We start from the raw sequence: 71,353 nt of genomic DNA on the forward strand, positions 1-71,353 counted from the left end.
ACTTCCAGCTCTGACCCTGTGTGACGGCAGTGAGCAGCCAACAATGAGGCAGTAGATAGTAATGATATAAAATCACAAACTGTAACACTGGACTGCATGCTGCTTCGCTTCCTGGAAGTCCCTCGTGTTTAAAAGCAATTTGAATCCAGGACCTACCGCTAACAATGAAAACTACCATATAAAGAGGTAATTACACTGTATAAATACAATGAATGGCTAACAAAATAAAAATAAATGCAGACCAGGAGTTGTGTCAAAAATGGTGTGCGATTTTTTTTGTATAGAATGAAAACACTCTAACTTTAATATTTCATGAACTTATTGGCACAATGATTAAGATAAATACATAGTTTTGCTCTGAGAAAAATCAAAGTCTTTAAAGGGTTGGGACTCAGACAAAAGGGGAAAGAAAGAAAAAAAGGTTGGATTTCAATTAAACTTGAGACAGAATAAAGCAACAGCCTGCAGTGTGAGGAATAATAAACAGAAATTTCTACCTTTTTGTGGACGACTTGGAAAAGATGTTGGAAACTTTTCTGAGGCCTGGCAAGGACATAAAAGATGAAACCTATCCAAAAGATCTAGGGAAATATCGTGAAAACGTGTTCACAACTTGTATTTTCCTCTATAATAAGCAGAGTGGCGTAACGTGATATGGGAGTCTGAGCGGACGGCTACAGGAACAAACACGAACCCGAGGAAGTTTACACTGGAATCTGATAAATGGTTATCATGGACGGTGTGTTTTTGATGGAAGTGTAGATTTTTTTTCTAGGAGACGGTGAGTGTGGCGGCAAACAGGTTTCATGAGACACTGATTGCCAAAGTCTATTTCACAGTCAGATAACCGGAAAACAGAAGCGTCTTTGTGGAGATTTTGGCCATACCTGTTGGTGCAACCTAAACCTCTATTTCTGGGGCGAGTTGTTTTTAACACTGTGGCCATGCCATGCTCATTGAACACTGACAATGACTGATCTCAGCGCTGCATTCCTGCTGTGAAGTCTGGCGCAAGACTGAGCGACAGGTAGGGAGCCGCCGAGCCGAGCCGAGCCGACCGCTCCGGTTTCCTCTCTGTCTGAGTGACAATCAGGCTTCTCTCTCTGGGACACGTGCCTTTTTTTTGTTTTTGTTTAAATGTTAAAAAATATAACTGGACTCTAGACTTTGAGAATTCACCAGTGCAACAGACGGGGACTGAGAGGCAACGTTTTATTTCCTGTAAATTGAACCACATTATATAAAAAAGTCCACATATCCTCCAAAATAAAACAACCTTTGTGTGTCAGGTCCCCCTCTTTCTCTTGCGATTGTCAAATAAAAACAAAAAACATAATTCCCTGGTTTCCAACATGTTTTTTTCCATATCTCTTATAATGTAACAACACACAGCAGAGTCCCAGTGACAGTGTTGGAGCCATCCGCCTGTACAGTGTTTGTTTTTTGTGTTTCTTTTTTTTAAGGAAGGTCTGTGATACATTGACAAGATTTCAGTCCATATTGTACATTTCCACCTTGAGAAAGAGTATGTATGTATAAAAAAATAAACTGTAGACCACAGAGTTGTGTTTACAATACGATATAAAAGTGCATAAGCTCCAGAGCTGCTGCTGCTGCTGCTGCTGTCTCTAACAGGTCTGTTGAACTTTGATGTGCCCTGTGTTGCAGAGCAGGAAACGCCTCGGGCCACGATGATGTTCAACCACAGCAGCTTTTGTTGTACTTGGTCTCTCTCCCTCTCTCTCTCTGTGTGTCCGTTCAGCCGGCTCAGCCTCTCCACCCAAAACACCACCAGCTGTGTTGCAGTGTGTGTGTTTGTCCCCCCCCCCCCCACCGGGGTCAAACCACCACCGTCTAGAAATCTGGTAATCCCTCTACTTCCCTCTGCGCCGGGAGCTGCTGCTCTGTCAGCTCTGTCCGAAGTCGGCGAAGCCCTTTGCGGCCACGAAGGCGTCGGGCTGCAGGGGGAAGAAGTACTGGTGCTGGGGCAGCAGGAAGCCGGCGCTCTGAGCGGGGTGCGAGGGGATGGAGGGCTGATGGAGCTGCAGCTGGGCGTGAGCGTGGGCGTGAGCGTGGGCGTGGGCGTGGGTGTGGGTGTGGGTGGGGGGCAATGGGTGCTGCATGCCCCCCGACATGGGTGGGGATGTGTAGGGGGGAGGCGGGAGGGGAGGCACAGTCTGAGGGGTCTGGGTGGGGGTGGAGGCTGAGGAGGAGATGGTGGCAGAAACCAGACAGCTGTGTTGCTGCTGCTGCTGTTGCTGCTGCTGCTGCTGCTGTTGCCCCTGTTGTTGCCCCTGTTGACCCCCGAGAGAAAACCTCCGCATGGAGCTGCCGCCGCCGGCCGAGCTGGAGCTGGTGGTGGCCGTGCTGGACTGACGCGACGGCGCGCGGAGGCTCGGCGGGGCGGTGGTGAGGATCATGGGGATGGTTTCCCCCTGGCAGCTGCGCAGGGAGAAGCGGATGGGCTGCTGCGTCGGCTGCTTGGGCCGCAGGCAGGTGCAGCAGTAGACGGCCACCAGGGAGCCGACCACCACGAAGGCGATGAAGATGCTTCCCACCATCAGGAAAGGCACGTAGATGGGCTCTGAGGGCGGAGGACACACAGAGACACAGAGAGACAGACGGGTGAGGATCAACAGTGAGGAAACATCTTCATGTCATGGAGAGACGACTGAACGTCATCAAAGGCTGTAAACGTTCAGACAAACACAGAAAGTCAAAGCAGTTGACTTCTAACTGTAACACACCAAAGTCTCACACAGCATTTATATAACAACACTATAATTATTAATACACTGCAATGTAGATAGATGCAGATTTAAGGACATTAATTATTTACCAATCAATATTCTTCTACAACTTTGCCTAAAAGGACAAATCAATATAAATAAGACTGTGTTTTACTATATTTTATCTGTTTATATATTAAACTATCAACCTCAGGACTTATATTCTGAAACACTTACATTTCCTAATAATAAGTTCATTATAATAACTTATATATGCAATTAGCTGTTTATAAAGTGCTTATTAGGAGTTAAAGTAAAGTGTTGAGTTTATCCATGCTGCTGTTTATTGTGGCTAAAACTGTGATACTAAACTTTATAATCATGTATTTGAAAACAAAAAATAAAAAAGATACCTTCACAGTTTGATTTTAGAAACCAAACAGCAACACATTCCTGCTCAAAATGCAAACATCTCAAGTTACACTTCATGACGCCCCTTTGCACTCTGGGAGGGTATCAATGAATGTTTATTTATTTTGATAGGATGAAAAAAAAAATTGTGCACACCCTCCCTTCAGTCACACACCTATAAACTTATCCGTTCAGGAAATTTAAAGAAAACCGATAAAACCTCGGGGGTTAAAGTGACCTATTGTTGGAGGATTTCACAGCCAACAGAGGCTGAATGCAGCTCTCTGAGCCTGTTAAATGTGTAAAGAAGCCACAGAGAACGACCTGCTGTCTCCTGACATTCAGACGACTTCAGCTGGCTCTTTTCCTGCAGCTTGTCGGAGTGAATGTGCTTCATGTTTGGCAGCATAACAGCAGCAGCTCGTGTGAGGAAGTGTTTCCCCCCGCGTTGTGATGCAGTTCACAGACGAGGTCCTGTTCTATTCGTTTTCAATTAGTTTTTCTTCGTTCAGTGACTGACAGGCTTCGCCTTCATTAACAACTCCTCTAGTTTTTTCCACTGAAAAACACTGCACCACATGAGCAGGTGCTGGAAACTGGAGATTGTGGATGATTAATACAGGATGGACAAAATATTTAAACACATATTTAAGAAGGACAGTTGAAGAATGATATAATATTCACAATACAGTGAAATCCATACTTTTTTACCCTAATACAAAACATGTTGTTATTGTCCTACAAAAGAGAGATGTTGTCAGTAAAGCACTAAAACCATAGGCTACTTGCTTTTTCAGGTGACCTCTGACCTCTCTGCAGGAGACAACTTTCCTGAAGTTCAGTCAGTCATAAATTAGACTTCACGTGTATGAATTTCTGTGCATTTTCAGAGTTAAATGATGAGGTTTGCTTTGTTTTTATCGAACCTAATCAAACTAAATTTAGCATTTTTTGGCAAGTTTTCCTGAAATGATGAAACATGAGGATGAGCTTAGCTGAGAGCTGAGCCAAAACATCTGAAAAAAGGGGCTTTGAGGGTTAAAACAATGATAACTGAACTCACGCGCTGCAAACTCCGTGTTGTCCACCTCTCGGTCGTTGGTGCAGCTGCCTTGGTCCAGTCGCGCGTCCACGGCGGCGCAGCAGTAGCGCAGCGAGCAGGAGCCGCAGCACACGGTGGCGTCCATGGTGTCAAAGTCCTCCGGACACTGGAAGCCGTCATGGTAATTCCCATTAGCGTCCAGCCAGCCGTGGCAGTACTCCCCCTGCGCGTCCGATATCCGCAGATTCCAGGTCAGATATCCCAGCAGCAGGCAGCTCAGCAGGCGCACCATCCCGGCAGAGGACCCGGACGACCACCGACTCAGAGTCAGTCCGGGCTAGAGGGTCCTCTTCATGGAGGAGGGGACTTGACCGAAAGTGAATCCAGAGATGCTAAAAGTTAAGTCACCTTCATCCTCGCAGCATCCAGGGCGCGTTCACACTCAAGTTGCCAGTTTTGCAGTGTGAGGAAATCCTTAATTGATCCTCTTCGGGTTGACGACCTTAACTCACTTTTTTTTAATGCTACGACCACAAACTTTCCTCTGATCCGAAGAGCAGGTGATTAAAAAACAAACACACAAACACCAGAGCGAAGTTTAACAACGAGTTGGTCTCCGGTCGAGCTGCTCCTGTGACCGTCCGACCGCCTCGGTGCAGAAGTTGTGCGCCCACCTCACTGGAGATTTGCTGCTTTTGTGACTCCGCGCTGTGTACGCGCGCACGCAGACCCCCATTAACTGGACGTGCGCATTCATGTGGCAGGGGGGTCGGCGATGCCAGTTAGTTAGTTAGTTAGTTAGTTACTCTTTGAATCAATGGATGTACCCAGAAATAATCAATATCATCACGTAACAAATGATAGGCTAATTAAGAAAAGTGTTTAAAGTAAATACATTACAGATAAATTATTAGATTAGTTTTGTCGTTAAGGGTATTAAACCCTCTACAAACATCTACATCCGTTTAGATAGAAAACAGCTTTCATAAATAAGAGATATTGTTTGTTATGGTCTGGTATCTTACAGCAAGTTACCTAAAATGTACAGGTGTTACTGGCTTTGGTATAGCCTGCTTGTGTCACTGTTACACAATAGTAATTTAGCCTTCTAGGCTACCACATTTCAGTGTTTGTTGTCTTTTTTAACACCTGACCATTTCATTTCATATCTTTTATGATAAAACAGATCAATCTAAATAAAACTAACCCAAATAGGCTACATAACTTGCAATTCTCACTTTTTGTGAGCCAGTGTTGTGTTCATCAGAAGTTAGGCTACATGCAGACTCTATAAATAGCTTCACGCGGGCTATAAATAGGCTATATATGTTTAATTAGGTCAGGTGGCCGACAGAAGAAAAAAAAAATACAAAACCTCTGACTGACATCTCATCCAGATGCTTCGTTATTATCTGAAATAAATCGAACAGCTGTTCACACAGTTTGTCCCCATAGTCTCTATAACTTTTAATGTTTGCCTACAGCCTGTATTAACTGAGCACTTGTTTGTGTTTTAATGTTACACAGGAGCAACAAAAAAAAGAGAAAGAAGAAACACCCATCGACCTGTCTGACCTGTTGAAAAAAAAAACCCCATCATCAGGTCTTTCTCTTCACCCCTCCGTCTAATAAAGCCTTTGTAACCTATAATGTGGCGCCCCCACGTGGCGCTGCAAACTTTTAGGGCCGTGGGCATCTGGACAGATGTTACCTGCCTTCAACAGAGGATCTCAGATAAGTAATTATAAACAATTAGAGTCGACTTTTTTTCTATCTAATTCCATTAAGATTTAATATATAATTGAACCTTCTGATTTCATTTAGAAAAGCTTAATATTCAGGATCTGAGATTCAGATTCATAGAGAATAATAGTTCTAGTCTCTTTATTGATTCATGAAATCAATCCAAAATAAATAAAACCCTCACAATCTGCGTCTGAGCTTCTGATGTCTGGATGTGCACTGAAGCCCTTTTTCTCCATATGTGCTCATGTCGCTCTATTGATGGTTTGGGCTCTGAAGCAAAATGGCCTCTGCCTTTTCATTTGTTTTTTTTCCTCTCTTTTCTTTTTTTGTTTTTTTCATTCAGTCAGATTGTTGAACTGCTATAGCGCCCCGTTGTTCTCTCTCTGTGTGTGTGTGGATGTGGGCTACAAAGGAGGCAGGCAGCGGCGCACAAGTCCCGCCTGTATTTCCCAGTGGAGGAGTCTCGGTATCGGCGCTCCCGACTGGGGATTGGAGCGGCGGCTTGTCAGTAAATTAGCCCACCACCCTTCACACAGTGTGTAGGGAAACCGAGCCAGAGACACTGACGGATCTCATCTCCCTCTCTCCTCAGCTGCTGCCTGCCTGTCACACACCACACCACCACCACCACCACCACCACACCAGCAGCAGCAGCAGCACGCCGCGATAGCTGGTCCGTGTGTGTGTGACACCTGGCCCCGGGATGGAGGGAGAGATGCAGCCCGCAGATGAAGGGCCGTGCGCCCCGAAGATGATGATGTGCCGCCAACAACGGGGTCCGTACAGCAGCCTGAAAACCTTCCAGAGCAAGCGCTCGGCGGGCAAGTCGCGCTTTGACAGGTCCACTGTGGTCGAGGTGCCTCTGTTTGGCGGCGGCGGCGGCGACGGACACCATCACTTCACTTTCCATCCCGAGCAGCCTCATCCCTTCCAGCCGCACCATCATCACCTCCACCACCAACAGCACCACAACCACAACAACCAGCAGCAGCAGCAGCAGCGCCTGCAGCCAATCCACCAAACCAGCGTCGCTATCAGCAGCAGCAGCAGCAGCAGCAGCCAACAGCAGCAGCATCACCCGTCGCCTCAGCAGCAGCAGCAGCAGCAGCATCGTTTCCCATGTGAGAGCAGCAGGCCCAGCAGCAGAGTCCCCACTTCCACCTCGGCGGCGGTGGCGGTGGCGGCGGCGGCGGCTGCAGCATCTCTCGGTGCCCGCAACGGCGGAGCGGAGCCCCGGTTCTCCCCGGACTGCACCTTCAGTATCAGCTCAGGTGGGTTTCAAAACTTGTTCAGAGTGAGTGATGATGATGAGAGTGACAGAGCAGGCCCGAGCATTTAGAGTAACACTTTTTTCTGTCTTCACATTGTCTGGTGTCTGTGTGTAGTTTGGCTTTTTTTTTTTTTTTTTTTTTTTGCTGCTCAGATAGGAGCTTTCAGACCTCTCTCTCCACAGAGCCAATAAACTTAACAGGAAGACGCAGCAGCATCTAATTAAAACCCAGCATCTCTCTTTTGTTTGCTCCACATCACCTGAGATTCATGTTTCTGTTCCCATTTCTTCCCCTTCTCCTTCCTGTCAGCAGTGATTGATTTTCTGCTGTAATGAGAGCAGTCATGATTGAATCTCCTGTGTGCATGTGCTAAAAATTACACTGGGTAATTGTCTGTCCAGGAGCGTGTGTGTGTGTGTTTACTTGTGTGTATACCTGTGTGTGTGTGTGTGTGTGTGTGTGTGTGTGTGTGTGTGTGTGTGTGTGCAGGAAGGGCCCTCACACTGTTGAAACACATTGTTCCCTGCTCATTTTTCTCCTCAGCTGCTGTTCATTAGAGGGCTGTACATGCTCAGGAAGAAATGTGTTCCCCGTGTGGAGGGCGGGTCCATGGGAAGCAACATTAAGATGAAAGCAATGAACCCAATCCTGGCAGTTATGAAATTAAACATTAGACATCTCACACTCTAATCAGATATTAATCTCTCTATCACTGCTGGCAGCGGAGGCTCAATTTGCTGCTGGTTATTGTTGCTTTACGGGCAATCAAGTCTTCAGCGTGGGCTCAGGTTGCACTCTGGCCCTTTATTAATGCACCTACGTGTGAATTGATATTAGTGTGTTACTGTAACACCACATATTCAACCCACATTGGATGCAACTTGGTTCCTTCTTAAGTGTGACGGCCCCAGATTGAGGGATGATGTCTGCAGGCACGTGGTCCTGATTTCACTTTATGAAATAATAAACACAAACCTTATTTTCACTGCTCTAATGAATGTGCTCACATTACGCCAGATGCACCACGTGCCGTGTATTCTTACTGATAATGACACATCAAAGTGCTTTTATCTGCACGATGGGAGCAACTTAATGTCATGTGTGAAAGAGGGGAGGAGAAAAAAAAAGAGAAAGGAACTTGATGTCCTTCTCGTGGAGAGGAAGAAGCAGCAGAGACCCAGGGACCCTGCAATCAGTTCAGCACACAATAACACAAATTGCATTGAAAAGCCTTTCCCAAAGAGTTGTGATTAAAATAAATGGGGCTCATAAATTTGCCTCTGCAGAGCGTGTTGTTTTTAATGAAATTTTATGAGGCTCTCAGCTCACAGTGCCACAGAACTGGTGAGAGAGGAGAGGAGGACGAGGGTGGGGGTTTGGGGAGGGGAGGGGGAGAGGGTGGGGGGCTACAGGGTGAAGGCGAATGATATCAGATACATCTCGACGGGTAAACAGAGACAGCACGCATATTAATAAATGCGACACATCTGCGCCAGGCTGATAGACACGTCTGAGCGCGTGGCAACGCAGCAGTGGCCGTCTAGAACTCATTTTGTCTGTGTGTGTGTGTGTGTGTGTGTGTGTGAGGCCACTGGACTCATAATCATTACATGGAGGTATGTGTGAGATCATCTCATTGAGACGTGCCTAGACTACCAGGGGAACTATACACTGACTGAGGCGTGTTTTTTCTCTGGACAATGGCTCCGTGCTGATTTTCCTTTGCTGCGTTGGGGTTGGTCACAGCAGATACTGTGACTCTGGAGTTTATTGACATCTGAATAAATCAGCATAATGAAGCTGACATTTGTATCAACAGAGGGCCCTACTGTATGCTACTGTAATGGAAAGCTTTGCCTCGACAAGACAACGGTTTTTACAAAAAAGGAAGGAAGACAGGAACTGGGAAAGACACAAAACCATTGAACCGTAAAACACAAAATCACTCATATTGTTTCCATCACTGAGCATCAATGGGCCGCCTTCCTTCAGGAGACTTCATTATGTCTCAGCGGTGATGGAGAGTAACTAAGTAAATGTAGCTACTCAAGCACACTAAGAGTATTTTTATTTTGTGCTGCTTCACTTTTCAGAGAGAGAAATATAAAAGTTTGAACCTTCAACATTTATTTATCAGCAGATTAACGACACAAGAGATCAAATCATATAGAAATTCAAAATAAATGATAATTTCTTCCTCCCTACTCCATTGTCTCTTGAGCTCTCAGATTTACCTTTTGACCCCAACTGAATATGAAGTCAACTAAAGTCAAATAAATGTATATAGTGCCAATCATTATGATATAAAGATACCTGCCATGTGTAGCTACTTGTATGTATTTGTGTTTGAAATTACAAATAATACAGATGTTTTGAAGTGTACGTGTATTTAAATGAAGGATCTGAGTGTGTGCTGTGCCTCTGGGTTTCTGGGCAGTTGATAATAAATAAACAATGAAAATGAAAAGCTGACAATTTAAGGTCCATTTAGTAGCTGCTCTGGAGCTTTCAGTCACATCACAGTCCGCTTCAGCAGATAGAGTTTGCTTAATTGCCATGAAACTGTAGATGTTTGATAGTGGGAAACAATATGAGTGATTCAGTGTTTTCTGCTTCGCTGGTTTTTGTGTCTTTTTTTATTTCCATCTCATGGCAATTGACCAAGTTCAATCTGCTGATGAGGACTTAGTGATAGAGTTAAAAGTTGCACTAAATGGACCATGAGGAGAGTTTTCTGTCAGCTGCTGTTTCCAAGGTTGAATTTGAACCTGAAATGTATTTTGATTGTTGAAACATGTGATTATATGAGGATGACTGACCGGTAGATGCCGACCAACATCTCTGACATCTCGTTTCCTCCTCTTTGTTTGCAGAAAACCGTCTCATCCTGGATGCCTTCGCTCAGCAGTGCAGCCGAGTCCTCAGCCTCCTCAACAACGGCCGTCTCCTGGAGCCGCCGTCCTCCTCCACCTCCTTCACCTCCAACATCAAGCTGGAGGACGCTCAGGGGCTTCGCTGCTCCTCACTGGGGAAGTCCAAACCTGAAGAGAGCTCCTCCACCACAGATCCAGAAGAGGAGGCTCAACAAAGCCATTTGAACCAACAACAGACCTCTGCTGTTCTCCGCATCTTCACGGACTCCCTACAGAGCTATCTCCTCTCAGGGCCTCAGCAGCAGCAGCAGCAACATCTGGCCGCAGGTCTGGAGGACGAGCAGTGTCCGTCAGCAGAGCCCGGCTCAGGGGTGTCTCCGCCGAGTCACAACCTGGGAGGCTGGGGCTCGCCGACTCCGTCTGAGTCGTACGGGCACCCGTCGTCCACGCTGCCCGAGGAGGACGAGGAGGAGGAGAGCTGCTGTCCACGCTGCCTGGAGCTGGAGCAGGAGGTTCTGTCTCTGCAGCAGGAGAACGAGGAGCTCCGCAACAAGCTGGAGAACGTCCCAGGTGGAGTAATGAAAGAGGGGCGATTTGATTTTGAGCAACACTGGAGGCTGAGCTGCAAATTAATTGAGGCATTTCACAGAGGGGTGACAAATCAAGTTAAAGTTACCATGACATCTTCAGAGCGCTGGCCCATCATCTTAAAGGGATAGTTCAACATTTTGGGAAATTCTCCTATTGCCATAATCCATATTGTCATAGCAGTAGGTTCATTACCTTTAATTATCGGTGCATGTTGTTTTGAGATCGGCGGGGCAGAGACGCGAGCTGCTCAGTGAACACAATGGAGGTGAATGGTACAGGTCCCCCTGTCCCCCATCAAACTCATCAAATACACAATCAAACAACTCCACAACGCTCTGGTGGACAAGTTGTGACCTGCACATTCACCATCATGAGATAATCATGTATAATTATGTAACATTACGACATGTGAAGCAAATATTCGGAACTACTTGCGCTTTTGAAATCACTCCGCCCAGCAGCCGTGTCTGCAATGTAGTTCCGGCTGCATTTACCTCGAAAAACAACGCTGTGTCGTAATGTTACATTAATATTTGATAGCACGGTGAATGTGCAGGTCACAACTTGTCCACGAGAGCATTTTGGAGTTGTTGAATTGTGTATTTGATGAGTTTTGAGGGACAGGGGACCTGTACCATTTACCTCCATTGCATTAGCAGAGCAGCTCACGTCTCTGCCTCACGGATCTCAAATCAACATGCACCAATAATTAAAGGTAACGAACCTAATCCTATGACTACAGAGATTATGGCAATAGGAGAATTTGCCAAAATGTTGAACTATCCCTTTAAAGTCTTTCCAACATGTTGCTCCAAAATATCCCACAGCTTTTCATATTAGTTGAGATCTGGTGACTACAAAGGCCCCAGCACATGATTCAAATCATTTTCATACCAATTAAAGCGTTCAGTGAGTGTATGGAGACATCAAAATTCATTGTTTCTGCACTCTAGGCCTGCAACTAATGAGTATTTTTTATTATTGATTAATCTGCCCATTAGTTCCCCGCTTAATTGATGAATTGTTTTGTCTGTAAAATGTCAGAAAATAGTGAAAAAGGCCTGTTGCAATTACTCGTAGCCTCAGGCGGCGGTTAAGAAGCTGAAACAAACAAATATGTGGAATAGGAAAATGGCTCAAACTGTTACTAGATTATCAACTCATGGATGAATTGAGTAATTGTTTCAGCTCTTCCCCTCCCATTTACTCAGGTTTTTCCTGTGATCTGTCCGCTCAGGTTAGGGGATAATGTTTGTGGTTTTCTTGTTGTCAATAAATCCTATGATGACGTGATGACAATAATTTATCTGTCAGCACATCTTGGTTTCCTGAGCCTGTCTGCAGTTCTCAGGCTCCAAGTCCAGAGGTTAAACATCCTATTTAAATGCATCACACTGTTTGGAGCAACAGTCTTAAGAACACCTATTTTACTTAACTTCGCTGCTTCACAGTGTCACACTTTCCTAATTTTCTACTAGTTTACAGTGCAAATTGATCAAACCCATCTCAAAATAACATCAGAGTCAACATTATCTTTAAAAAGGGGAGATAATGAGTCATCAGAGTGTGATTCAATTAGTGGTCACACTGACTCATGTGTGTTTTTTTGTTGTACAGTTCCCTGTCAAAATGTCCTCGACTACTTCAAGACTGTTCTTGAGTTTCACAACCAGCTGGTCCAGCCGCTGCCAGAGGAGCAGCTCACAGAGGTGAGGAAACAGCTTCTCTCACATCATCTTCACGGCTCTTTGCAGCGTGTGTTATCAAAAGCATATATCAAAGTGTGAAGATATCAGATCAGATCATGCAATACATTTCTGCATGGTGCTAATTGTACAAGTAAGTGGTGTGAAAATATGAACTTAAAGAACTGTCTCTACAGGAGGAGGAACGGCAAACGGTCTTTGAGGTTGGTGTTTTCATTATTGATGTTTTATGTGATATAATATTTGTTATGAATGATGATAAAACTTTAGACAATGCAGTCAATCAAATTAAAGTAAATAACTACATGAAGCTGCTTTAGCATTTCAAATAAGTAGGTACACTAAGACCATCACTCCATGCACATCTCCGTCCTCCCTGCAGGGCAGTAAACAGCTGCTGGAGAATTATCCTCTTTTCATCACTAACAAGCAGTGGGACGAAGCCGTCAACTCCTCCAAGAAAGACGGCAGGCGGCTGCTGCGCTACCTGATACGCTACGTCTTCACCACAGACGAGCTGAAGTTCTCCTGTGGTTTGGGCAAAAGGAAGCGTTCAGTCCACTCAGGGGAGCCGGGCCTGGAGAGACGACCGCTCAACCCCGTCAAAGTCAGCTGCCTCAGAGGTACACAGTCTGTTCATGTAGACGACTACTCACATTGTGCTTCAGTCTGCAGGTAAATTATATATCACTCAGTGTGTTGAATGAGTACTTGAACTTCCTTGAGCTTCAGATCTGACAGGCAGCACTAGCTGTCAAATCAGTGCTCATTATTTACGAGCTCATAACAAGGTGAAACTGAGACTCAAAGCACTTTTGGCGCAGATCAGATAAACTTCAGTTATAACTGATCAGATTTGAAAGAAAAGACAATGCCGACTCCAACGCTTCAACAAGTATTATTTTACATTCATCCAGCAGTCGAGGAGCAACACCATCCCCCACTTTAAGTTAAGTTTCTGAAAACCACATGGTGTGTGACTATACGCTTTGCTGCCGAGGAGTCAGTGTATAGTGCAGTGTCTTTTTATTGAGAAACGGCACCTGCTGTGGCTGATAATGACGCTATGAGAGTGAAGAGACTGAACCAAGGCTTTTGTGCCAGACATATAATCCTATGAAGCTCTGTAAAAAAAAAAAAAAACAGGTCATCTTTCAGTTCAGGTGACAATAGATTCATGATTTTGAGTGCCCCCCCCTCTTCACATTGTTTTCACATTGTCACTGTTATTATAAAGTATCTGTTATAGATGCTTTAAGTACAGACGTCTGTTCACACTGATTTCGTTTAAATTTCCAAATACAGAGTCTAGACAGAAATATCAGTTCAATGTAAAACATGAGATCGAGCAATACCAATAATGTAATGTAATCTCCCTTGTTTACATTATAAAGTGTGCCCACACTTCTTTGATTTCCAATATTTGGTAACACCTTATTTTAAGGGGTCCTTGTTCCTGTGTATCTACCTAATTAATTACAGTGTAATTACCTATGTAACCGTATGTAATAACATGTACTTACATTGTAAATACATAGTGTATTTTGGTGTACTTACAGGTCCTTGTTACACTTGTAATAAGAAATGCTTGTGCAGAGAGGCCACTTTGGCATTTCTTATTACAAGTGTAACAAGGACCTGTAAGTACACCAAAATACACTATGTATTTACAATGTAAGTACATGTTATTACATACGGTTACATACTGTAGGTAATTACACTGTAATTAATTAGGTAGATACACAGGAACAAGGACCCCTTAAAATAAAGTGTTACCCAATATTTTTGGATACTATTGTTAATCTATTTTAATTCAATATCTCACTGTCAGAGTTCATCCGGATGCACTGTGCCTCAAACCCAGACTGGTGGATGCCGTCAGAGGAGCAGATCAACAAAGTGTTCAGCGATGCCGTCGGCCACGCTCGTCAGGGCCGGGCGGTCGGTACGTTCCTCGGCAGCAGCGGCAGCGGCAGCAGCACCAGCAGCCTCTATATGGACAGCTATGATGGACATCTGTCGCAGGACGAACTGTATCTGAAAGGCTGCCAGAACGGCCAGTCCGACTGAAGCAACTGGACCAATTAAAGACAAATGCCTGAAATGTAGCTGTACAACAACATATCCCAAAACACTGACCTTATCCTGTCACTTCACACAGTGAAGAAAACATTCCAGAAGAAGTTTATCACACAGAGTATAACTACAGTCCTCTTCTCAAGTAGTTTTGTAGCTTTTTGCCATTTTTATATATAAAATTTTGTTCAGCAAAATCTGACTTTAAGGTACGTTTTAGATTTATCTAAATTTTAGTCTTCCATTTGCTGCTTTTTCTATGGTTTGATGTCTTGACCAATTCTGTCACTATCAATGGAATATTTCTGTTTTCTTTACAGGGATACTGTTTATGTTTTTTACAAACAGATTGTTTCATTTACTCACAATTTACATCCATATTTAAAGGTCATCAGGAAACTTTGTGTTAATGCTGCCCAAGTTAGAGACTTGTTCCATCCATCATCACTGACATTGCACCTCCATCACCTACATCATGGTAAGTAGCATTTAATGTTTTTATGTGTCATTGGTGAAGCACCTTTACTTGCAACCCTTCTACAGGAGTGCCTCTGAGAAAGTCATGTTTTCTTTACCTGTAGTTTTGCACTTAACATCCCCATTTTTGTCTTCATTTGAGCCTGTTCTCCTTGTTTATTCCGTAAACAGATAAATGCATTGAAAAAGAAAGTCTTTTCAATGTGCTCAACTTCCTACAGCAGAATGTACTAAAACAAAATAAGATGAAACAAAATGTAGCAGAGCACAAAGCAAATAAGACACAGACATATTTAGTGTTATAAAACTTAATTTGCTTCTTAGTACAATTTCAACCAAAGGTTCAACAATAGCTGTCCAAACCTCCAAAGGCAACAGTGTGTCTCCTAAATTTGTTTTATTTGAATAATAAAACACAATTTTGAAGAAAAAACTTGAATGCTAAAATATGACATTTATTGCATATAAAAACGTTTTACTCTTCCAAACTAAAGGCTTGTAGGAATAAAACAGAAATGTCTGCCTTTCCATTACAAAAGCAGAATTTGGTGTATTTTACAAACACCCCACTCTGACATAGCTGCAGCACACTAACAAGACTTCCTGTGTCATGATGGACGGATGTTAAGTCTTTAGTTTTAAGGCAGCTGCCATATAATAATGCCTTAAACCTGTTTTTAAAAAATTGCACAGTATAATGTGTTACAGCTGTGTGCTTCAGAAATCATACGACATGGGTTGTTTCTTGACCTTGAATTTTGAAGCTAAAGTTGTCAGAAAATATCCACTCTTAAAAAGTTGTGTTGATCCATGTAAAAAACATTGAGCACTTATTTTCTTCTAAAGCTCTTATTTGCACTTTTAAGTGGCTCATTGTGGCTCGACAGTAAGAAGTCCTTGAGCATAATTCAAGCATTTTTTTATTCATTGTGTTTCTATTTTTCGTTTTTGGCACTCAGTAACTTCACTCCAAGGCATTGTTTTCTACGTTTGAATGTACCAGATTTACTAGGTCAGTTTGCCACGTCGACAGTGCTGTGTAAATGTGTATTATAAAGTACAGTTATTGTGTGAGGTGTTCTCGAAATACCACGTCTCTCTCTTTAAAAAGCCAAGTAGAAAAGTGCCACAGAAACCTTAAAACAGTTGGATTCTGTCGTTGTGTTGCTGTTCTGAATGTGAGCATTTATTTGTATTTACTCATTTACCCTCAAAGTGGCTGTTATCAACACTGTGAAACATCAGTCGGATTTTTACAGATCAAATAGTTTCTGTTGTTTTTTTAATTTAATAATAATAAAAACGAGCACTGAAGCTTGAAACTTAAATAGATTGTCTACTTGTCTGTCTGTCTGTCTATCTATCTATATATCTGTCTGTCTATCTATCTATCTATCTATCTATCTATCTATCTATCTATCTATCTATCTATCTATCTATCTATCTATCTATCTATCTATCTATCTGCATTTAATTATGTGTGACATAAATAGCATCAAATCTATGATACTACATAGGCCTAATGATGCATTTGCTGCTTAAATTATGTATTGACTTGCCCAAAGTACCAAATTGCTAATTAATGATTATATATTAAATGGAATCAATATTGAAACAGTTTATTAATAAGTGTTTTAAATTACATGCAGATGGAAAGTAGTTAGTCATGTTTGGATGACTGGAGGCATGGGGTTAGTGATCGGATCCATCAGTTTTTCCTCATATAGTTATTTACAAGAAGTGGTGAAAGCCCTGCTATCTTTTAAAGATATAAATCATTTATAAGTAAATAGGAACATACAACTATTTTATTGCAAACAGCAAAAACATCTTAAACAGCCAACGTGCACCAGGAGATACACCCACTTTAACATCCTGTAGGGGGTGTGCTGGGAGGTTTTCACTAATGAAGTTAGCATTTATCAAAAGTCTTGTCTGTTATTAGCATCTAGATGATATGATTTGGTTCAGGCTATCTTTCATCGTTTTGTCAGCCTGATCTGAAAACATCATGGCTGCCAGTGGTGGAGAACCTGCTTCCTTCCGGGGAACTAATCTTGTATTAGTCATACTTATTTTCAATAAAACAACAATATAAATTCCTAAAATTAATTAGAACAGTTGTCTTAACATTCTCATGAAGAAAAAATGTTCCAACTGTGTTTGTGGTGTTACTTAGCAGCTTTTGAAATGTATGTATCCCATGAGATACGTTGCCAGATTAGGGGTAGACATTTGGTCAATGTTCATTATTTAAAATTTTGTTTCAAACTGGAAGGCATGCTAATAATTACTGCAGTACCAGATATTATCATGCACAGCTTTGCCCATTACAACAGTATAACTGTATTTTACTTAAATAAATATTTTTTATTTTCAAGCAGGGCATTTCGGCTAGGTCATTTTATGGGAAAATGAAGGATGTGGTCAACTGCTGTCACAGAACCAGTCACACACAACACAACAACAAACACAGACTATAATAGCTAAACATAAATAATAACTGGTGGTATGTACTGTATGTAGTAAGGGGTGTAACAAAATAGTCAATTCACGATACGATACGAAATACGTCATAGGGCTCACGATACAAAATAGTCACGATACGATGTAATTAAAAGCGGGGGAAAGAAAATACCCAATGAAGATCTGTGTAACAATTTTTTGTTGATGAAAAACAATTTGACTGCAAAAGTTGGAGAGAGTGTTTTCATTCTTTCTTTGTGAAGCAAAACACTCCTGCACAAATTTATCAATCTCAGAAGTTCGTTTTTATTATTTCCTATACATAGAAGTTTTGAAATCTTTTGACTTAGGGCCTTTATACTTTTGGCTCAAAATGCACAACCCAAAATCATATCTCTTAGCTTATAACAATTATAATTTCTGTTTTTAACAAGTAGATACCTACCTTGCTGAGGCTGAAACTACAGCGAAAAAGACATTATCTAAGAAACAACATAAAACACCTGAGTCAGGCAGCCCACAAAACCAGTCTTTTTGTTTTTCAGTCTTTTCCTAACTATGTGCACAAAACAAGCAAGTGTTTTGCCATCTTCTGCCATTCCCATGTGCAAAATGTTAGAATAAAATGTTATTATGAGTTAATTTAAGATTAGTGCGAAATACAAACATAAAATTCTGTCTCTCTAGAGGTAAATGCAAAAATATTATTTTTTAATTTCTCCCTTATGCAGACTTAAAAACATACAAAAGTTTGTTGCCTGTCTTCACTACAAACAGTGTTTCCACTAGAATTTTTTTTAAGGAGTAGCAGCAGTGCCGTGTCACTTCTTTATGAGATCGCTTTATGAGATTACAAAGTTGGATTGGAAAAAATTAATAAAATCAACTTTAAAAGGGCTATGTGTAATGTAAATGACCAAGGAATACAACAATGTATAACATTTCTTCATCAAAATGAACAATAGGTTTATCAATTGAGCTTTTTTTATACCTTAATAGGGCAACGTATCCTGGGAGATACAACTCATAAAATCCAAAATATTGAATATATATATATTTTGAATGTGGAAATATTTTTCTTAGGGCCTAAAGAGATGAGTGATAACATTAAATTATTTTTTGCAACTTATTTTCTACTCCTGCCTGTTTAAGGGTTAAATTACATGCAGATGGAAAGTAGTTAGTCATGTTTGGATGACTGGAGGCATGGGGTTAGTGATCTGATCCATCAGTTTTTCCTCATATAGTTATTTACAAGAAGTGGTGAAAGCCCTGCTATCTTTTAAAGATAGAAATAATTTATAAGTAAATAGGAACAACTATTTTATTGCAAACAGCAAAAACATCAGAGATTAGTGGACAAACAACATGACTGATTAAAAAATATGTCAAATTGTTTTTTTTTGTATAATTAGATTATATATTATTTTATAATAAATTCCACTGTTAACTTTATGTAAATGAGATTTTCAACAATTATATAAAAGCATGTGACTGTTTCTGAGCAGTTAGTCAATCGGCCTCTGTCTGAGCCTAGTGTTGTTAGTGCACGTGAATCTGTCGCTCTCACATACTGTATATGGAGCCAAGATGGTGGAGTACAGTGCGGAAACCACATTAGTTTCCTCAGGTGAGCTGACCATGGGGATGGGGACTGCCTCAGTTCCCGGTCAAGCAGTGACATGAACTATCCATCCACAGTCTGTACCTGCTCTGCTTTGTCAGGGTCACTGCTGTGTCTCAGGTCACAGTGGACAAGTCCAAGGCTGGATGTCTTTCCCAAACAGGGTAAGTAGCGTGGCTCTAGTAGCCACATGAGCGTTTTCGTCAAATGTTGCTATGGCTACCTGACGGATTGCTAGCATTGCTACGGTAACTTATATGGAGCTAGCTGTGGATGCTAGCGCGGGTAATTGCTGTAGCTAGGTTGTTTTCATGGGCTTATTGACAGAGTAACTTTATGTAGTTGTGTGTTGTTAGTTGTGTATGTTGTGTTTCTTTTACCTGGCTTCCTTGCCCACCGAGAAGAGAGAAAGAGGGACATTTGTGTAGATCTGTGCGACATCGAGTGGCAGGTGAAGCTGGTGGAGGTGGACGCCATTTTGGTTCAACGGTTGTTGTTTTGTTTTTTCTACAGTCTGTTCTGTACATCTGCATCATTATTGAGCACATTGATCATATATTTAAAGCAGAAGTAAGCGATCCGGTCGTTTTGGCTAATGCTGCGTTCCAGGCAGGCTTTTGAAACCGTAAATTACAGCTTCAAGTCACAATTTACGACTTTGTAGCGTTCCAGGCAACCCACTCGTGTTTTTCCGACCTGTTTTACCTGTGAAAGTGCACTATAACGGCCACTCGTAACTTCCGCCCCGTGAACTCGTACCAGATCGAACTGGTACGACTTCACAGGTCGGAAAAACACGAGTTACGGGTTGCCTTGAACGCACCATAACTTCTTGTCAGCCAACGGAGTTAGCAGCCCGCGCCCTCGTCATGGATCTATTGGTCCTCGTCCCTACGTCACCGCATTCAGGCGCATCCCTTGGCTGCACACACAGCCCTTCTTGCCGTTCTCTCTCCTCATTGGATAAAAATTGTAGGATACGAGAAAAGTTTTCTCCTCGGCTCAGAGCAGAGCAGAGTGACTGAGAGACCCGTGTTTCGGTCCAAACACTCTATGTAAGTGATTGCTGTCGGAAGATATAACTATTTAAGACTTATATTAACACAAATATATCGCTTAGGCTACTTCTGCTTTAACCTGTAAAATCATAATGTGCGAGGTATCTTGTAAAACGTAAATTACATCCCTTTGGAGTGTAGTGGAGTAGAACAAACGATATAAAATGTAAACATTGTAGAAGCAAAGTCTTGAAGCTCTGAGTTTTTACTCAATCTTTGCTTTGTTTTAGTTGTGTTTCTGTATGTTTTTGTCGTATTTAGTCAACTACTGATGGATCATTTCTGGGGGGGGGGGGGGGGGTTGTTAAGGAGAGGAGCTTCTTTCACTGAAAACAGAGCAAGTCTGGAGGACCTGTTCCTGCTGAGATGAAGAGGTGTTTTCCTGGTTGCAGTGCTGCTGCTGGTGCAAAGATGAAGGCTTTGAGGTGGTGTTGTTGGTCCTTTCTGCTGTCAGTCATCATGGGGAAATGTCAACTCTCTGCCCAACAAGAGTGATGAGCTGGAGATATTGAGCTGGACACATCTCATCCATGGCAACTGAAGTTCCATGTGAAGTTCCCCATGAATGATATCAGGAGACAGTCGTGTTTCCCAGATGGATTCACTGGGGGAAGTGGCGGAGAAATGCACACAGTAGAGGCCATTCTGAACAACTTGGATCATCCATTTCATAACACCTTGATGGATGAAAATAATGCAGCTCCTCTCTTATGATGTAGGACCGAGAGGTAGCCAGATCCTTTGTAGGACCTGCAGCCATCAGGCTTTTTAATTCTTCCGCAAATGGTAGATGAGCTGCCAGACCAGACAAATGAATTTCCCTTTGGGGATTAATTTGTAGCTTATCGTAATACTTAATGTAAAGCCACAAATCATGCAAATTGTTTCAGACTCAGGCAGGTCTCTGGGGAACAGGTGTTGGCTGATTTGTTAGTGACTGGATGTGACTACAGCACCTCCTCTTGGATGGCAGTAGTAGTGAACTGTCACTGATCTCCACCAGATGTCATTGTAGTCAAAAGAAGAACAGTGACAGTGAACTGTTGTAGTCTGTCAGTGAATGCTGTTCTCCAGCCAGTGTCAATAAAAGATGCTGTTCTTTCCTCCACTGTAAGGGTCTGTCTACAAAAAGGAGAAGATGTGCAGCCTACATTTTAGGGCCTATACCTGCGCTTGTAAAAAAAAAAAAAAAAACTCTGAATTGCAAATGGCTGATAGTCATTCACATCAAAAACGACATTGATCAATTACATTATTGAGACTCTACTACACTCCTTTATCAGCCTGTTTTCGTGTTTTTTTTATTTTTTTTTAGGTTTTACCTGCGCCTTATACCGTACGTTGCAGATAATTGAAGAAGGCTAGAAGACTGGGACATCTGGAAATACTAAGGTTATCAAATCAAAACAGAATAATATTTGATTTTCACGGACTGTCCCTCCCTGAAACTTGAGAGACCACATGGTTTCTGGTGTTTAACAAGCCGCTGATCCAGCATCCTCCCGGCTCACTCACACACACACACAAACACACGCTGGTGTCCATACAGCACCTACAGCAGCCTGTGTGTCGGTGCATCTGCTGAAGGTCTGGATGGGTGTTTCTCTTTAATTCTGCTGCGGCACCTCTCTCACTGTATGCGGGCCTGCTGTTGTGGAGGAGGGCGGGCCGTGATCACAACAGAGCAGATTTCGGACAGTAAAACTATAGTGGTGCGACATGAACGCAGCGCGGACACGGGATGGTTTCTGCACGCAGCTCGCCTAACTTGGTTTGCATTGATTGAATTTGGGAATGGCACGCAGAGCTTCAAGCTGAACATAAGCTCCCCGTCTGCTGTCTAAAAAAACTGGCCTCGGGTAAACCCTCAGAGAGACTCGGGCGGACTTTGGAGATATTCTGCAGAGGTTTTTTTTGTTTTTTTTTATGCGCAGAACGGACACTGTGGCGCAACGTGAAGACGGCATGATCTCCCAATCAAGTGAAAGGACATGCGACTGAGTGAAGCAGCGATTGTTATTTAGGAACACGGCCACTGGGCCCCTGTGTAGCGGTGCAAAAATGATGTCACTGATAGACCTGGACGATGATCAGCGATGGGTGCCCACTCATGTGAATGTCACCGTGCTCCGCGCCAGAGGACTGCGAACCAAGGGCAAGCACGGCAGCCGCTACCTCTACACCATCATCCAGGTGGGGAAGGAGAAGTACACGACCGGGCTGGTGGAGAAGGCGGAGGTGCCACAGTGGAACGAGGAGTGCTGCTTCGAGCTGCTGCCGGGGATCCTGGAGGACGGCGGCCGGAGCGCCTACCCCCCGGGGAGCGGCGACCTGGTCCTCACGGTGATGCACCGAGTGCTGATCGGGCTGGACGTGTTCCTCGGTCAAACCATCATCCCCCTTGATAAGATATTTCAGGAGGGAATGTGTCCAAGAGATGAGTAGGTTGTGTTTTGGTAGTTTTAATGCAGCTTTTTGCATGACAAGCCACGAAATAGAAATGATGTGTCATGCTTTTATGTCAGACCAGGATACCTGCAGCTTTTTATTTTAAATGCACATCTCCATTCAAAAGCTGCAGAGAGCTGTCACTAAATTATTGAGTGAATTCATCAGCTATTTTAGAATAGTCCCCCCCCCCCACTCATGCAGCTGATCCTGCTTTGACAATCTCCTCATAGTGTGCTATAATTATCAACCATGTGCTTCATGTCCAACCCAAAATACAGCAGCTGAGTTGACTCATTAGTCACAGTGATGACTTCCCACAAGAAAGCATGCACATTGCACAGATGTGTTGGAGTTTTTTTGGATTAGCAACTTGTGAACCATAAATGCTTCAAAGGCTCATTAAGCTTCATCCCTCTAAACTGAGATCCTTAAAATTCATACCGATGCCCTTTAGGCAACTCTAGCAGCAGCTCCCATAATGCACTGCAAATCAACAAGACGAGATGCCTTTTCCACAGTGGAAACTGCAAACACAGCCTCCATCTTTATGCACAGTCTTCCACAATTAAACTCCTTTGTGGTAGCTGATATGTCTGAGCATTATTAAATATCTCTTGATAGGACATTTAACAGCTTATAGGACAACTCTATCCTTTATCACTTATTTCTCTTGGACTCAAATTATCCAAAAAACATCTAAACTAGTGATTACCATTTTCAAACTGAGACAGAACCCCATACTTGGTATAATAGCTCAGATATAAATAGCGAAGGGATGTGGTCTGTCTGCAGGGAGGTAGAAAATGGTAGAAATGTTGGTCATGCAAGGTCAGAATTCCTCAAAATCCTCGCAGTAAATGAATTTATCTTAGGCCGGATGAAGAGCCAGTGCACTATGACTGAAAGTCGGTAGTTAAAGTCTTAATAGTGAGGCATCGTTCCCTATTATAGTAGTGTGAACGTGACTTCCATACACACACGACCAGTTTATGCAGTCAGACATGCGGAGCTGCAGAGCTGCACCGAGGACAAAACAAAAATCCACCAGCTCAATTGAAGCACAGCTGGCAGAGCTAAAGAGGCACAGTCTGTCTGGGGAAGTAATGATAGACTGAAGCCAAAGGAAAGGAGATAAGAGAGGAAATAGAAAGCTCCTTTAGTTATCTATAAGGAGAGGAGGCAGATACTTATTCAGCCAAAACCAATTTTAATCTGCTTTAAGTTATATTTAACAATAATAATTTCATCCTGTATGTTATTTAGATTATTTCTTATTCATGATTAAGTTATCACAGCTATAACCTCTCAATCAGATAAGTTAGTGTCTTCTTCGGCGTGTTGGATGTTATAAATGTTTTTTTTTACAACTCACAGTGAAGTTATTGTCTCTATATGTGGCTGAGCTACAGACTGAAACAGTGAGTCCTCTTGTTTACTGTTGTGGTGAATCTTTCAAAATGTGGCCCTGTGTCTTATCTAATTTGCCTTATTTTGAGTCTTTCAAGACCTCGGTTGTGCCACAGGTGACGTAACAGAAGTCACGAGTAAAATGCAAAATATTTCCACCAAAAAAAAACAAAAAACACAGAAGAGCAGAGAGTGAAGGAATACATCACATCTGGCTTTAATTGTGGCTTCTCCGCCCTCTCTCCTCTCTCTCTCTGTACGCTCAGTGAAACTCACTGGATTCCTGCTGTTAGTTTTGGCTCTAACACTTTTCTCTGGTCCACTCAAAGGACGTAGGAGGCAGAATTTCATTGTCGACGCCTCGTGTTGTTGATGGGCTATACGGTGCACACGCATCAGGTGTAGGTAGTGGGTGGACTCTCAGGAATTTGGTTTGTGATTTCCTGTTTGGAGGCTTGTGAAACGGTTTGTTTTCAAAGATTTTTCAAAGTAAAATCCCCAAACAGTACCTCCAGATTATGTAATACGTGCAAAGCATTGCCAAAAGGAAATCAATGTTTTTTTTGTTGTTGTTGCTCATTTTGTCCCAGTGAATGGCCAGATGACACACGCACCCTTTGATTTAAGCTTTAGACAGACACCAGTGCACATCATATACTGTCAGTAAAGGCAGAGGTATAAGGTTGTGTTTTTTATTTTTATTTCTCCAGATGGTTCAAGCTCAACTCCAAGGTAGGAAGGAAGGAGAAGGAACGTGGCGAACTTCAGGTGACAGTCCAGTTTACCCGTAACAACATGACAGCCAGCATGTTCGACCTCACCATTAAGGACAAACCCCGCTCTGCTTTCGGCAAGCTCAAGGATCGCGTCACGGGGAGGAAGAGGGGGGATGTGGAGTCTTCCTCAGCCATTGTGCCTGGCCGCTACGCCGCCCTGTCCGGATCCATGGGGCAGCCGTTCGGAGAGGAGGGGAGCGGGCCGGTGGTGGAGCCACAAGAAGTGGAGGTGCAGGAGGAGAAGAGGAGCAAGATGAAAGATTTCTTCAAAGGAAAACTGCGCAAGTCATCCGACACCAGGTCCTGCTCGTCCCTGGCTTCAGAGAGCAGTGTGTCTTCCATGGCCAGTGATAACCCCGGCCCCCCACCCAGTCTGAATCTGCTGTCTGATCCTCCCAGCTCCCCCATCTACACGTCCAAAGTGCGAGTCGACACCCACTATGGAGAAGCAGATTTAGCTAAAAAAGGTAAGCTTTGAAATCACTTACACATGTATGAAATAAGAGCCCAATAATGAGTCAGGGTTTCCCACAGTGTTAAGAGCAGGGCTGCGTTGCCTTGCTGTGGCTGAAGACCACCTTCAAATGTATGAAATAAAACCCTGAAATTGAATAAATATGTTTTTATAGCTGTGCTAATATGAAATAATGTTGGAACATTTCTTTTTTTTTTTCATTCTTTGCTTCTTTCCAACAGTGCTCACCAGCCAGCACACCACAAAGGTTCTCACACACAAGCGAGCCTTCAGCGATGAAGCGAGCAAGATCACAGCCTTCCCTCGACCAAACCTCGCCATGGAGTCGCTCAAGGGTCAGACCATGACTCAGTCCAAGTCCTCCTTGTGTATAAACGGAAGCCATGTTTACGACTCTGAGCCATCGACCCCAAAGAGCTCCGGAGCCCTCCCGTCCAAGCTGGTCCTGCTGGAGAAATGCTCCCCGCTCTCCCGGTCCTTGCAGAACCTCACCAAGAGAAGCGAGGACAAGAGTTCCTTCGCCGAGGGCCGCCGCTGGTCCTTCGACAAGCTGAAGAAAGAGGACAAAGAGGAAGACAGGGAAAGCCAGGCGTCGTCGCCTCCGAATCAGCAAGCTCAGTCGGGAGGTCGCCCCATGCAGGAAGCCGCTCCAGTCGTCACCTCGGCCTCTGGTTCGCCAGAAAAAGGGAGGAAGCTACGAAAGACGTTATTCTCCGGTGGGAGGAGTGACTCTCTCCCGGCTAAGTCAGACCTGAACCAGGCCGCTTCAGCATCTGAGGGGAGGCTCAGAGGCTGGTTCGGCTCTGGCGAATCCCAGAATAAGCCAAGGTGAGTCGGGGTCATTTACAGGCTTTGCCTCTGGGCTCCACCGTTGTTTGATGAATGTATCTTGTATCCAGGCACAACAGCCGGCATACGGGAAGGCCAGTATTCAGTTGGGTGTCCTGAGTTCACAGTTTTTTCTCTCTCCTCCCTGCTCATTTGAAAATGGAATTGATTTAGTTCATAGATTTCTCCATTTCATGACCACGCTGTATCATCACCTCATACTATATTTTCCACAAAGAGCACCCCCAGCACTTCCATCGTCACCAGCGTGTGTCTACATTTCTCAGTGACAGATGCAACATCACTGAGGTTTAGAAAAATGCTCTCGCAGAAGGACGTGAAGAAAAATCATTCCATGTTGATATGAGCTCACCCAACAGAATAACTGCCAGCACAGATGGTCTTGAATGGCTACAATGCACTATTTATTTTTTGATTTGCTTGATTATTTTCCAGATGTGCTTTGCTTCTTTTGATTTACTTTCTGTTACTGTTTCCATAACTCTTTCATTTGGCCAGTTTTCTATCTACTGTTATTTTGACATTGCAGTTAGCTGAGCGAAACACTTTGTTGTGGAATACCAGCTAGTATTTTAGTTGTCTGTTGTGTTTGTGTAAGAAAGATGTTCGCCATTTGGTAACCTGGCACATCATTAACTAAGAGGACTATTGTGCCCTATTTTCCTCCACAGGCTGGAAGTTTCTCCTAAGGTAGAAAGCAGCTCAGACGTACCCCATCCCCTACCTCCTCTCTCCCCTCTTCCCTATCAGTGCTCCTCTACCTCTCCCTCCCCCTCCGCCCATGTCTCACCTGATGATTGCAGTCAGTCCAACCCCTTCACCCCCCCCTCCTCCCCCTCCTCGACTCCCCTCTCCCCCTCCAACCCTTTCCACCCACATATGCAGCGCAATCCCTTCTTTGAGGAGCTCATAGCCGAAGAGTCGCAGAGGTCCCCTCCTTTTGCGCCTTGCTCCTCTTCTGGCTCGTCCCCTTTCCACTACACCACTCTGCCCCCCCAGCCCTACACACCCAGCCCTGCTCATAATGTTAACGCTACAAATATGGCTTCCATAAAGCGAGAGCGCCCCAGGCCAGTAGCTAGACAGATATCTCTTCCTGCATTATTACCCAAAGCAGCTGCACCCAACTCTAACCATGCAGCGCCTCGCTCCATGTCAGAGAGCGCGGGAGAATGGGATGACTTTTTTGATGCTTTTGCCTCTAGCAGGCTCAACTCACCCAAAGGGAGTCTTCCTCAGAAACAGCCGAGAACCAGTCCGCCTCCATCTCACGGACGTAACTATCCGGTTAACAACAATGGCGGTAATCATGCACAACAACTGCAAACGTGTGAAGAGCAGCCTCCACCTCTGCCCCCGAGGAGGCTTTTAAGAACTTCTGTGAATGAGATTTTCTCGGACGGCTGGCTGCACAGAGGTCAGGAGCTGGCCGTCCACAAAGAAGCCTACCTCCTCTCGCAGACCGGCGTGGCCTCGCTACAACGCGGAAGGGAAGGCGAGTGCAAGAGGAACAGCATATCTCCAGATCCTAACACGAGCAGCAACGAGACCTCCGACTCCCTCAGCGTCCACTCCCAGCCGTGCACAAACGCCACGTCTCCGGGTCTCGTATGCGAAGAGAAGCTCAGGAAGTTCAAGTACGAACCTCTGGAGGACGATACCGACTGCTGGGGAGGGATGCTGTTCGAGCAAGACTTGTATGGACGCATGTTTAGAGGGAACTATGGTCAACCCAAAGTGAACAGTTGTGGTTTGTCATTGAAATCTGAGGAAACCACTGGAAACGACATCCCATTTAAGAACTTGGGACCTAAAATGTATCTTGATAGTGAGATGTCCATTACAGACCTTTTGAACATGGCAAACATTACCTCCCCTGACCCAGACATTAGGGTCCTAGATACTATTTCTGATCTTGTAGAGGAGGAAGTAGAGCACGATCCAACTGAAACGTGCATCAACAATAACGTGTCTTTCTCACTGACCTTAGGAGACCTCAACATGAACGTGAATCAGTTAGACTTTAGTTTTATTGATTCTGACGGCTCCTCTCAGTCGGAGGTGGTCGATACTCTCAAAGGCATCGACAGTTTAGGTGGGACTTTGCCCCCACCGGCAGAAGATTCCCTGACAACCGTCTACCACGAGGACACGACACCTGAGGATATGTTCACTTTAAAGGACACGTACATTTCTGATATGGACTCTTCGTTCGCAGTAAGCACTTCTTCGAATTCACTGTGCAAACCGCCCTCAGCTTGTCAAGACAACTGCCAAGAGTGTCGATGTGAGCTGAATAACGTGGCGCCACATGGCCACTCCAGGGCAAATAGCAGAGAGGTCACTGAGTTGTCGCCACAAGCTCAAACGTCCAATGCACCCGATCTTGAAACCGGATCCAGAGGAGACAAGACAACAGGGGACGATGATTTCAAGAAGACACAAAAGGACTTTGATGATAATGGCAATCCAGAAGCTAAGCTAGCCGCGCTCAAACAGACGCAGGTGTTTTCTGGGGTGGTTAGTGCACGTTTTAGGCCGAAGGGAGTGTCCCGACAGAACAGCACCGGCAGCCCGAGCAGCCAAAGCAAAAGCGATGACAAAGAGTTTGAACAGCTGCTGTCGCTCGTTCAAAACATTTCACAAGTGAGGGAAGGACCACTGTCGTATCAGCCGACCAAATCGGCGCTTTCTTCCTTACTGGCGTTGGATAAACAGACAGACTTACAAGTAGATAGCACCAACACAGCATCACAAAGATCTTCGAAAGAGAACGCAGCGTCTCTCCTTCCAGAAAACTATGCAACAGGAAAACCCTCCGAGATCAGTTTCGAAGACCTCCACGCAAAAGTAGCGCCAAGATCCCCTTCAAAGTCAAAGATTGGGCGATCTTTGCAAGAGCCTGCACCCTCCTCTCCCTCCACCCCCTCTGCACTCTCCCTGTCCGCTGACGCACAGGCCGAGCTCCACCCTACCTCTGTCTGTTGCCCCTCCATACATCCCTCAAGCATGGGGCCCAGTGCCGGAGCCAGCACTACTCTGGCTGTGGCCCCCTACACCTCCTCCTACTCTACCACCTCCACCACTGACCAGCCCCTGGTCGATGCACGCCACTCACTTTTGCCTGAGGAGACACAGCCAGCTAACAACCTGCCCCGTCAGGAGAGCAGGTGAGAATCCTCACACCAGGTTATGACTCATGTAGGCATTTAAAAGCTGTGGTAACTTGGAATAACAGACAAGATTTCCACATACAACACAAAACACGTACAGTAAATAGTATTTATTTATTCATTTACTTTTAATTTTGTTGCTCTGTTTGCTTTGTTTACTGGTGGCCTGGCTTGCTTGGTGTTGAATGCATTTGTGTATTCATTTGATTATTTATGTATATTCTGCCTTCTCATCCAAAGTGGATGGATGACGACTGCTGTGCACCGGTCTTGGCTTTGCTTCACATTTATGTTATTCATCTCATGCTTCAGACTCTCGTTGGCTCTGGTAATTTGTTGATTTCTTACACATTGTTCCACCTAAACTTAGCTTCTCTTTAAACTTAGCTACTTTGCTGCTGGGCAATTCCAGCGTTATGGATGTTACATTCAGAGAGAAAATTGGAAACTAAGCTGAACTTTGACAAGGCATTGATATGAATTAGAAAATTTAATATACATATTTTAGTTACACGTATTGGGATAAAAATAAGCCTGCAATATGAAATGTTTTGACCTTTTGGATTTTGAGAGAAGTGACAAAATACCCAGCGTTATGGATGTTACGGAAATGGACAAGCTTTTTGGACTCACTGAACACATGATGAAAACTCTGTGAATTGATCTTTCAAAGACTAACATGTTAAATATATTTTTGTAGGGAAGGGTTTGAGGTACCCAAAAAGCACATTCAGGAAAACCTTGTTTTTCCTGTTAAGGAAAGAATCACAGAAAAGTGCCGTTATGGATGTTACATTTTTGCGTTATGGATGTTACATGTCTGAAATAGACAGTCAAAAATAGTGGTTTACCCACATTTGTTTGACTTCAGTGGCCTTTTTAAGCTTGTGTGTTGATAATAATGAAGAGGATTTAGCACTTATATGGTACAATTAACATTATAGCTGATTGTGCCTGATCTTTCACTCATATGAAGCTAACGTTAACAGCAAATTTTAGCTAGCCAGAAGTTAGCCAGGGAAAAGTTAATGATGAATGCCCAAATTACAGACTATATGCTTATAATTTAAAGTGTACATCATGTTCTCTTTTTCTTTTATACACAAAGTTAAACATAATGTTGATTAGTGTGTGTGTGTGTGTGTGTGTGTGTGTGTGTGTGTGTGTGTGTGTGTGTGTGTGTGTGTGTGTGTGTGTGTGTGTGTGTGTGTGTGTCACTTTAAAGGGATAGTTCACCCAAAATTCAAATTTCACTCATTATCTACTCACCCTCATGTCGACTAAGAGCTGTGAGAATTTTCAGAGTCCTCTGTGCCTTCTCTGAGTTACGGGGGGGGGGGGGGGGGGGTCCGCGCAGCAGTATTTGTCCATAATGGTTGTGAATGGATACCAACTTTCTTCGACCAAAAAGACACCAAAAAACATCCAGATACCTCCATAGTGCTCGTCTTGTAATGTCCCTCTGGTATTGAAGCCCCGACATGAGAAATTGTTCCGCCGGTCAGTGCAAGACACAGGAAGGGCAGTGAACCGAGACACTGGGAGCTTCCGCTACAAACAAGCTTAGAATATAGACTTATTTAATTTTTTTCAAAACAATTTCTCATGCTTCAATACAAGAGGGACATTACAGACGAGCAGTATGGAGGTATTTAGATGTTTTTTGTTGTGTCTTTTTAGTTGACATGAGGGTGAGTAGATAATGAGTGAAATTTGAATTTTGGGTGAACTATCCCTCTAATGAATTGGCGAACCAAAAAAAAAAAAAAAAAGTGAGAGGCGCGACGCAAGTCGAACTGTCTGGCCAAAACAAAAGCACCAGGTCTAAGAATAAAGTTTACCAGAATCTCTAGTAGCCTACTGACTATAAATAATTACGGACCGACGTGAAAGCGAGCGGAGGAAAACTTAACTGGTATTGAAGTGAGACGAGACGTGAGCTGTCAAACGTGAGTGATTGACAGAGAGGTTGTCACTGTGTGTGTGTGTGTGTGTGTGTGTGTGTGTGTGTGTGTGTGTGTGTGTGTGTGTGTGTGTGTGTGTGTGTGTGTGTGTGTGTGTGTGTGTGTGTGTGTGTGTGAGAGAGAGAGCGGAGCGGGGCACAGCTGTAGTGACCTGTTTGTGTGTGTAGTTTTCATTAATCAAAAGCACAGATAATGACTCGTATTATTCGTAAAATAATCGTAGCTACTCGTCAAAAGTGCTTTAACCATACCAGATACGCGCCGGCTCAACCCTGTTAAACAGCGAGCAAGAATGGCAGTGTACCCGCGTAGCCTAATGTGATACAGTAACATTTTCCCATGTCGGCAGCCCATTCCTGCAAATAGCTCATACAGGATGATAAGCACTACACAGCGAGCCACAGGAGCAGTATTAACTTGTATCATAGTGGGGTGTAACCATTAACGTGATACAGTGTAATCAACATTGTTCACACATGGACTGGGGTTCAGATGATTGACTCAAGAATTCATCTACAATATGTAACGTCCGTCACGGTAACGTCCGTAACGCTCAGAAATAATAATAAAAATAAGACCAGGATGACCAATTGTTGCTAATATGTCATCTTCATGAAAGTTAGCTTTGCTTAGAAAGTTTGGCTGAAATTGCTTTCCAGATGCATGTTTTATGACAACTTTTCTTAAAAAACGTTATGGACGTTACATGCGCTGTCCCATAAACGGGCATCATTAATAGCACGTTCCACCTGACAATGGAAAGACACAAAGTACATAACTGATTTAAATATTGATACAACAGCCCTTCTTGATAAAAAGTGAGGTTAGAAGACATCTTGTAGGTGATTTCTTTTTGCCATTTTGGCCATTCAGAAAGTCATACAATTTGGTTATTTGAAAAATACATTTTTACATTATTGCGTCTCCTCATTGTAGTGAGGAAAAACATGTATTTGCATGAATATTATGATCAAATGTATTTTGTACTTCAAAATATAGACCTTGATGATACATTTCAAATGGGTTTTGTTATAAATATGGCTACTTTATTTTTTCATGGTGAGGTTGACATTTGTATGGAATTGCCCTGGAGATAAAGGTAAATCCAAGTAGTAGAATATCTAAAAGTACAACAGAGACAGTCAGTCGTGGTTGGAGTCTGAGTTAGTGTTTGATTTTAGACTTAGATTTAGATGAATGGCTTCCCAGGAAAACAAGGGCAGCAAAGGGTGAAACCTGTACCTATGATACAGAAGAATGAATAGAGGACAGTCAGGGGACAGTGGAGGATTAAATAATGTAAAGGACTCAGAGCCAGACTGGACATTATTTACTGTGTTGTTGCTCAGGGGACAAACTTTTTAGTTGCATTCACAAATCTTTATGTTATCTTTATGCACTTCAATATGTTTTAAACAATAATACAAATAAATAAATAAAAGCAACATGACAAATGTGCAGTTACCTCAGAAAACCTAGCTTCTTTCTGCTGCAATCACAATTTAGCTTTAATTTGAATTCTGGCTTTATTCTAATTTTCTGTTTCTCCACATTCCCTGTTGTTGTACAGTAAAAACACTGCGCCACCTCCCAATATGATTTCAACCTCAAGTAGGAGGATAACATAGAGTTCCTGCACTTGCATTTTAGCAAATTTCTTGTTGAAATTTGAGCGAAACAGCTGCAGTTTCTAATGCCCAAAGAACACAAGATGGTAAGATGTTGCCTGTCGTGCTTATTATTCCTTTACAGAGTCAGATTTTTGTTTTTTGAGCTTTTTCAACAAGTAAGCTTAGATGAACTGAAATATTAACACAGTAACTTTACCTCATTCAACCACATACAACGAGTCAATGAGAAACAGTTGTGCACTTACAGCAGACATACAGTACAGTATATCCATGTTGGCATGCGAGTGCTGACCTTTCGACTTTGCAGACCTCATCCAGTGAAGCCATTAACCTCCAGCCAATCAGAGAAGAAGGATGGTCGTTCGGTTCTGGAGAAGCTCAAGTCCACGATCCACCCCGGACGCACCGCCCACCAGGTGGTGGTGGAACCTGAGAGGAGTCAGGTACTGTGAAACAAAAACACACAACTCTAGTCCTTCACTGCCCCTGATAGTCTGCCGTTTTGCCCTTAACAGAAATGTTATGAGGGTTATTACTAAACCTAAAACTGTGATAATGATATTAACTGGCATGAACTGCCACAATGAGACAGAAAAAACATGAAAGAGTGCAGCTGCTACCTACCAGCTCCCTGTTAGCCCTGAGGTCACTTCCACCACTGGGGAGCGAAACGCTGATCCCATCACTCCTCTCTGTGACATCATTTTTTGGCCCAGATAAAAGTTTTTTTTGTTTTGTTTTTTCAGGTCCTAAAATTCTGTGCTGTACTGTAACACTGTTTGTGTAACAAAATACCAATTAATAAAGTGAATGGCCAGATTGTGATGCTGTTCAGGGAAAATGATAATTTACCAGGTTGCCACCATTAGTCTAACCTGAAAATAATCAGTGTTATGTTAATTAATTTATGTTAATTTATTCATGTTAAATTTAATGTGAACTGTTTTTGGTCTCTTCATTGAAGATTTCTGTAATTATTGAGGTGGCTTTTGATGGGGTTTGAAACGGCATTACTTTGTTTTCTGTTTTCTTAATTTATGCTTTCAAATATTTTAATAACAACCATATTTAATTTCTGTTGACATTACATTTTGACACGTTTGAGGTCGAGCCTGGAAAATGTGTAGATTTGAGCTGGGCGCGCTGACGACCATTACCTTTCATTATGTCACGTTTGTGGCAAGAAGGATTAGAAAGAAATCACAGTGCAAGTGTCACTGTGCAAACAGAGGCGGGCTGAACTTATTAAGATGTCACAGTGAATCACTGAAAGCCATTAAGTCCATCGTCTGTTTAATGCTACCAGGAGCAATTATTAACACCAGCACTGCAAATGGTGTTAATAAAAACACTGCAGGAGCAGAGCAGATGTGATGACTTCACTGTTTCCTGTGACTCGCTTCAATTTTGTCAACTACAACTGAAAATGTTTTCTTTTACGACAGCGTGAGGTGTTTCCAGTCACATTTTTACTTGTGCAGGAAAAGTTGCATAATTACATGAGAAGATCGACACCACTTTCATCGATTAAGTTTTAAACTACAGCCAGGAGACGGTTAGCGTAACCGTAGCATACAGAGTGGAAACATCTGGCTACCAGCTCTGAACATGTTGTGTCTGTTTTGTTTAATCAATACAAACACCCACAAGTGTCTTTGGACAAAGCCAGGCTAGATTGCGGTCTTTATGATAAGATAAAATAAGCTACTGTATGACAACCATATCCTGGCTGTAGCTTCATGTTAAATGGACATAAACACAGATCAGCTATAACATTAAAATAGGTGACTGGTTTATTTATGTAGCTGTTTGGTGTATATCAACGGCCTGTTTGAAGTGTTCATTCATAATCATTGATAATTTGATTTTCCACAGCTTCACGGACTGACTTAGTTAAAACATTAAAACCAGTCTGGTCGATCAGTGTGTGAAAATGTTATTGATCTGAACTGCAAGACAGTGAATAAGCACATTACTGTTAATGTGACATTGAGAAGACCTTTGCGTGACTTCCTGTGTCTGCTCCTCTCTGGTAGGAGGCGGCTGTAGACACGTCGGCTCAGTACCAGCACCTGACCAACATGGAGCTGATCTCCCTGCTGCTGCAGCAGGAGATGGACATGCAGAAGCAGCAGGCGGCCTCGGAGCAGCAGGACGCGCAGCTGGGGAAATGCGAGGCAGAGCTGAAAAAGGTCAAGGCACAGGTCAGAGACCTGGAGGACTACATCGACAATCTTTTACTGCGGATCATGGAGCAGACGCCCACGCTGCTCCAAGTGCGAGGTAGGCACAAGTGACCACGGCACCAGACTGTCAGTTTTGTCACAGGTGAGGCGTAATCGTCTAGAATACAGTTTCCTCAAACAGGGTTATCGATGGAGATTGGGAGTCACTGTTCTAGAGTCAGTTTCAGTCAAACAAATGCTCCACGAGTCGTCCAGGTCTTCTCACTGATAATACTGCCCTGTTGATGTTACCCAACGTGCATGCTGGTTTCTATCTCAATCTGGCACGGACGGAAAAAAAAAATAAAAAAATTACTATGCGAAAAGCTTCAATCAAAGCGGATGCAAGTGATTATTTTACCAATGCTTACTAGAATAACTTAAGGTAGTCAGCTGTTGTCAGTTTAAACTTCAAACTCACTGCTTTCACATGTGTATAAAATGAAATAGAGGCTAGGGGAAAACACTTTCTTTGGAGGTGCATTGAATGCGCTCTCCAGGGATTACATTTTTCCCCACAGGTAAAATATGACGTTGGCTCAAGTAATCTTAAAACTGCAGCCGCAGAGGTGCAAAAAAAAACATTTTGACACATGATTTTCTCAATTTTCTCAAATAGTTTTATGAAATATCAAGTGCACAAAGGTTAACTTGACTTAATTACATATTTTCATGTAGAATTGTTTAAGAAATGCCACAAAAGAAAATAGCGACACATCATGAAATGCTGCTCTATAATGTGAATACTCCAAAAAGAGATGTTTCTGTATTAACATTGCTGTATGATGAAAAAAACAAAAAACAAAACAACAACAATGTTCATGTCTGCCAGGAAAGATTTCAGAGGATGAAGACTTGTTTTCAGTTTGTTTCTTGATTCCTTAAATTCTTATTTCTTCTTACACTAAATCAACAAGAATGTTTTAATATATTTTTATGTTTTGTCGTCCATCCTGCAGTTTTTATTTTGTTGAAAAAGCAACATTTATCTGTGGAAATAAAATGAGCATCAATGCAGTAAATAAGAGTATTATAAGTTATTTCTATTGAATACTTTTGTCATGATAATATATTCTCTAATACCACTCTAGTACCAGTGTAGCTACTTGCAACGCTTTACTGTACATGACCGCAGTACTGTACTGTAATGAAAATAAAGTGCACATCAATGATCAGTCTCTGTCTGCAGTAATGCTCACTTCTCTCCACTGGAGGGCGCTCCTCGCTACAAAGTGTTGGGGGGGAAACCTGCTGGTTTAGACGCTCACCTGGGATTTTCAAGTAGGCTAGGACTCCACTAAATACGTGTCAATCTGTCTGATTTAGTAGAGATAACACCAACAGATTATTTGACAAGTTTCACAGCTGGCCATTGATATAAGACAGGGTGTGTTTTATTTGGACCCAGGATTTGATCTGTTTTTTGTTTTGTTTCGTTGTTTGAACTGAGCATCTGTACAGCTCTTGTTGTTGTTTTGTTGTATGTATTATTGCAGCTGATTAAGGTGAAGCAACGTCTACCAACTGAAGGTAAGCAGTGGTAATTTTAATAATTTGATTTAATGTGAGTACAGTAGCCCACTGTGAGTGTAAATGATTATTTCACAGGCATTTCTTCATAATTCTCTCTGCATTATTATTATTATTATTATTATTATTATTATTATTATTATTATTATTATTATTATTATTATTATTATTATTATTATAGTATTACTATTGCATGGTTTTGTTCTCTTCAAGGTGCATATCATGGATAAGACTAAGGTATTTTATGCACATTTAATGTTGCTCACTTTGGTCATTTATAAGCAAAAGTCTCTCGCTCGTGGCCACTGTATGACAAGGAGTATAATGAAAGTGTTCAGTTAGGTGATAGATCGTGTTTTTCAGCTGCAGGTTATTTAATAAGTCACACAGTGCAGTCGCGGGCTGATCCATTAGTCCACCCGGACACCTCTTCTCCTCTCTGCAGGCCACACCTCTCCTCCGCGCGGAGCCCCAATGATTGATCGCGTCACTGCCAACACCTACGGGCGCTTAAAACCGTTATCTCTCCACACATCAATGCCGACAGTTATGCAATAGTTTTCACCTTATCGATTAATTTGGGATGTGTCCTACAGCCTAAGTCACGCGGTCCTCCAACTTTGCCAGTATTAAAGCCAACAACAACGAGGAGACTACAGCTCCCGTCAGACGTAGCGGCTCGTTTTCTTTCGACTAGTTACACACTGAAGTGTTATGTAGTTGGCTCCACTTGAAAATCCGTTCATGATTCGCTTCATTAATAAATAAGTAGTTCGGTGTCATGGCGGAATCTGCAGCGTGTCCTGCTTTCCAGCTCGGGAGACCCCGATACGACCAGGTAAGACTTCGTTATGTTCCGTTTTTTAACCCGCATTTTAGTTTGTTTGTGAGGTTTTTTTTTTAAGGGAGAGTGGGGAAAAAACAGCCCCATCCTCGGTCCATCCTGCCCCTGCTGCCCCTGCCCCCCCAGCTCCTCCTGCACCGGATGCTGCTGAGACACTTTTGTAGCGAAAGTTGCTTTTGATCAGCGATGCGATTCTTTGTTTCTTTGCACAACAACTTTCTCCTACCACAGCAGATATTAAAAGTGGCCAAGATGGGATCAGCTCCGAGTTCATATAGTTCCCCCATCCTCTGCCCTGCTGAAACAGTAGGCTAATTGCCCGTCGTCAGAGCTCATCATCTCCGCTGACAGATTTCACAGCTTTGCTCCGTGACTGATTTATCACCATCACCATCACCATCGCTGCTATCTTAAATCTTAAAGGCAGCCCTCATGCACTTTATCACGATACACGTGCACCTGCTTCTTTTGTTCTCCTCTCCCCTTTCTTTACTTTCCTGATTACAAATCTGTGCATCAGTTTCTCCATCTCATGCAAAACACCCATCAACATTTTCTTCCCGGATGCTTTCTGCGGGCTGCCTGACTGTCGCCCCACTTTTTTTTTTTGATCGAGATTAATGTGCTGTGCCTGCCTCCTTATCTGAAGCCCATTACTCAATCTCCACGTCCCCCTCAGAAATGAATTTGCATTGGTCAGCCCTGAAAGATAATGTGACCTTCACGTTCGCTCGGATATCACATTAACTGTGAAGCTGCCTCTTTGTTCAGACAGCAGCCCACAGGAAATGATTCACCTGCTGCTGCTGCTGCTGCTCCTACACGGAGTGAAGTCCATATTCACACCAAGAGAATAAGTCACTGATGCAAAATGCAAACATAGATTCACAGTGTTAAGGCTTTTTTTTTTATTTTAAAGAAAAAACTCAAAAGAAAGTATGTTGCCCATATCAGAATGTGTAAACATAATGTTAAGTGGTATGTTGTTGGAAAGTCTAATAAACAATTAAAGAGTCAGAAAATAACAAATAAAATATAAAATCAACAACAACCACAACCAACAACACAGCAATAAAGCCAACAAGTTCTCCAAATTAGAACGTGCGTAGCAACAGAAGTCATGGTTGCTAAAATAGTTGTCTGGCACAAAAACTACTTAATTAGTTTCAGGCACTAAAAGTTCTGCGTTAAAGATAGAAAATGTTCACGATTACTTCCTATCACCTAGTTAGTAGATGTCCCCATAACAACAACAAAAAACACATGTAACAATGGGTTACGAATTCATGAATAGGCCTACAACAATTACCAAAGAATTCATAGAAAGCCTATCCTACATAACTAACACTCTCCGCCTCATGAATTAGTCATTTTAGTGACAGTCATTTATCATTTTGAGATAATATTCATCCTTGGTTTCCATCTCCTATCATTGGCGCACTGCAAATACTCCTATCGCCTACTTCCTCTGGTTGGAAATCTTTCCAATATGGCCCCTTTAATTTGTTTTCTTATTCCTCCATCAGCAGCCAGAGCTTAATGTAGCCTACAGTAGGGTTGATAAAGGTGCTGTAATACTTTCATTTCTTTGCGTCAAAGCAGTTAAAATTAGGCCAGTCCTTGAATCAGCATAAATCTTGCCTGGTTTGTGTGTGTGTGTGTGTGTGCGTGTGCGTGTGTGCTTTCCGCCGGCGCTCCGTCTCTTGCAGGCCTTGTTGTGTACTCTCTAGGGAGCTGAAACTCATGCATAATTAAAGCAGGCTCCTCACATGGATCCTCTCTCTACCCCAGACTTACAAAACAGCTCTGCAGCACATAAGGCCTGTCAGCGGAGGAGACGTGTGACGGAGGCAAGAGGCAGCAAACAGAGGGTTACAGTGAACAAAGATGGTTTATCCACAGTCTTTAAGACCAGTGGCTGTTTCCAGACATTTCAATTAGGACCCTGTGCTGCTGGAGAGATAATTAAAATAGAGATTTCTTTGCTCCACTGTCTTTCCACTGTGATTCCTGTCCTCCATAACTGATAAATGTCTCCGAGGGAATCTGATATAAGCTGCCATGTTTTCGACCATCTGGTTTGCCAAAGAGACTCTTGGCATAAACTGCTATTGGGCCTTTCCAGACTGCTGGCAACGCACACTTAGCAATTGGCATGCTGATGTAGACAGTGAAGGGAACAGAGAACAGAGAACCAAGCGCTTTACCAGCAAGCTCCAAAACTCACTTGGAAGAATGTGTTTGGAAAATGTAAATTTGCTCAGATTGTCACGAGTTAGTCTTTAAAGGCACAGTTCATTTTTACATTTCAGCTGTTGTGGGTACAGTTTTGTTTTGACATTTCATCACTGAGCATATGACAATTCAGCTGTTCTTTACGTTGGCATTTCAAAATATTCATTTTTTTTAATATATTAATATACCAATTTGAGATTTCAGTTTGAGCAAGATACTGTGAGGAGAGCCTAAACTCAAATTCCTGTTTGGAGGTTGCCGTTTCAGCTGTCAGTCGTCAAATAAAACAAACAAGTATCATAATGTCCTGCATGAGGACTTCAACTTTTCTTCTGAAAATACAGCTTGCTTTCTCTGGGGATGTAAGGCCAATGAGAAAAAGAAGAAATGACAATGAGTCTGAGCTCTAAAGCTACTGGGAGGTTGGATTTACCTTGGCACAGATGCTCTCCGTTCCCTTGCTTCCTGTGTTTGCACTATACGAACCAGCTGTTTTCTGGAGCCACCTTTAATGTATAGACATTAGTGCAGTATTGATTGTCTAATGTATCTAATGTAACTCTTGGCAAGAAAGCAAAAAGCCTTCTTCCCAAACTACTTTGTCGACATGCTGCAGCATAATTTTTGCATCAGTCTTTGTTTCCCTGAACAAGACTGTCTAATGTGAGAGCACAAAGGTTCTCCTTTCAGCAGCATCTCATGGTCTTCATTCAGTGAACTGAGCCGGCAATGATTCATTGTCCTGCATGGGAGTTCAAACTTAATGACTCAGAGTTATCACAGATGGTACTCAGGACTGTGGAGCAGCCACTGCAGGCACAGGGGTCATGTCCTCAGTATTGTTGTTGGCAACTTGGCTATTTTAATGATCTGAGAGGAAGTTTATGCTGCTTAGTTGTTGTTTTAAAAGCTGAGTCTGATTTTTTAGAGCCAGTTTGTCTGAAAGTGACAGATTTGGGCCAAAAAATAAAAATAAAATGAAGGGGATACTTGAATTTGTTGTATATTGTTGGAACTGGCACTGTGCAAAACTCTTTAAAACAACATTTACACCATGTTATATGGAGGTAAAGGGTTACTGAACAGTTCAATTAATTTATATGATATGATAAATTTGAACTGCAGCCTTTCTGACATCTTAGTTAAGGTGGTGTGGATAATACAGTTTTATTCATCTACATATATCTTTATATTCTATACACATGAAGAAGTAATGAGGTGTGTGTGTGTGCATGATATTGTAAAAACACATAAATTACCTTTATTCTTATATAGTATTTCAAAGCAGCTGTGGGGAGCAGATAAAACAATGTTTTACAGCAATGAGTAGCCATAAATAAGCTCAGAGGACTTGTGGAAAAATTACTCATTAACAGAGTAGAGGCTGGTCAGCTGTTACTGTCATGTCCACCGACACTGAGAATTAACTTTGTCTTTTCCAGAGTTCCTTCCTCGGTCGTCTGAGACACTGCATAGACATCATCGACCCCAGCACCCTTTTTGTGTCGGAGGTAAACTCATCTGTAAAACTGTCAATATGTCACTATAACGAATGAATACACAATATGCAATTGACCAAAAAAACAAAACAATTCTGATAAATGATGCATCATTTTGGTCGGTTTAGTTTTTTTTTTTTCAAGCAAAACATGCAAAGGGTTTGTTGTTTCTAAAGATTTTTTTAATCTGACAGTCATGTTGACAGCTCTAACATTAAATAAATAAAAAGAGAAGGATATGACCGTTTAACAAGCGATCAAATATCAATATACTTAACACATATTTTGCACTAAAAACATCTGAAACCCACATCAGGGTCAATTAGATTCATGATTCTGCAAATAAACATCAAGAAAAATCTGAGACAGGTGAACCATAGTAATTAATGAAGTGAAAGTTGTCAGTACATTCAGTGGTAACCATCACAGTAGACTTAATTTTGCAAACTTTTAAAGAAATGTCTGACCTTGACAGAAAGTGGACAGACAACTGACAAATAATTATTTGATGCTGAAGATGTCTTTGTATTTGATTTGTTTGCATTTTGAGAAGATAAAGTGATGCTTAATGTTTTAGCTGTGTGTCCATAGTTTTATATAGACTACTGTCTCAGAAACAGAAGTAAGCTAAACCTTTTAAAGAGAAAGATATGCCACTGGTATATATAGCTCTAAATACGCAGGAAACTCCTTTTTGTTGAAACGATACACAGTTCATGTTCAAATTGAGTATCAAAATGCAATTAAGATGTCAGCAATACTAACGGAGCATTTCAAAACAAATACATTCTTACTCAAACTGAGTCCTCTTTGTCTCCCTTTCCTTCATCTGTAGAGGCGACTGAAAGAATGCATCAAACTGCTGGATGATTATAATCATGGCGCGCTTCCACCCGGAGTGTCTGATGTTCAGGTGAGCACGGTGCTGCAGTTTGATAGAATAGAATCGAATAGAGAATACTTTATTCATCCCTAGCAGGGAAATTCAAATTAGGTACTTGTATGACTGACCCCTCTCAATGTCCAGCCCATCCACAGTCACAGGCCGTAAGGATCTCTTGGACCTGCCAAAGTCAATAATCATTTCTTTGGTCTTTGATGTATTAAGCAACAAGTTGTTCTTGTTGCACCAGTCTGTGAACGCCCCCACCAGGTCCCTGTATTCATCTTCCTGTCCCTTCTTCACACATGCCACAATGGCCGTGTTGTCAGATGTGGTAACATCTGTTCCTGAAGGAAATCTACCTTACATATCAACAAAAACAAAACCCTGGCGACAGAAAAACACACAGTTATCATGATAAAACAATTCAAATTTATGAACTTCTCTCCACATTCAAAAAAAATTGATGAAGACCATATAATTAACAGTTGTTTTTCTCTTTAACCTCACATCACTGCTCCTGTGCAGCTGTGGGAAGCCCAGAAGATCAAGCAGGTAAGTGTGTGAGCAGCTGTAGGTGAGCTCAGGTCAACTGCACTTCCATACATTCAAAGCCTTCGGGGCTCCTGGCAGCATGAGGATGATGATCTGCTCTCTGCACGCAGGCCATCATTCATCCTGACACAGGAGAGAAGATCTTCATGCCATTTCGAATGTCAGGTACGACTTCAGATGAAGATCTTTGCTGAAGCTGTTCAAGTTTGGTCCATTTAGTCATCGTGCTTACGCTGAAAATCAATGTTTCCACTGTGCAGGTTATGTCCCATTCGGAACACCAATTGTAAGTCCCACATTAAAAAAAAATCACATCACACATTTCATACAACATGGTCATGTGTGGGGGGCAGAAGAGATGAGACTTTGGACTTATTTTTATCCAGAAATAAGATCTTATTCCCTGGTTTCATCTAGGTCATTGGCCTCCTCCTCCCAAATCAGACTGTGGTGTCTACCATTATATGGCAGGTACTGGAAATTACATAGCATACCTACTATAAAACCATTGCATTTGTTGTACATTTTAAACATCAGGTAAGCACATTTTTACAGACCCACCTCCCCTTCTTCCTCCCTCCCTTCCTACAATCATTTATTTAACCCTCATCATCTTTACCTGCAGTGGCTGAACCAGAGTCACAACGCTTGTGTGAACTACGCCAACCGCAATGCCACAAAGGTAGAAACTGTGTTTTTTTTTATGACCGAAAAATATCTAAATAATCATAATTTATCATTTTTGTTGTATTAGATTTTGACTTTTTGTTGAGTTTATTGTTTCAATGCCATAACAGAAAATCCTGTCTAATGTTTTGGTGTCTGGGCTTTTTTCTACAAAAAAACAAACAAACAACAGAAAGAAAAAAAAACAATTCAACAAGCAAAAAAAGGAAATAGGTTAAATGTCCTGACAAAGCATTTACAGCAGTCTCACTTAACTATAAATAAGTAATTATTTTGTTCTTCTTCAGCCGACACCAACATCCAAGTTTCTCCAAGGCTATGTGGGAGCTGTGACCAGTGCCGTCTCCATTGCAGTGAGTTTTTCTTATCAGTGTCAATGGATTAGATTTACATACCTTGTTTTTTTCTGTAATTACCCACAAAGAGCTGTAGATGACGGTAAAGTCATAAGCTGCTTCAGCATCTGTACTGTGCATTTGATGAAGAGAGTGGCTCTTCATTGATTGACCTGAACTTCTCTTGCCTGAGGGTGTGATATTTGTGTCTGTAGGTGGGACTGAATGTGTTGATTCAGAAAGCCAACAAGCTGAGTCCTGCCACCAGGATGATAATACAGAGACTCGTGCCCTTCCCCGCTGTAGGTGAGGACCCCATGTACCAGTCACACTGCAGGTGTCATTACGTGGCCCTCTGGTGGTTGGAGGTGCAATGTGTAACCGATATCACAGTCTTTTTGTCTCGTATCAGAAATTTCATGTTACAGTCATTTCAAAACGTTTATTATGTTTCTGTTCTTGTTTTGTGGACTTGTACAAACTCGGTATAAACTTCCTTCCCCTCCCTGCTCAGCCAGTGCAAACATCTGTAACGTGGGTCTGATGAGACACAACGAGCTGTCTGAAGGTATCGACGTGCTGGACGACAATGGGAATGTGGTGGGATCCTCCAAAATCGCTGCAAGACATGTGAGTTTATTTTTTTCCGCACACTCAGCGTTCCTTTTCACGTGAACACGTTTGCTGTTTTTCAATGAAATGGACATACGATGGCTGATAGTGGAGAAAATGGATAATTTCCTGCTCGACTCCTGTAATTCAGCTCCCATCTGATCCCATCACTGGGAAAATTAAATCCAACTCATTGCAGTGTTTCAAATGAAGCGTGTGCACAATGTTCTCATCTTTTCCCCCCAGGCAATAACGGAGACCGCCTTCACACGTGTGGTCCTCCCCATGCCGATCTTTGTCCTGCCCCCCATCATTATGTCCTACCTAGAGAGGTTTGTGTTGAAGGATATCATTGTTTTTCTTGCTTTTACTGTAAACTGACGTTGGTTGAAACCAACAATTATTTCCTAAATATTTGAGTAAACACTGGATATATAAAATATCATCAGATTGAGAAAAATGTCTTTTAATGTATTGTTTTGTAGAAAACCCATAGATATTCAGTTAATCGACAAAAAAAGAAACTGACATTTGAGAGGTTGAAATCAGTATATTTTTGCTTAAAGGGATAGTTAATCATTTTGGCAAATTGGCCCATTGCCATGATCCCTATAGTCATAGCAGTAGGTCCGTTACCTTTAATTGTCGGTGCAAGCTATTTTTAGAACGGCGGAGCAGAGCCGCAAGCTGCTCAGAGCTACTCTACGGAGGCTCATGGGATTTCTTGGTTTTCCTCATCAAACTCATCAAATACACAATCCAACAACTCCAAAACGCTTTGCTGTTTTAGAGGTAAATTCATGCAAAACCACTGATGCGCGTTCCCATTGGGGGCAGTTTTTCAGCAAGCAGTTTCTGCATTTGCCTCGAAAACAACTCTGTCGCGTAACGTTCCATTACTATCTCATAGCGTGGTGAATGTGCAGGTCATAACTTGTCCACCAGAGAGTTTTGGAGTTGTTGGATTGTGTATTTGATGAGTTTGATGAGAGAAACCAAGAAATCCCATTAGCCTCCGTAGCGTAGCTCTGAGCAGCTCGCGGCTCTGCTCCGCCGTTCTAAAAATAGCTTGCACCGACAATTAAAGGTAACAAACCTACTGCTACGACTATACAGTAGGGATTATGGCAATGGGCCAATTTGCCAAAATGTTCAACTATCCCTTTAAGCAAAAATATACTGATTTCAACCTCTCAAATGTCAATTTCTTTTTTTGTTGATTAACTGAATATCTATGGGTTGAACTACTTTGTTGAACTATCCCTTTAAATATATGTTGTTGTGCCCTAAAGTCATAAAAAAAAAATTGCTATTTCTATTGTAGAATGGAATAAAATTAAATATCTGCAGTCTGACTCATTTAACTCATAATTGGAACTTTCACACCCACTAATTGTGCAAAAATAGCTCCCCCCAAAATCTGTACATGACGTTTTCCGCCAGGTCTAAAAATATCGGCGCCTGGCTTTGCAGCAGTCATGTGAGATCGATCCACACTGGCTCACGTTTCCTTTTTTTTTTTTTTATCTCTGTCTTGACTTGTGTAGGCTGCGATTCCTGCAGAGCAACCGCAGATTGTTGCTGCCCATCCACAGCCTCGTGTGCCTGGTTACCTTCGGCCTCTCCCTGCCCGTGGCCATCAGCCTGTTCCCGCAGATGTCTCAGGTACAGCATATACTTGGAGATGAACTTCCTCTGCTGCCGAATCAAGGCCAGATGGCTGAGGGTAGCAGCTGGAGAAAAAAAAGAAATGAATTACACATACACCACTTGACATGCACAGCCCCGACCCACAAGCTCATATTTACCTCTCATTCCAGATGTCTCTTCCCATGTCTGATTAAGAGTCAAAATGATTTTTCAGGGCTTAAAGACAAGAAGAAGTGCAGCTAAATTCAGTTTCACATGTGCTTTTTGCAGATAGAGGTGTCTCGCCTTGAGCCGGAGATCGCCATGGCAACTGATTGCAAGGTGGTGACCTACAACAAGGGTTTATGATGGATGGCGTGGTGTGAGGAGAGAGGAGGAGAGAATAGAGGACAGGGAGGACGAGGAGGGAGACGAGTTTGCATCGTGGAGAGAACCTCCTGTAAAGGTTTCTCCCGTCCACAGGTTTGGGATCTGTCTGCTGCAGCGTCACAGCAAAGCCTGTACATCATCGATTACTAACCCAGGGTTTCTTAACCTTTTCTTCTTCTTTTTTTTTTTTTTAAATTACACTTCTCATGATCCTGGCAATTAGTGAGTCATGGTTTCTTCCCAGCTTTTTCTGTCCTCACTGTTTTCAGGACAGGAACAGGGAAGCTGCTCTGAATATAGAAATAATTATATATTTCCTGTAAAATCAGTTTTTTAGAATTAATACAATTATTTTAATATGTACAACTCAGTGTTCCCCACCCACATACAGTATAGCGATGACTGCTCAAGTATAGTGTGAGCCAGTTTATCAATGCAGTTTGAACCTGTAATAACTGACTTTTTGTCCTGACATAAAATCATTTGGCTAACGTTATATTACAAACGTATAAGCAGTGGTGGACAGTAACGGAGTAAATTTACTTGAGTACTGTACTTAAGTATATATCCAGAGGATTTGTACTTTACTTGAGTATTAGATTTCTTTGGTACTTATTACTCTTGAGTACATTTCCAAGACAAATATTTTTACTTTTACTTACGAGTTAATTTCTAGGAAGGCTGAAAAGTACTTTCAGGTCTGCTTTTTTTTTTTTTTTTCTAAAATACTATTGGACACAAGCTGTGTTTGTCAAAGAAGGAAACCCTAACCCCTAAAAGCAGCACATCAGTGCAGGTGGTTTCAAATAGTTAATTCTCAGAAACAAGAGTTAAAAGGTCCTGAAATTCATTTAGAAAAAAATATAGTAATTCATTGATGTGAAAAATAAGAAATTTACTCTTACCCATACTCTTACTTTTACTTAAAGTAAATTTAAAAGCATGCACTTATGGATACTTAAGTACCTTTAAAAGCAAGTACTTTTTTACTCTTACTCGAGTAACATGTCGACTGAGCTACTTTTACTTGTAATGGAGTACATTTTGACCAGTAGTATTTGTACTCTTACTCAAGTACTGGGGTTGAGTACTCTGTCCATCTCTGCATATAAGCAAGAAGTTGCCTATTTACACATCAAGAAGATACGGGACGTTATTTACTTGCGGTATTTGGCCAGGTAAAGAACTGATGTCCTTCAGTCTGTCTGTGTAAAGCTCATATACAAGAAATCAGGTGCTCCATTGTTAGGTTATATATAAATTCTCGCTGCTGTAACATAATTCATACGTCTCACATCAACAAACCTGCTGTGCAAACAGTGCATACACAGACCGAGCAGCTTCCTCTTTTCTAAACAACAACAATTTGTGTGTTTCCATTGAGAGATCTCAGGAGATCAGCCATCTGCTCACTTATTTCTAAAGCAGACTTTTCCAACTTCCTAAATCATCAGTATCATCAAACATAAAAATTCACTCATCTTCCTTCAATGGATCTTTCTCCCTGTTTTACTGGAGTAATCTTTTTTTACAGTGCGGCAGTGGTCCAATATTGTAAAATTGTGTGATAAACTGTGCAGGATCCTGAGCCAATGAATGAGAACCATTTTCTTAAATCTACATAGTTTGATGTAGAGGCCTGTTTTAGAGCCTGATCAATACAGCATGTTGTAGAACGATAATGACAACGATATATCAACCAACTATAAGAAGTATTTTTCACTTTCAGTGCTTTAAACTATGATGCTGATGAATATGAAGTGGTACAGTCTACACGTTCTCCTTATACAAACTATACTGTACAGAGCTAATGTAATCCAGACAATGTCCCTGAATGACATTTGGCCTTTTGGTACTGGTTATATCTGCAATAAGCCAACACAGGCTGATGTATCTGCACAGTCGATGCACACGGCTCAGGCTCTGAGTCTGTTGTGTTATTGTGATGGAAAAACTTCCTCTCAAGCACATTTTTCAGATGGTGTGGAGAACCTGCACTAACCAGGCTGCTGGTTTATTCAGGATTACGATAAACCTCCTGATTCTGATGAATATAATGAGGAATTGATCTTTAAGGAGGAATATTGTCAATGTGAAGCCCCTCCATCTGTGCCTGCATGTCTGTGGGAACATGTGGAGACTGAACTGCAGATGTACATCCGTCTTTTAAATGACTGTCGATGACCTGCCGGGTATTTTAACCCAAATAATGTGAATCAACACTCAGCACTTCACTGTCTTTGCATTTCCCCCCCCTATATCCAGTAACTAAACACTGTAAATTAACTTGACTTCCTGACTTGTATGAAGGGCATTTTACTCTACTACTGACTGTTTGTTCAGCCACTGTTGTATTTCCTCCTTTTGCACAATCCTTTAATCATACAAGTGTAACCTATATATTATACCTCTGATGATCAACTAGTATTTTTTAATTCTTTTGTGTAATAATTTTACTGCTATCACAAGTTTATTAAAGGTTTGCTAGTCAAACAATGTGAAACATTTCTCTATACTGTTTGAAAATATACAATAAATAAACAAATACCATTTATCCGTTTACTTTATTGTGACAACTTCATTTCCAAACATTTCTGTGAGCGAGTGGCTCCATTATGGTTTATGAACTTACTTTTATATTTTTCCTTTTATTTGCATCATCGTTTTTGAATTTAAATATATTTCTTTAATAGTGCACTGTATCGCACCTTATTGTAAAGGGACAGTGTTACTAATCAATAAAATTATCAGTTACATTACAGAAAATTTGCCAGTAAATATTCTGACAACTGAAATATAAATGAATGTAAACTTATCTATAATAAAATAGACAACCATTGTTTGTCTAATTGATTGTATGTGTAAGTGCGGACTAATAGTACATCTAACTAGTTTATTAATTATTTACTTACACTCTATAAATGATTGAACAATTGGCATTGATTTGTAACTGGCATAATAGGCTACTAGATAATACAACACACTAGATTAATGCTGAATACACAAATTCTTTAATATGACAATTCAATCATTAAACACATAATAGATGATATAGTTATTCTTAAACTTTACATTAAGGACTGTTCAAAAACGACATGCTTACTGTATTGGTATCAGTGCAATGAAGAAAGCTTTATAAACAATGAATGAAACACGTAATGATGCCAAACTAATGGTTGATAGTCTGTAGTAAAGTTCTCTTCTTTTTTTCTTATTGTTTTCCATGTAGCTACTCCTCTTTTTAGTCAGCTCACTAAACAGACTGATGCTGCTGTTGTATTTTTTTTTTTTTTAACTTTTACTTTATTGCAAACAAATGAATGGACAAACCAGTAGCCTACCACTTGTGCAAAAAATAAAAAATAAAAATCGACAAGAACAGACACCATATTGAAGAGATGAAACCTTGATTCAAAACTAAATACATTTACAAAACATAAGGGCATGAAATAAAAAAATAAAAAACAGACAAAAAATAAGATAGATAGTCTACAGGTTGACTTAATAAATGCTTCATTAGTCAGATCATTTTTTAGCACTGAATAGGCTGAGAGGTCTTTGGCAAGTTTGGACTCCATACATTTTAGAGACTTAATATAAAGTTGAAATTAATTTAAGAAGCATGTGAAGATGGGTGGGGTTTTTAGAGATTTGGCTTCATGAATAAAGAATTTGGCTATTAGCCTAAAACATTTAGCCTATCTTTCAGCCCAATTGTTTGTCTTAACGCCAAAAATAGGTCTAAAGCAGGCATTGCTGCGTTTTTTCTTTTTAACCAATAATTTCCAGAACAGTTGATCAAAAGTATTGCGGTAGTATTTGTTGTATTGGAGTTACATACTAGTTATATCCAGTGTTTTGTGTGGCGGTGCCTGCCTGAGCTCCAGCAGCAGAGGTCGCTGCCGGCGCCGCCGCTCTGCGGAGATAAACCTCCGTCAGTGTGTGAAGGGTGAGAGGGGAAAGGTCGTCGAGAAAACATGGCTGCTCCCCGAGATGACATGTTTTCCTTCTGCGTGGACGCCGGCAAAGTTGCCAGCAGCGTGGAAGTGAGATTTATAGACAACATTAAGGTAAGACCGAGTCCAGCGTGTCGGTGCGGAGAGACCGGGGACAGACCGGGATGTGGTGAGGCTCTGCAGCCGCGGAGCAGCAGCCTCATGTCGGCGTCGGTGTGTCAGCAGAGCCGGGGGGGATTTGCTATGTGGCCACTCACCGGAGAAACTTCACCATGATCTGAAAGAATCCCATAATAATGTATCTGGCTACTGTTCATAACCACCAGAAGCATTAGATTTTATTATGTTACAGACAAACCTACAGGTAAAAATAAAACGTAGGTCTATTATAAAACCTATTAGTGTAGCAAGTGCATAAAAAACAGTAAAGTTGCACGACCAAACAACTAAATCTGAGTTCCCACTGTCTTATATTAATACCCTTATGATTCTACTGAAGGATATAACTTGGCATTTACAGGAGAGTTGAGCCAAACTCAGAAGTAAACGCTGCTCATTTGTTCCCATAAGCATTGCTGTGGTGGACAATCCTCAGAGGGGGAGAGGACACATTGGATTGGCATTTGATTCAAGTCAAGTCAACACAAACCAAAGATCACTGAGATGAAGGTGCATCTCACCTCACCTCACCCAGGAGCCAACAACAATATATTATGACACTAAGAGCTGTTTAATGTTTCATACCCACACCTTAAAGCTTTAGAAATTTGCAAAGTGCACAGGTCCTCATATGGAGAGACCCTCAGAGGTTTGACTCAAAAGAAATAGATGAATAGCCTAAGCATCGCAGCAGCACAGTGGTTGGACAGTGCAAGACTAATAAAAAGACAGTATCAAATACCTGAGGTGTAATATACCGTAGGTATAATAATTTTAATTTATTATTAATAAATTACTATTGTTGCTACTACTTATAATTTAGACAAAATATAAAGTAGCAGAGGTATAAAAAGCCGTTGTATAATTGTGATCATATGTTGCACAGTTGTGTGTTAAGTTGAGATGGAGAAATAAGCAGCAGTGGCAGCAGCTTTGTTTGAAAGACTGATTGATGATGAGTGTCTGTTAATTTAAAAAAAAATGTTATCTTCATGTTTTAGGGGAAGGGTCTCTTCGCGAAAAAGAGCATCAAGAAAGGAGACAGCATATTCATTGAGCGACCTCTCGTCGCGGCTCAGTTCCTGTGGAATAGTCTGTACAAATATAAAGGTGAGAAGTCTGAAGTTTCCATTGTGTTTAAATATGTACAATAATGTCCACAAAGCAACAGGAACTGAACTGTGCACACCTGCTGAAACAGAGAGACTCTGGACTCACTGCTTCTGAACTGCATCTTATACCAGAGATCTTGTTTTGCAGTCAGATCAGACAATTACATGTTTTTGTCACATATACATGTACACGAAAACACACAACACAAAGCCAACACGTATGCTGACTATAAACATGAAACATGCTAAAAGAGCTCGAGGCTCCACCAATCAGGACAGGAAAGAGAGAGAAGGGTCAATAAAAAGAATGACTCTGGTAAAAAAGTAAAATAGTAAAAGGACTAAAACCAGGGTTAAAAGTTAGTTAGAAGTTAAAAACAAAACTGAAATCCAGTAAAATTAAAGATGAAATAAATACATATATAAATATGTGCAATATATCACTACAGCTTGTTCAACACCAAGCTAGAAATAAAGCAGCTGGATGCAACAAATCCTCCTTCATGAAATAATGATATACTTCAATTGTACAGCAATTTTCAGTTCAAGTGACAAAGTGAATCAGGCGTCAAATATAAAACATACAAACAAATCAAAGTGAAATGCAAATTACATTAGAAAAGAGATAACGCAATAGAAGCTTCCTTAAAAAATAAGCTGCCTGATCATCTAGTGCTGTTCTACTGTCCTGTTGTGTTGAAATATACAGTCAGGTGTTGCAAAGGAAAGTGGAGATCGTGTTAGTTTTGAAGCAGGAGGACGATTCCTGTCGCTCTCTGCTGAGCTGAAGTTTTGCTGCAGGGATCTTGGTTTTGTTGTTACAGACAAACAAAAAGTGGGAAACGTGTTATTTCCTGTGTGTGGATTAAAATGGCCCAAATCTGTCAACGTGTGGTGACAACTGATAGGAACCATGAGAGGTTTAGGCAAAACAGTGACAACGATGTGATTGTGAAACTGGTTAATCAACATGCCTGACAGTAGACTTAACATGTTTTTATTTGAATCAAACAAATAATTAAACAAAGATAATCACCCTAAATAATTATTTACAGGCCTAGAAATCAGTTATTGTCTAAGTTTTGTCAACATACATCTCTGAACCATTTATATTTATATAGTTTTCAAATGACAAACAGTAGAAAAGTGAATTCACCATCCAAGTGTAACCTTGAGATCTGTTTCTCAGTTGGTTGCAGGGGAACTATAAGCTCAGCTGCAGCTCCAAAACGATCTCTCTCACTCACACACATAAAAAACCCATTATAAACTTCACGAAGGACCGTTTTTTTCAGTACTGTTGCATTCGTTTTAGCTCAGTGGACCTGATACATGTTGATATCTGTAGTGATGTGTGTCGTCTGCCTGTGTCCCAGCCTGTGATTACTGCCTCCGGGCTCTGGAGACTGCGGAGGAAAACGCCAGGAGACTCAGTGGGAAGCCTGGACTCAGCCTCCCTCACCCTGAACTCTGCCGTGTCCGACCAGAGCTGCACCAAGCCTGCCCCCAGTGCCAGGTCAGTCCCATCAATCAGCTTAGCTGAGTGTTAAAATAAATAAATAAATAACTTTCTCATTTTAAAAAGGGAAGATAAATATATACTGTATCTTATTTTAAACTAGTCAGATCAATATTGTTTCAGACAAGAAAGCTGTTTATTCCAATGATCTGTGGTCAGGCTGGAACCACCACTATATCAGTGGTGGACAATATGACCAGCTGATCAATTGTTGGAGGCCAGTATTGGTTACATGGATCAATAAACCAATCTATATGTCTGTTTCAAAGTGTTATTTGGGATCTGCAGTGTTTTATAAATGTTCAGGACACAAGCAAACTCTGTAACAACTTACTTTTTATTGCATTTAATTTTCTCATTTTGGTTCCTGAAGCTATTTATGACACATTTATATCAGAGTCCTACAAAAGACACCGTATCCAAGGATACAAGGAAGTATAATAAAACACTTCTGTTGAAATGGTCATTAGTGCTTAACGTGATTTTTGTTTGATTTGGATGTTGCACAGATTTTGATGATATTTTGTTAAATTGTGCGACCATAATCCGAATAATTAAAGCTGTAGTAAGCGATCCGGTCGTTTTGGCTAACTTCCTGTCAGCCGATGGAGTTAGCAGTCCCCGCCCTCGTCCCTACGTCACCACATTCACGCACATCCCTTGGCTGCACACACAGAGAGGACCGCCCCTTTATGCCGTTCTCTCTCCTCATTGGATAAAGGTTGTAGGATACAAGGAAAGTTTTCTCCTCGGCTTACAGCAGAGCAGAGTGACTGACAGACCCGTGTTTCGGACCAAACACTCTATATAAGTGATCGCTGTCGGAAGATTTAACTATTTAAGACTTATATTAACACAAATATTCCGCTTCTGTACAAATCCGCTGCTTTAAGATTAAAAGGAAGTTCAATTTAACAAATAAAGAATGCATTTCCAAATGTAATGAAATGCAGCTCTAAAATGGGACAATTATACAATATTGAAAATGTTGTAAATGATTACAGATTGCTCAGATTTAACCAACACTGGTCAAAATATCTAGAAAAGATTGCTCTTTTATTATTTTTTATACTATACTTAAATTTTTCCACTGTCCGATGGAAAAAAGTTGTTAAAATATGATAAAATAGTGCTCTGTGGGGAGTCTTTATCATTTAATATTAATGTTTGTTGCTGCGTTATAACAGGAAGTTGTTTGCCCAAAGAATCTTTGAAAACATTTTATTCAAAAATACCCTAAATGTAGAGAGTCTGCAGAAAATTACAGTCCAGTTTACAGCTGTGAAGGACTGAATGAAAAAAATTAGTGGTTAAGGAAATTGTTAAGTGTGGAGAGTAGCATCTCTTTTTGTCTGGTTTAGTACTGATCAACTTACTTACAACAATAATAATTGTATATATATAATTAATATAATGGTTTTAAGTGATTGTTTGTCTTTTCTTTGTCATTTGATTGACATGAACTCGTCCTGCAGGTGATGTACTGTAGCAGCGAGTGTCGACAATCTGCAGCAGACCAGTACCACAGGGTCCTGTGTCTGGGAGCCTCCCAGGAGGATCCGGACCATCCCATCAACAAGCTCAAAGATGCATGGAGGTGAGGGGCCGCTTCATTAGGAACCCCTGTAGAATCTATCACTCAGCCCTGTCATATACATTACAATGTTCATAATATTCAGGTTTTTAATTACATTGCCCAAAGTGTATCAATCACATTATATGTTTTAGGAGTATTACATTTTATTGAAGGGTGTTTCTCATTCTTTGTCCTCCCAATTTATATACTCAAGGAAAAAGGGACTGTATACATGTACTACTTGCTCTGAGAGTATTTTTCATTATAGACCCAGAATGTATCTGAAGATTTTCTTTTTAATGTCTCCTGTGATGCAGTGGTTCTGTCTGTCCCTGCATCACCACAGCAGCGTAGAATGGGAGCGGACGGATCTTAGGCTGTTTACATCCCACGACATGTTTGTAAACAGAGCTGTAATACAAAGTCTCGTTGTGCCTCCGAGTTTGTATTCCTTTGTTGATAAAACAAACGGGAGCTACTGTACAGACTACCTGGAAACATAGTGAGACGTCAAACTTGATTCTCGCACAAGACTTTATGAGACTCCAGCTCCGTTTACAAACATGTCCTCTTTCTTGAAGTAAACAAACCCCTTGGTGTATGTTTGAACAGCCATCTGAAGTTGTCTGTGAAATTGCGGTTTTGTGGGATGTAAACAGCCTAAACAGCGTAAGATCCATCTGCTCCTATTATACGCTGCTGTGGCGATGCGGAGACAGACAGAACCACTGCATAACAGGAGCAATTAAAAAGAAAATCTTCAAATTCCTTCTTTTAGACCTATAATATTACAGTAGGAAATGATAGCCCCAGGTTGAATCTGCCTGGAATTGTCCTTTAACTTCTGTGTCTCATTGATAATTTGTCTCGTCATCAGGAGTATGCATTATCCCCCAGAGACCTCCAGCATCATGCTCATGTCCAGGATGGTAGCTGTGGTCAAACAGGTGAGTCCGTCCAAAGGTCTTCAAACAAGTTGGGGTTCAATTTATTCTGGTGTGCGCACTAATCCTGCAGGAACCCATGCAAAGAGAACAAAACAAAGCAACAGCAGTAAACACCTTGCTTTAACATGCTGCATGTAATTAGATTTTTTTTTATTGCCCATTCCTCATTGTTCCATCATGTTTTAATTCAAAGTTTAGTGTTAAACCTTGCTTGAAATTAACGTTGCTGTTTCAATTACAAAGAAGAAAGGTGGTTGTGAAAATTAAAGTGGGAGGATTTGCTTGCATTTTAATTTTTTCCTTTTTTAAACAGACCCTCCTTAGTGAAGAAATGTTCATGGGATGTACTAATTGATTTGAAAACGATTTATTGTGGTATTGTGATGTAAGAAGAAAATCTGATATTTACCAGGGGACTTTTGAGATTAGAAAATGTTTATGGAAGCTGAGATAACTATAGTACAAAGTGATTGGCAACAGCTGGCCTCCTGTGAAAGGATAAAAACAAGCTCTGAATCTCCAGCCTCTCATGTGTACTAAGGGGCAGGCAAAATATGTTTTTTTATGAAATGAAATGAAATGAAATATAGCCTGTAATTTAGTTTGCTGTTCTCAGTTGACCTTTATTTTGAAATTACATTCATTATCCTTTATAATAGGCAACAAAACGGAGGGCAGGTGTGGCAGAGAAAGGAAGGCGCACTAACAATATGAATGCACTGTAATGAGCAGGTGACCCAGTGTTAATGATGCTTACCGTATGTCGTCCAGGCGAAAGACAAAGCACACTGGCAGAAGCTGTTCTCTCACTTCTGCAGCCGGACGGCCAACGAGGAGGAGGAGATCGCCCATAAGCTCCTGGGAGAGCAGTTCAGAGTGAGTTAACCATCCAGGATGTTTTCCTCTGCTGGAAATGTGAAGTTGTCGAGGTGCAAAAAAATGTGTCAAGTCTGGAGAGTTCAAAGACGGTATCATGCTCACAGTCACAGGTCAATGAGCAAGGCACTGCGACGTTAACTCTCCCCTGACGCTTTGCTTTAATTCCCACTGACGCCACCGACGTTATGTAAAACCATGACTGTCTGTTTATCCCACGTTGTTTGTGTGTAGGGGCAGTTGGCCTTGTTACACGGCCTTTTCAAAGCAGCACTTTACAACGATCATCTCAGTCGGGTAAGTACGTCTCCGATTGCGGCCTCGCTGCTTTTTCCATGTTTTCAGTCCGGTAATTGTGATCCATTCAATTCAGTCATCCAGTGAAACGCTGCGAACTGCCAGTTACATCTCAGAGGTGGTGGTTCAGGGGCAGCTAATTACTGCTTTTTAGAGTTGACGCCGGCTCTCTGATTTGTATTCGAGCTGCTTTGTCTCCAAAATGTTGTCCAAGCTATTAAATTATTTTTTAGCATAAATGCCAACACGAGTAAAAAAAAAAAAAAATCAGTCAGTCTTTTTAATTGAGTGACCAATTTTGATGGCTGAGTAAAAAATTGAAACAAACAAAAAAACTATTCAAGTGATAACACCAGAAATACTTCAGAGGCGTCTTAGGTGGATTGATCTTAGGATCATTAAAAACCGATTTCTTTTTGGACATTTGAAGGAGCCACCTTTGGCTGTGTGATTTTGTTCTGGCCGTTATTGATTCGTTTAGGACATTTAATAAACAAAACACTTGATGCCAGATTGCATGCTGATGATTAAAAGATCCTGTACTCTTTGAACGATTCGCCTTGTTCTCATGCACCTGCCTCGCTGGATAGATGTGTGAAATGTTCTTTTTTGTATTGCGTGATAATGAAAATAATCTCTAGTGGAGGGCTCAAGGTCGAAGTCTTCAGAGGTGTTGTTCCGTCTAATCAACAGTTCAAACCTACGAAAAAAGAAGCTTTCAACCAGCAGATGTTTTGAGTCAGATTATTTGCTTGAGAATCAACTTAAACCATTAATAACCAGTTTATTATAATAATCAATTTTCTGTTGATTGACTAATCCTGAATGTTGTTCATGAGCTGAATTCCTGCTGCAGCTGACACTGACCTCTGAACTCAGCTAAAAGGAGCCAAATAAATAAATAAAGTTGTGACTGTGTTGCAGTGGTTTGTCCCCGAGGGTTTCCGCTCTCTGTTCTCTCTGGTCGGCACCAACGGACAAGGCATCGGCACCAGGTGAACTCTCTCCTCCCTTGTCCTTCTCTACAGCTCATCACTTGGCCTCAGCCTGGAGGTCAAGTTCTGCTCTCTCTATTGTGCTCTTATTTTCTTTTTTTTTCTCTGTTGGCTTCCAGCTCCTTGAGTCGGTGGGTTCACGCCTGTGATGCACTGGAGCTTCCTGCCCAGCAGAGGGAGCAGTTGGACTCCTTTATTGACCAACTGTACAAGGACATCGAGAAAGGTCACAGTTTGATCTCACTCTTGCAGTTTTTTTTCCTTATTTTTTATAAATAATTTCTGTCTGAACTGGACAGATGTGCAGTGGTCGTGTTACGGGGTGAGCGTTTTTTTTTTCGACCCGTTGACATTGCAGTGATTATTATGCAACCTGTGTGTCGATCGCAACAAGAGGTCAGGCATGCGCATAATCAGTTCTTCTTTCTCTCTGCAGAGACGGGAGACTTTCTGAACTGTGAGGGCTCTGGACTATTCCTCCTTCAAAGCTCATGTAAGTGCAGATGATGCCTCTTGTTATGAGCGCTGTCACTTCAGTTCAGACATACTGTTGTTCTTGTCAAGTGGCTGTCCGATGACCTCCTTATCCCCTCCCCACCCCCTCCCCCCCCTGCTGTGTTGCCGCTTTGACCCCTGCAGGTAACCACAGCTGCATACCCAATGCGGAGGCGTCCTTCCCCGACAACAATTTCCTGCTTCACCTCAGTGCCCTCAGTGACATCAAGCCAGGAGAGGTCAGCTGACACGTCCGGGTTCGGAGTGATAAATTCTGGCCCGGGATAGACGGGACAGTACATCCCTCTCTAGCTTTGTGCGCTCCCTTGTCAGACGGTATTAGAAAGGCTGAGACTCTGAGGATTGGAGTGGGTTTGTCAAGCTGTCAGAAAGATTGAGAAGCCTTGCATCTGCACGGCACAGTAATGTCACAGCAGCCGCGCTACTTTCCCAGCAAAGCTCCCCCCCTTTGAATGCAGGCTAAGACAGGAGCACTTTGTATAACGTTTCACCAGTAGAAAGATGGAAGGACGGAGCAACTTCCTGCATGACAGGCAGAGAGAGAGAGACGGAGGGGGGGAGAAAAAAAAACTTGAAAAATACCAGTATCACATTCATGGGACTGAACTTTTAAGACTTTCAGGCTCAGTAACTTCATCTTATTGACGTTGTGCTTCCTCAGCCAGTTCAGCTGTTTTTGTTTTCTTCCATTTTCAGGAGATCTGCATCAGTTACTTGGACTGCTGTCAGCGGGACCGAAGCCGTCATAGCAGACACAAAATCCTGAGGTAAACATCTGTCGGATGAATCACTTGAATGGGGATCGCACCGTTGCGAAATCCATCTGGATCAATAAAAAAACAGTCATAGTGGGCGGTCTTGAGGCAGAGATGTGAGGGGTGTTAACGGTTTCTCCTGTGGCTTGTGCTCCACGAGGCGAGTTCCTTTAACTCTCACGATGTCTAACCTGACATGCATTAAGTTTTGACTGCATCCTGTGACACTTAACAGCTTTTGAAAAGGTGCAGTTACACTCCAGGTTGGTGGTGTTAACCCCGACATCGCACCAGTGGAAAGCATTAATTGCTGTATTAAACACTCACTTCATCTTGTGAGCTCGAACGCCACCAGATTCCCTGAGAAGCAGCAGGAGTAATAATAAAACGCCTCTGATTAATTCAGCTCCTGTTGGAGGTGCAACAATATGACTGGTGGAACATTTTCTTCTTTCCCAGGGAGAACTACCTGTTTGTCTGCTCGTGTCCAAAGTGCGTCTCCCAGATGGATGAGCTGGATGTGACATCAGACGAGGAAGAGGAGGAAGAAGGCGAGGCAGAAGGTGAAACGGAGGGGGACGAGATGGAAGACGAGATGACAGATGTCTGATGAAAGACTTGCCCATATTGTTCTCAGCCGTTTCCCATTCCTGCTGCCACGCTAAGCAACTATGAAGCCCAGAAGAATAAAGACCAGCCCAAACCATGATCTGCATCTCACCAGAGCTGTCCAAATATCTCACTGATTCTCTGTCCAGATAGAGAGAAGCTTTTTTTTTCCTTTTTAAAAGGCACATGTATGCAGTGATAAGTATTTATTGTTCCAGCTCTGCTTTAGGACAACAGGGTTTTAAAAAGTACTGCAAAGACTATTAGTTAGTGATGAAATAGCTGACTCCCAAGTTTAAGAGGTTTTAGAGTCCACATCCATACTGTTGCTGTTTTTACTCTATAGGTCTACATACAGAAAAACCTGCAGTCATGTTGTAACTCAGTGGCATCGTCTCTACAAATGACCCGTTTACATTACAGTTCAGTCATTTTCACTCTGTTATGTAGTTGGTTACAGTTGAACGTCATCAGCACTTGATCCCCAAATGTTACTGTGTCATTGAAAATCCCGTGTGCAGGAGTCTTAAAAACAAAACTGTCACCGCCCTCAGGCTGCACTGTGCCAGACCTCCAGGTCCATTAAATACAGTTGAGAAGAACGCTTATCATTTCTGTTTCTCTTCTACAAAGCAAAGCGATTAAGCAAAGGACAATTGGTTCTCAGGTGTTTTTTTTTTGTTTTTTTTGCTCTTACAAGTTTCTTACAAGACTATGCATAGAGAATTGAAGAGGCTTTTTGTTTATATTCTGTTGTAATTACAGCCCTGTCAGAGAGGGGGAGGGCAGTCGGTGAAATACAGTTTCATTTTCATACCATGTTCTGTGGGGTTAAGTTAAACCTTACTTAATGCATTATGGAGAGACCTTGAGTGGAAAATTGCTTTGTCAGTAGCTGTTTGCCCTTTGTTGAGAACTGTATTTCAAACCGCAGTTCCACATGAGTGAGGCTGCTGCTGCTGCCCACACATGAATCAATATTACAACAATCACTGCAATCACAAATACCAATATTTTCAGTTATGTGACAAAGATTGGAAATATTGAAGAGAAAAAAAAAGCAATCCCCAATTTTCTCAGTTGGCATTCAGAGCTTTGGCACATGAGACCATGGCTTTTGTAAGTCACAAGTACAATTTAAATATTATAACGGCAGCAAACAGGAGCCTCGCAGTTGTCGTTTTTACTACTCTGGCATAAACCATTGAAATTGGATGTCTGCTGAGTCGTTTATCTGGTTTACACACCTCCTGCCTTCGCTACAGAAGAATGTTCTGGTAAAATATTTGTTCAGTCATTGCATATTAACCACAGATCCTGAGTCAAATTGACTTCCTCAACAGGGTTTGAGTCCTCACTAATCATTTTTTAAATTTTTTTTTATATGGCTGCTACACTCCGGACAGCCTTTTGCCTCAGGCGGTTTTAACATGGCACATCAATCAGTAAGTGGATTAAATGAGGTATTCTACTGCTGATACCTGCCACTCAGTCACTGTTCGCACTAATAGTAAATACAGTCTAATTAGTGTAACAGATAGAGAATGAGAAGGAACCAACAGCAATAGTGCCTGAACATATTTAAGCATAATCCCCTTTGCTTTGCCCAGCTACCTCCAGTCATCCACGGTTGACATTTCTCCATTAACCTTTCGCTCTACTACAGTCCCCAGTCGTTGGTGCACTTACATCAAATGCTAATTCACCCAGAATGCAGGAATAGAGACATGTGGAGGGGAAAAAAGAGAACACATTATGTCCATGAAAGGATGCACACCTGGGACCCGGCGCGGCGCGGCGGGAGCCTGGACCTCTGGACACGTCCTCCAGTTTTGAAGCTCCCCCACCATCGGTCGTCATCCTCTGAAGCCGGGCCAGAGTCGCTGCAGGAGCTCTGTAACTTCGGTGGATGAGGACTTTTGGTGCGGAAGCCCAGTGCAGGGGTCGGGGTCAGGCTGGGGCTCGGGCAGGCAGGCGGACGTATAGAGTATAGAGGCCCCTCACATCACACAGCGTGGCTGTTTCAAGCAGAGGAGGCAGAGAGGTTAAAGAGTCCATCCTGAGAGAAGTGGGCCAGATAGAAGAGCATTTGAGGACTGAGGGGGTGGAAGTGAGGCATCTGTTTGAGGAAAGGAGAAAGGAAGTGGGGAGGGGGATTTTTTTTTTTATGAAGGGTAATTATTACTATGCAGAGAAAGAATCTTTCATTCTGACAAACCAAGTATGAACACTTCATATACATTTCAAAGACTACAATGATCTAAAAACAGAATATTACTGTCATTGCCATATTATGCAGATGTGGAAGGAACGCTTCTTGACTTCATTTAAGAAGATAAAAGACGGCTTTTTTTTTTTTTCCAACCGGTGCATTAATGTTGTGTGCATAATGTGCAGCTTTACCTATTACTTATAAGAGTTGACTACACATTGCCATATCAAAGGTTTTTAAATCTCAGTTTGAGATGCTCGTACAGTTTGGCTCCAAAAATCTATAAAGGGCTGAATAAAATATGACTGGGATTTTTCAGTCAGGGTCTGTAAGACGTAGGAGAACGCAAATGATACGTAATATGAGAAAAAAAAATGTGACTCTCCTCACAATTGGCTTTATGTATAAAGATATACATGTTTAAGTCTAATCCAATTACAGACTAATCCTGTCAACATTTACAATTATTTGTGGAGTTGTTGAGTTTAGAAAATACTCAGAAATAGCCTGTCACTATCTCCTGGAGCCTGAGGAAATGTTTCCAAATGTTCTCTGAGAGCAGAGAACAACAGGAACCCTTCACTGTGAAAAAAACCAGCCACAGGAGGTTTTTCTTTTCTTTTCTAAATTAACACTTAATTGATGAACTAAAACTGTTGCACATTCACTGGAATACATAATAATTGATTGTGCAGCTCTATATATTTGAGTAAAATTTACATTTAGTATGTATCAGCATCTTTTTTTACAAGATAATGTTCTTGTTTTGTTGATTTTTGTCCATTGTTTTCTGTCAGAAATCATTCCACTTTAGAAAAGATGACCTCGTATTACTAGGCTTTGTATTTTTCTATTATTTATTCTAAGTCATATACCAGCCACAGCAGTAAAAGCGACTGGTCAGGAGGTCTATCGTTAAAATACTGAACTTGGTTCTCTCTTGAGATTTTGCAGCAACCTGCTGTTGATTTATTCACTAAGGTTAAAGGTGGACTGTGTTGTTTACGGCCGCTAGTGTGAAAATTGTGAAAACAGTTTCACATTGCGAGCTTGAAGTGGGCAAACTATGAAATGGATGCTGGTTTTTGGACCCAAGCAAAGTCGCAGCATGAAACTAGGCTCCATATGGAAACAATCTCCCATAACCTACATTAGCGCTGTCCAGATTGGTTACCGCAACAGATACCACCGCTGCCTTGGAGGGCGACTCCACAACTGAAGTGATAAACGACTGCCTCATGTGAAATCAGGCGACCTGAAGTGAGGTTAGTGCACTTTAGCTCACCCTGCATAAAAATAAACACCAGAGAGAAACAGTTTGGGGACGCTAACAAAGCTGCTGAGTGAGCTGCTGGGTTTGATCACTGTTTGAGATTTTTGTGGTCACACTACTGCTTAAACATTTCCTTGCTTAAAATCAAAATGGTACAAATTGTCAACTGTACCTCTGCCATGTAGTCTTTGGGGATACTTTTCAAACATTGACGGCTGCCCAGTAACCCCACATTCATCTTCTCTGAGGGACGTTTAAGACCTCAGTGGCGTCGAATAAATCTTGCGGCGTGGCCTGAGCCAGTGGAACAGAACATGAAGAATTGAGCTGTAAATCATCCAAAGGAGACATGTGCATCACAAATGTTACAAAAAGATCTCCAGTAAAACACACACACACACTGTGTTTGTAACTATCTGACAGCGAAGGGCTCGGGAGGAAATGTTTTTTTTTCTGACACATGAAGTGGGTTTGTGGAAAGACTCTGCTTTGCCAGGATATTGGAAAAAAGAACATTTTCGACATTGACTTGAGTTGCTGAAATTTTAGAGTCTTTTGAGAAGCAAGAACACGAGTCAACATTATTGTTAACTCTACAAATGCTGAGCTCTTGGGGTGGAAAAATGGGTATATTGATCTACCACTTTGGTTCAGACTGAATAAGTCCCCAGCTGTGGACTCCTATGAAATTTTGTGCATTGCTTTTTATCTTGTGCCTCCCTCAGATCAGAGTTTCCTACACATAATAGATTTTTTTATCATAAAAGAAGCTACATCTGAGTGGCCCCCTCATGCAGGCACATAGTGTTTAACCATGCAGCGGCCAAATTCACCCAGGCGGCCCACCTTTGCCTTATAGGCAGGGGAAACAATGCAACGGGGGCGTTCTGTGGTCGGGTGGTTGGAGAGCACGTCCCATGTTGGCATATGCCGATACGCTGATCAGTGGTTTGACTCCCGACCGAGACAATCCGTTGCACGTCATTCCCCCAGTCTATCTCCTTGCTTTCCTGTCTCCTATCAAAGGCAAGACACTCAAAAATATCCTGAAAATAAATACATAAAATGAAGTAACCATATATGGTTCTTCACTCTTTGAAGGCAATCATTTTTAATAAACTGCAGAACTTCCCGCCGGCTTCAGTTGCTCTTGTACTCTGCACTAATCTGTGAATCTTAGCATGTTAAGATGCCATACTGAGATAGTGAGTACGGTCAAAATACCTGCTACAGTAAGCTAAACAGTGACACAGCTCTTGTCAATCAGATTTATTTGTCTTTTTAATATTCAAAATAGTCAAAATACCTGCTAAGCTTCACAGAGCTGCACAATCTAGTCTATAGACGATATAATAGAGACTATTTTGCATAAAAACTAAGTTTACCAAGATTGGCTGACAAATGGGGCAAAGCATTGTGTATCTGGATTTTTTGATTTTGAATGTTTTTCCAAACAGAACAAAGGACCTTATTATTCTTACAAAGGAAATGGAGCTTTTAACCACTTTCCTCTCTCTCTGTGTGTGGTGGTTCAGGACCTCCAGGACATTTGTGGAAATTGTACTTTTTCGAACCTTTGAGTTTAAGACTCGGCCAATTAAAATACGACCATTGTGCGACATGTTAAAGAGGTTAACTGGGAATGCCTAGATGAATTCCTCCTCTAAGGTCAAGCCAGACATTCCCGCTGAGTCCAAACATGGTCTGACTCATGTAGTGCAAAGTGCAAAATGAGACATTTGAAACACTTTGGCTATTCAGCTTTATCTCTCACTATCTCCTTTTCACATCTCTTGCAGGACATTCAACACATCCTTGCTGGATGAGGCTAATGCTTTCTTTAGGCTCTGGCATTTCAAAGCCGGGGATGTAGAAGGAGTAACAGTGTCCAATTATGTGCAGCTTATTCGTGCTCGTCAGATTCATAAGAATGCTAGCGAGACAGCTTCGCTCGATAAGACACTTTTCAATATCAACAGAGTGCCTCACATTCTGTGGGCAGCTGGTTGATGGACTGTTCATCATGCAAAAGGTCACACACATGAACCCATTACAACAGGATTTTTTCATACACAAAAAAAGACACAAATGAGACAAGGCAATTCTGGCCTCTTCTAATTTGGTTTTAAAGAGCTGATTCAGATTAACACTGCGGCACTTGCTACAAGTGGACACACTGAAATATAAAGATCATTCTTCATGTTTCAAACTCCCTGCTTTCAGATTACAGAGTATTTTGGCTGAGCAGCACCATTCAGCAAAATAAAAGAGGAACATTCAAGTGAAAATTTGCTGGAGACACAGAGTTCTGGCAACCTGACTAAAGTGTCTTTTCAAACTGCACATCAGTGACGTCAATTTGACACCAAATGTCTCACCGCATTTTTTACAATCCCTTCCATTCAGGGAGCCACTTTTTCACAAATCACACATTCTAATTAGCATGTCTGGAGTGAATGGATCTGAAAATAATTTGAACCTTGATGGAAAACTTGAAGTGTCAAATAAAATATTTATTTTTTCCCCCTCTAAATGGTGGCAAACAATGAATCTGAGTAGTTGCATTTTCACTGGTATCTGCATGTTTGATACTTTTGGTTGATGATCCATCAGTCATTTTCTAGACTGATCAAGAAAAACTCAAATAGATGTTGCTAGAGGCAATCTCATAAAATGTGCAAATATCTGGAAAGTTTATAAACCAACAGAAATTTGTGAAGAAATTTACATTTTAAAGCCCCTGTACAGACTTTTCATTTAGTGTTGATTTTGGTGGCTCCTGTGGACGAAAGTGGTGGTGTTTTGCCTGAATGAAGACTGCATTTCCCACTGTCATGAAGACGTTTGTCTGGCCGGCGCGTGTAGATTTGTTTTGGAAATGTCGGAAAGAAGACGGGACTTGCTTTTCTTTTTTTTTTAGCAGCGTAATGTATCTATTCGTATCGTTTCGTCAGTGGTCCGACCCGACCATGCCTTCCAGAGGTATAGAATTAGACTACTCAGAAATAGCATGTCTTCACACTGATGGGCTCATTTGCTGTCGTAGGTAACAGAGACACATCAGCAGAAACCAGAGACTTTTGCGTATCCAGTTAAAAGCTCCGCACAGGGGCTTTAAGCCCAAGCAGAAATATTCTAATTTCGTTGTCCAATGTCCAATGTCTAAATATTGAGAGTTAATCATAACATTTTCTCATTGGATAAACTGGAAATATTTAGTATTTGGCATTTTGACTGAATATTTCAGCTACAGATATAGCGGCAAATGTAGAGTTTATAAATAAGATTGGAATGTAAATTTAATCTCTTTGGCTTTTACATATTGATCACCCCAGTAGGCTGCTGTTTTGTGGGCCCCATGAGAATTTGGTCTCCCCATCAATCTGTGGTGAAAATGCCTGCGAGAGACAGGAGCCTCTCAAATGACCCTTTCAAGATGTATGGACTCCATATTAGAAATGAAAAGAAAATGATCCTTCATCTGTAAATTTCAATACTCCGTCCCAAATGAAATGGCCTGCATGTGAAAGGGAACCCACCCACCACCCTCCCAAATCACCGTGCTGCCTCGGGACATGGCTTTGACTGGCATGGGGAGGGAGAGGAAGCCCAGGCCTAATGCTTCGAGCAGCTTCCACTGATTACACATGAAAAGACCACATAGGAGTCTTAGTTACAAGGCTCCTTCATTATGCTTTCATTGTGAGACAGTCCAGTGACCATATGCCCCATACATGCAGCTTACCGTGTGTGCACCACTGGGCAAATTACAGTACATTATCTTTCTGTTTATTATTTATTTATGAATTTCCACCCACTCTTCCTGCAGATCGCTTCAAGCTCTGTGATTTTTTAGGCTTTGAAAACACACAGAATGTTTAATATCTACTCAGATATTCACTATTGTCGACATGTATCATGTATGGTTTGTATATCGTGCAGTCGTAGCTGTTGTGGTTTCTTGACTAACCACCTGATTTGCTAATACAATATTTCAAGGACTCTATTCTTCCCTCCGTCAGTTAATTATTTCTTGTGCCACAGGCTGCCACACAGCCCAAAGCATGATATTTGCACCTCAATGCTTAACAGTTGGTGTTGTTTTCTCCAAACTTATCTTTGGTTATTGTAGACAAGGAGCTCAACTTTAACTTTATGATCTGCTAGGAGGAGTTGGCTGACAGTCAGATTGTTGGCCATTTACTGTAGATAAGTAAACATGTATCCACAATTACAACCTAAATTCAGTGTGCATATATTTTTTTCTTTTATACGTACAGGTTTTGATTTTTAAAGTAAGAAAATATATTCATATCACATTAAACAATACAATAAAACAGCACTAAATGAAGCAGGTAGCCAGGCGCATCAGAGTCTCTATGGATGTAGTGCAATATAAGGAAAGAAAATAAGGAAATCTATTCTGTGTATTGGGTTTGCTGCAAAAACAGTTTTTCCATTTGTATCCCCTTGAGCCAAAGCACAAAGCAGGTCAAGAGGGGATGTGTTGGTTTGCATGTGATGACCTTTTGATTAGTTTTTCAGTGTAGATAGTTTTATATTATGCATAAATAAATAAATATGTGACTTTATTGCACATCATAAGTCTTTTGCTACAGGCAGAGCCCCGTTTATTGGAAAAAATATTGTTAGTCATCAATATCACCGCAGGACATTATGTAATTGTGAGGGACCAGAGCGGCCTCCCCACTTAATGGGGACCAGGGCAGACCAGAGTTAGGTGTTGGAGGTGGAAAAGAGAGCGCGCCAAGCGTTGAGTTCCAAAAATAACAGGCTTTTTATTCTACACAAAAAAGCTGTACAAAAACACTCAAATATGAGGGCAAAGGTAAGTACATGGAACATAGCCTCACAGCAGACTACCTCCACTCAGAGCTCCAGAGAGCTGAATGAAGCTCTCTTAAATACAGCAGCCTACCAAGGCTAATTGGGGCAAACCATTACTGAGGGGAACACCAATAACATAATGGCCCACAACTGCCCCTTTAACACCACCAATATACAATATAATACACAATACCTACTCTCTCCTTTACACACTTCATATACTGTACACAAATATACCACAGCCTTGTACAATAATTAATCAAAACATACACATACAAAATCAAACACCCCTGGGCACCATGGGCTATGCCCACCCGGGCCCCCGCTCGATAAAGCCCGCCCCTGCAGCGGCGCGCGCTTCCACTGAGGAGCTGGGAGACGTGCAGGTGAGTGTGTGAGTGAGTACGAGAGTGTATGAGAGTGTATGCTGGACCAGTGTCTTTAACTGTGAATGGATGAAGTATGGGACGAGCAGTGGGTACCTCACTTCCCGCCAGGATGATTGTATGGAGAGAAACTGTTACAGGTGAGTTGTAGGTGTGGTGAAGGCGAATCGCGGCGAATCGCCGCGCACCGCGCTCCCGACGCCGGCACACGGCTCACGCCGCACATGTTTACAAGCACAACAAACACATGATTAATATCAACATAAACACCCTACCGACATCCCGGTTTCCCCTAAAGGAGTGTGTGTGTAACTGTGTGTGTGAGAATGTCCACACAGAGTCTTTCTCTCTGCCTCGTGGGAGACGCCAGACCATGGCGTCCACCCCCAGGTGACGGTGAGAAAGGGGAGGGGGTTGCTCACCTTCTCACATTTCCCTCCCCCTCTGGAGTCTCGCCAACAGGGTGGCGAGACAAGAAGTCTGCCACAATGTTCTGCGTGCCCGCCCGGTACTGCACCGTAAAGCGGTACGGCTGCAGCGCCAAGAACCAGCGGGTGACACGGGCATTGGAGTCTTTCATGCGGCCCAACCACTGCAAGGCGCGGTGGTCGGTCTCCAAAGAAAAGTCTCTACCCAGCAGGTAATATTTTAAAGTGTCCAGTGCCCACTTCACGGCCAGGCACTCCAGCTCAACCGCTGCGTACCTGGTCTCCCGGGGAAACAGTTTGCGGCTTATGTAAGCCACCGGCTTCTGGTCCTCTCCCTCACCCTGGAGCAGCACGGCCCCAAGACCAACGCCAGACGCATCAGTCTGGACCGTGAAATGCTGTCCAAAATCAGGGCTCTGGAGCACCGGGTCTTTGCAGAGCGCCCCCTTCAGGTCCAGGAACGCCTGTTCCTGCTCCTTCCCCCACTGGACCTGGGAGGAGCCTGATTTCCTGGTCAAGTCTGACAACGGGGCTGCTCGACGGGCGAAGTCCGGCACAAACCGGCGGTACCAGCCCACCAGTCCCAGGAATGAACGGACGTCCTTCTTGGTCCGGGGCCTTGGGCAGTCCAGCACCGCCTGCACCTTGTCCTTTTGTGGCCGGATCACACCCCGGCCCAGCACATGGCCAAGGTACAGCACCTCCTCCTTTGCCAGGGCGCCCTTCTGCGGGTGGACGGTCAGGCCCGCCTGCTGGATGCGCCGCAACACCTCACCTAGATGACACAGGTGGTCCTCCCAGGTGGCGCTGTACACCACCACATCATCAAGGTAAGCGGCAGCAAAAGAGTCTGTACCAGCCAACACAATGTCCATAAGTCTTTGGAAACTGGCTGGTGCCCCCTGCAGACCAAAGGGCATCACAACAAACTGAAACAGTCCCTGAGGGGTACGAAAGGCTGTGCAAGGTCTGGCCTCCTTGGTCAGCGGCACTTGCCAATAGCCTTTACACCAGTCCAATGTTGTGATGAATGATGCTTTGCCAAGGCGCTCGATCAAGTCCTCCAGCCTCGGCATAGGGTAAGCATCAAAGTGGGACTGGGCATTCACCCGCCGAAAGTCAATGCAGAAGCGCATGGTGCCATCCTTCTTGGGCACCAGCACCACCGGGTTGCTCCACTCACTGGAGGACCTCTCAATCACCCCCATGGCCAACATCTCCTCCACCTCCGTCCTGAGGGATGAAAGGAGACGTTCCGGCACCCGGTACATCCGCTGCCTTACCGGGGTGGTGTCTTTGAGAGGGATGGAGTGCTCCACCACCGTAGTGAAGCCTGGCCTCTCCTGGAATAGGCCAGCAGGGATGATGGCTTCCAGCTCCCCCTGCTGGGCGGAAGACAGATGAGACAGGTCCAGAGGGCCTGACTGCTGGCCGGTGGGGAAGAACTGCTCAGGACTCTCCTCCTCCTCTGCCACAGCCTGCACCCTCAGCTGCAACTCTGGCCGCCTCTCATGCCACTCTTTTAACAGGTTGACATGGAAGGTCTGCCTGGGCTTTCTCCTCCCAGGAAGGTCGATCTCGTAGGTTGCTGGCCCCATCTTCCGCACCACCTCGTAGGGCCCCTGCCACCTGGCCAACAGCTTGTTCTCTGTGGTGGGAAGAAGAAGGAGAACCTTCTGACCTGGGTGAAGGGTCCTCTGCCTGGCTGCCTTGTCGTACCAGGACTTCTGCTGCGTCTGGGCCTGCTCCAGGTTCGTCCGCACCATCTCCGCCATCTCCTCCATCTTGTCCCTCATCTTCAGGACGTGGGCCAGGATGCTGCGGGATTTGGGTGTCCCGGGTCCCTCCCAGGTCTCTCTCAGGACGTCCAAGGGACCTCGAACCTGTCGGCCGTAAAGCAGCTCAAAAGGTGAAAAGCCCGTGGAGGCCTGGGGGACCTCACGGTATGCAAAAAGCAAGAAGGGCAACCAGCGGTCCCAGTCCTTCCCATTGCTTGCCACAAACTTTCTCAACATGCCCTTCAAAGTCTGATTGTACCGCTCTACCAGGCCATCGGTCTGAGGGTGGTATGGAGTGGTCCTAATGCCCTTAATGCCCAACAAACCATAGACCTGTTGCATAGTCTTAGAGAGGAACGCAGTGCCCTGGTCTGTGAGGACCTCCTGTGGGATTCCCACCCTGGAGAACAGCTGCAACAACGCCTGCGCTATTGGACGCGCAGAGATTTTGCGCAGAGGGAAGGCCTCTGGGTAACGAGTTGCATAGTCACATATTACCAAGATGTACCTGTAGCCGGTTTGCGTTCTCTCCAGGGGACCTACAATGTCCATGGCTATGCGAGTAAAGGGCACCTCAATGACTGGAAGTGGCTGAAGAGGGTAAGGGCTTGTCTTCCTTTTGCTTGTCAGCTGACATTCCGGGCAGGACTTACAGTAATTCAGCACTTCACCATAGAGCCCTGGCCAATAAAACCTGGCTGCAACCCTCTCATGGCTCTTGGTGTTGCTAAGGTGACCCGCCCACGGAATTTTGTGCCCCAGCGCTAGTACCTTTTCCCTGAGCTGCTTGGGCACCACTAGCTGCTCGGCCCTGCCCTCTCCCGGCTCATGATACAACAGTCCATCTCTCAAACTGTAGCTTTCTCCAGACAGAGTAGGAGAGACTTCTGT

At 42.4% G+C, this 71,353-nt stretch overlaps 5 protein-coding genes across 5 annotated transcripts; 4 read left to right on the forward strand and 1 right to left on the reverse strand.

Annotated features, from left to right (window-relative positions):
• Positions 1–1,907: 1,907 nt before the first annotated feature.
• On the reverse strand, positions 1,908–4,474 carry shisa3 (shisa family member 3; the record flags this gene model as incomplete). Its single annotated transcript, XM_083980638.1, has 2 exons — positions 1,908–2,584; positions 4,204–4,474. 2 exons carry the CDS (start codon positions 4,472–4,474, stop codon positions 1,908–1,910), a joined length of 948 nt encoding a protein of 315 aa, XP_083836764.1.
• A 2,157-nt stretch (positions 4,475–6,631) lies between these two features.
• Positions 6,632–14,439, forward strand: bend4 (BEN domain containing 4; the record flags this gene model as incomplete). Its single annotated transcript, XM_083980356.1, has 6 exons — positions 6,632–7,199; positions 10,073–10,642; positions 12,281–12,372; positions 12,546–12,572; positions 12,752–12,992; positions 14,201–14,439. The coding sequence occupies 6 exons, from the start codon at positions 6,632–6,634 to the stop codon at positions 14,437–14,439; spliced, it is 1,737 nt and encodes a 578-aa protein (XP_083836482.1).
• A 7,692-nt stretch (positions 14,440–22,131) lies between these two features.
• On the forward strand, positions 22,132–35,093 carry rab11fip5b (RAB11 family interacting protein 5b (class I); the record flags this gene model as incomplete). Its single annotated transcript, XM_083980362.1, has 6 exons — positions 22,132–22,511; positions 24,639–25,171; positions 25,401–26,007; positions 26,700–29,198; positions 33,104–33,239; positions 34,833–35,093. The coding sequence occupies 6 exons, from the start codon at positions 22,132–22,134 to the stop codon at positions 35,091–35,093; spliced, it is 4,416 nt and encodes a 1,471-aa protein (XP_083836488.1).
• A 1,971-nt stretch (positions 35,094–37,064) lies between these two features.
• sfxn5b (sideroflexin 5b) lies at positions 37,065–46,400 on the forward strand. Its single transcript, XM_083980465.1, has 14 exons — positions 37,065–37,389; positions 41,073–41,141; positions 41,965–42,042; positions 42,541–42,567; positions 42,678–42,732; positions 42,828–42,853; positions 42,985–43,038; positions 43,193–43,249; positions 43,542–43,607; positions 43,805–43,895; positions 44,104–44,219; positions 44,448–44,533; positions 45,749–45,866; positions 46,122–46,400. The coding sequence occupies exons 1-14, from the start codon at positions 37,333–37,335 to the stop codon at positions 46,197–46,199; spliced, it is 978 nt and encodes a 325-aa protein (XP_083836591.1). The 5' UTR covers positions 37,065–37,332; the 3' UTR covers positions 46,200–46,400.
• A 3,781-nt stretch (positions 46,401–50,181) lies between these two features.
• smyd5 (SMYD family member 5) lies at positions 50,182–60,698 on the forward strand. Its single transcript, XM_083980624.1, has 13 exons — positions 50,182–50,290; positions 51,337–51,445; positions 52,824–52,963; positions 54,442–54,563; positions 55,420–55,489; positions 56,261–56,365; positions 56,600–56,662; positions 57,587–57,657; positions 57,777–57,883; positions 58,094–58,150; positions 58,297–58,391; positions 58,870–58,940; positions 59,388–60,698. Exons 1-13 carry the CDS (start codon positions 50,198–50,200, stop codon positions 59,536–59,538), a joined length of 1,254 nt encoding a protein of 417 aa, XP_083836750.1. The 5' UTR covers positions 50,182–50,197; the 3' UTR covers positions 59,539–60,698.
• Positions 60,699–71,353: the final 10,655 nt, after the last annotated feature.

This window comes from Trachurus trachurus, assembly GCF_905171665.1.
Source record: "Trachurus trachurus genome assembly, chromosome: 10".
Taxonomy (NCBI): domain Eukaryota; kingdom Metazoa; phylum Chordata; class Actinopteri; order Carangiformes; family Carangidae; genus Trachurus; species Trachurus trachurus.

Excerpts from the sequence above, each read along its gene's own strand:
- sfxn5b (XM_083980465.1), top strand. The coding sequence starts at position 37,333 with ATGGCGGAATCTGCAGCGTGTCCTGCTTTCCAGCTCGGGAGACCCCGA. Across the intron at positions 43,250-43,541 it reads CCAACCGCAATGCCACAAAG|CCGACACCAACATCCAAGTT; the intron begins GTAGAAACTGTG and ends GTTCTTCTTCAG. Across the intron at positions 45,867-46,121 it reads TGTTCCCGCAGATGTCTCAG|ATAGAGGTGTCTCGCCTTGA; the intron begins GTACAGCATATA and ends TGCTTTTTGCAG.
- smyd5 (XM_083980624.1), top strand. The coding sequence starts at position 50,198 with ATGGCTGCTCCCCGAGATGACATGTTTTCCTTCTGCGTGGACGCCGGC. Across the intron at positions 57,658-57,776 it reads GGACAAGGCATCGGCACCAG|CTCCTTGAGTCGGTGGGTTC; the intron begins GTGAACTCTCTC and ends GTTGGCTTCCAG. Across the intron at positions 58,392-58,869 it reads GTGACATCAAGCCAGGAGAG|GAGATCTGCATCAGTTACTT; the intron begins GTCAGCTGACAC and ends TTCCATTTTCAG.